Source organism: Cibotium barometz, chromosome 58 (genome assembly GCF_041138505.1).
Source record: "Cibotium barometz isolate CiBa-2024 chromosome 58, ASM4113850v1, whole genome shotgun sequence".
Classification (NCBI taxonomy): domain Eukaryota; kingdom Viridiplantae; phylum Streptophyta; class Polypodiopsida; order Cyatheales; family Cibotiaceae; genus Cibotium; species Cibotium barometz.
Genome location: NC_141103.1, coordinates 13896255 through 13968343, shown reverse-complemented (window position 1 = coordinate 13968343; position 72089 = coordinate 13896255). Strand labels below are relative to the sequence as shown.

Below are 72089 nucleotides of genomic sequence, written 5' to 3'. Positions count from 1 at the left end.
GCTACCCGACTAATCGAGTCCACCCGTCCGTAGGATGGTGCCATCGGGACATTCCATCCTCCCACTTTCCACCCTACTCACACGTCAATTTGTTTTCTAATTAATCTTACCACACTGTTTGACATAAATAAACATGTTTCTTAATTAAAGCCCTTTTCACAAGGTTTGTTAAGACAGCCTTTTTACACAATACAATCATGCCAAAGACAAGATTTATATATAAAAATTTTATACATGAATCAATTCCATACAGGCCAAACCGGCTCTCTTATTCTTTTCCTTTATTCTGCCGCGATGATCTAGAATTCGGCCTTCTAGCCTTGGGCAAAACCCTACGGGACCATACACCTCATCGTCGGCCGCTAGCAAGGACTCAAGCCGGCCTGTCGTCCTCTCAGGCTCCATCGCTTGATCCTCCCGCCCCTCAGAGGGATGTCTGCACACTAGGGTGGGCTTATTCACCGCACTAGCCTGGGCCCTCAGAACTAGGCAGCATCATAATCTCGCACCTCAATCGGCGAACCTTATTCTCCCAATGGTATGAAGGATACCTTGGGCCATTCTCGGGCTTTGCTAACGACGTTGCCTGGCTACATAAGCACGGAACGGAGTTAGTGTTGAAGCCAAGAAAAACTCACACTCTTTAAAGATAACAATTTCAATGCAATTTATTGAATACAGCATCACACAATTCGTAACTTCATACAATTTTATATCATTATTTCAAAAGGAAAAGATACACATTTATTAGCACTAATATAAAAAAAACTCTTCTTTAAAATATAACCAAGCTAACCTAGCCACCATTTCCTTGAGGAGCTTGAAGAGGGAGGGTTGGAGCCGCATCGGGAGCATCTTCCCTAATCTCATTGTTGCGTGCTCCTCTCGAGGTAATATTCTGACATTTTCAGGATGGGGCCATCTTGGACGTCGACTTGTAGGGCTCGCTGTTGCCACGGTCGAAACACTTCAGTCGGATCTCAATTCTGAGATCGTTTGCTCACCATATGAGGAAAAGACTATAGCGCATGAACCCTTTCTTAAGGCAAAAATCCCTTATTAAATTTAGTCTATGCAAATGGGGGGAGGGGGGGAAATTTTGAGATGTCCTTAAGACAAAAACGTTTTGCAAAAAGGGGAGAAGGGCTGAGGGCTGCTGTAAGTCTATTCACACGGGGGGGAGAAGAGTTAAGAACACTGCCTCCTAGCAAGAGGGGGATGGAGGAAAATTGGCTTATCTGAAAAGAGGCAAATGAGGGGGCGTGAGAGGGGCGGCTGCAAGGGACGGCTGTACTGCATCAAGTACACTACACAGGGACGGTATGGACAGCGGCACAACAGGGATTGACGACGGTATGGACAGCGGCACAACAGGGCATACGTTGCGTAGAAATGCGTGTTGCCCGTGGAGCACCCCGGGGGTTTATATAGCTGTGGGGTACGGGTACGGGCGCTGCGCAAGTTGAAATTAGAGCATTGTGATGAGCTATGGTGGATCAAACACTAGAAACAACATCATTAATAAAGTGATTAGTAAATAATTAAGACGTAATTAGTGGATAATTAGCAAATAGATTAATGTAGGCATGGATACTCAAAAACCAGCAAATTCTCATTAGGGCAATGCCTCAATTTATAGAGTTTACATCAAGCATCAAATCCCACTGATTTCTCCATGATTCACTCCACCTATTTTCCCTGATTCTCTTCACCTCTTCACTTTTCCCATAATATCTCCCAGAATATCTCCACACTTCCTAAATCTTCTCATGCTACCTTTTATTCTCTCCCAGTAGATTCTTCTCACCTTTTCACAGGTTCTTTCACATTTACTCATTCTCTTTTACAGCCTCTAAACCAAGGGCTTGTTCCCGCACACACCTTATTCACTTGTATTTTCAACACCTCCCCTCAAGTGAATACTCCTAGTACACCTAGACCCTATACCAAGTTTGCCTCCCCTTACTTGATAGTCCGCGTCTAGTGCCTACACCTCTCCTCAAGTTATCTTAGCACACCTGGACCCTGTATCAAGTTTCTTTCTTACTTGACAGTCCGCGACCAGTGCCTTAAGTCCCTAAACTCCATAGTCCTTGACACTCTCTCTCTCTCTATGTGTCCAAGGCTACTATAAGTGCCCGCGACCTTGACTAAAGTGCTCACACATACATCTACCACATGGCTTACATCATCGGTGGCTCAGAGGTGGTTTTACTTTATTGGGGCAGGTTACATTGGGTTGTGGGGTCTCTCTCTCTCTCTCTCTCTGAGATATTCACATAGCTCCTCACTCTTTGGAGCCTCACATCTTCTCTTGTCTTCAGTCTTCTTGTCGTGGTTGGCAGCTTCTCTCCACGTGTCTGTCTCTTCTTTCAGTCTTCTTGGGGCAGCTTCTCTTCTCGTGTCCATGTCTTCCTTTAGATCTTCTTGGTGTGGATCTTCCTCTTGGAAAGAGATATTCTTCTTCTTTCATGGCTGGGGCCATGAGCTCGTCCGTCTCAGGACTTTTTGCTCCATGTGAGCAACATGTTTCAATGTTTTGCTGACAGTTTCTTTGGGCTTTGATGTTCATCTTGTGTCATTATGCAATGCAAACCCAAATTTATGTGGGAGGTCTTACCTCTTGCCTTATTCTGGACAAGGGCAGTGTCTGATCCCATATTTACACTGATGCAATGTGCCTAATACATAATGCGTATAGCATTCATTCTTATGCACAGTCCCAAATGCAACTCTGGCTGTGAATAATCTTGATTTTGAGTGAGATTTACAGGCATTAACCAAGGGTTAAATACAAAATGATGATTATCACAAATTTATCGGCACAATTTTCCCAAAAATTACATTAAATCAAGGGTAACCAATTTGTACAGAATGGTTAGAGTATCAAACCAATTTGTACATTAAATCAAGGGTAACCAATTTGTACATAATGGTTAGAGTATCAAACCAACTCCGAATTGCAATCTGAAGTTATAGGGATCTGTATCAGATACCTAATGGTTAATTTGAACCCTCAATTGTACCAAAATATAGTGATTAGCACTGATTAATCACTGATTAGCAAATTAATCCACTATTTTGTGTGTTGAAAACAGAGTATGCGGGGAGTCCAGATCTGGTGCCTTAGACTTCCAATGAGCTCAAATGCTTTCAAAGGCATCAATAGCAATGAGTCTAGTAGAGGATTAAGCCAATAAACACAAGATTTGACCAAATATTGAAAGCTTAATCTCTGTTTTACCAAAGTCACCTACAGATTTGATGAAGAGCTTGGATCTCACTGCAGATTTGATGAAGAGCTTGGATCTCACTATAGACTTGATGAAATTGAATTCTGTCTTCACCAGCTTGTAGAGCATGCTTGAAAACACCTTGGGCTAAGAGGAATTAGAGGCATTTAAACTAAGCAAGAAGAAATTTCAAATCTCCTTCAAAAAAACGACGCCTGGTAAAACGACGATTTCGGCTGCATCCGTCTCGCGGCGGTTTGCTGCTGCGTGGAGTTGATGGGCTTGAAGAGCATTGAGGTGGCTACCATGTGCTAGAAGGGTTTGACCTAATTGTGAGTGTGCAAGGTGAATGGACTCCTCCACTAGCTGGGGGTACAGAGGTGAGTTGAAAACTAAGTAAAATTTTGATTATTTTCTAATTATCTACTAATCCTAATTAATTAGATAATGGGCTCATAAACCTGATGGATTCTAGGCATAGTTCTGATACCATGTTGAAATTAGAGCATTGTGATGAGCTATGGTGGATCAAACACTAGACTCAACATCATTAACAAGTGATTAACAAATAATTAAGACGTAATGGGTAATTAGCAAATAGATTAATGTAGGCATGGATACTCAAAAACCAGCAAATTCTCATTAGGGCAATGCCTCAATTTATAGAGTTTACATCAAGCATCAAATCCCACTGATTTCTCTATGATTCACTCCACCTCTTTTCCCTGATTCTCTCCACCTCTTCACTTTTCCCAGAATATCTCCCAGAATATCTCCACACTTCCCAGAATATCTCCACACTTCCTAAATCTTCTCATGCTACCCTTTATTCTCTCCTAGTAGATTCTTCTCACCTTTTCACAGGTTCTTTCACATTTACTCATTCTCTTTTACAGCCTCTAAACCAAGGGCTTGTTCCCGCACACACCCTATTCACTTGTATTTTCAACAAGGACAAAAGGACGGTGTACCAGCAAAGGCTATGGATTAGTGGCCTGCATGGGTCTAGGGGAAAGGTACGGTGTCAGTTGTTAAGGAAAGGAGTGGTACGCATGTGCCTTATCTGGTATGGGGCAGCATGGGTGTCCACGTAGGGGTACGTGTGGACCACACAGTGGGCGGCTATCCTTTGGTTCTTGTGTGGCCATCGTACGGGTGCCCTAGTAAGTGTGTATGGCCCAAATTTTGGGGTGAGGTTCCCAAATTTGGGACGCCCGCCTCGATTTACATGCCGGATCGCCTCGGGGGTGATTTTTTTTTGTCCGGGAGGTTCTCCTGGTCGTTGGGGTTCAGACCGTTCGTCAATCGGACGCCCGATCGTGCATTTATTAAGGTTTAAAGGTCGTCGCTTTTTAACTAAAATGACTAAAATTTGCGTATAAGCTCCGCGGCCTCTGCCACGCCCACCACCTGCACTCAAAACACAGAGGGCCTTCTCTGGAAGAAGCAGCATAGGAGCAGGGGACAAAAGAGTTGCCTTGTCGCCCTCTGTTATAGTAGGGGAAATTCTGTTAGGGTTTCTTGTAGGGTTGATCTTTAGGATTTGCCTCAGGGTAAGATCTCTTTTTGATGCTTAGGTTTGTCAGTCTTCATTTCTTTCACAAGGGGATTTGCTCGTATGAGAGCATCCTGTAATGTGCTTGGCCTCATTGCTTCAAGGCAAGAATCTAAGGGTTCATTTAACCCTTGGCAAAAACGAGCCACTTGCTCTAGGAAGTAGTCATAGCTGGGGCATACTTTCGAAGAGTGGTAAATTTGGAATAGTAGTCCTCTAGAGTTAAGCTGCACTACCTAAGAGACTAAAAAACTCATTCATCTTTATGGATTCATGGGATGGGGGAAGATATCTTTCCTTCACTGCCTGTTTGATGTCTTCCCACGTTTGAGAATGCTCGGTGACTTCCTTGTCACGACACCACTGTTTCCACCAGAGTTTAGCATCTCCGATGAGGCAAAACCGTGCAAGCATAGACTGATTTGCTACTCCAGTACCGGCGGTAGAGAAATAATCGTCCATCGCCTCAATCCAGACTTCAACATCCTTCTCAAACTTTGAATCTTCTCCTTTAAAGGAGGGAGGTTGCATTTGCTTGAGCAGGAGCTTCTTCTCCTGGGTATTAGTGTAAAGCTCATTGGGAAGTGGAGGGTGATCGTCCTGGCCATCATTGTAAAAACATTTTTAAGATTACAAGATTCATATTTGCACAACGCTTATTTTTGGAGAGTAAAATATTGAAATTATTTTATTTCCAAATATTTACAAGGACAAGTTTTATTACAAAGATCTGAGACTAATATAATTAGTCTTATTTGCCATCAAGGGAAATTCCTAAGCTTGACTATGACATAAGGGTAGAGCGGTCCACATAGGTGAAATATGGGGGTTTCGCTGTAGTTTCTAAGACTCTAAAAACTGATGGTAAGGGTGGTAGACTCTGGATTGGGGTAGATCCCAACACAGCTACTCTATCAGCAGGTAAGATCTGCATCAATTGGTCATACACCCAGCGATCCTGAGGTATGCGAATCCCATCTATAGTCACAGAGGTGTCGGCCTTGGGGGTACCGATGAACCAAAATAAACGGATCATCTTCAACTTTTCAATCCAACGAATCCGCTTTAGGTCGGTTGTAAGGTTCCCAATTCGATCTGCTCGGATGAAGAAATATCTCGGCCCACGACTCCAGAAATCTCTACCCCATCCTCTTTCAATATGAGAGAAATGAGGGAGGGACATCTTCTCTAGTATCTGCACCATGGTGTCACGGAACTCGAAATTTGAGGAGTGACTAACAGTCTCGAAGATGTATTGGAAAACTAGAAACTTCGAGTAGGCATCTCCCTCTTCCTACAATCATTCAAACATCAATTCAACTTGTTTGTTTTAGTAGGATGTTTTTATTAATTAGCATTATGTTAGGTAAAACATTCATTGCAAAACAATCCTTAAATGGCAATTCCTAGGAGCTAAGATCGGCTCTGATACCAATTGTAAGGTTCCCCCTTCTAAAATAGGAGAAACACTTAAGATAGTCCACTAAGTCTTAACTTTGGAGAAAATTTCTTATTTATCGACACCTTGACTATGTAGAGATTCAAGGATACGATTCATAGGTAAGACCTAGGCCTATCCCGCAGGGGAAGCGTGATCTTCTAAAAGTCAAATCACCCATAGGGTAATTTATCATAAATTGGGCAACTACTAGACTTGATTTCTAGAGGCAACGCTTTTTTCCTCATCTATGCAAGGCACAGCCGCCCGCTGACCTAGTCTTCTAGAATAGAGTTGCCCAAGAACCTAATTCTCTAGCGTAGGGCTTTCACTTAATCTGTTGGAAAGCTACCCGACTAATCGGGTCCACCCGTCCGTAGGATGGTGCCATCGGGACATTCCATCCTCCCACTTTCCACCCTACTCATGCATCAATTTGTTTTCTAATTAATCCTACCACACTGTTTGACATAAATAAACATGTTCCTTAATTAAAGCCCTTTTCACAAGGTTTGTTAAGACAGCCTTTTTACACAATACAATCATGCCAAAGACAAGATTTATATATAAAAAGTTTATACATGAATCAATTCCATGCAAGCCAAACCGGCTCTCTTATTCTTTTCCTTTATTCTGCCGATGATCTAGAATTCGGCCTTCCAACCTCTACATGCTGGGCAAAACCCTACGGGACCATACACCTCATCGTCGGTGGCCGCTAGCGAGAGGACTCAAGCTAGCCTGTCACCCTCTCAGGCTCCATCGCTCGATCCTCCCGCCCCTCAGAGGGTGTCTTCACACTAGGGTGGGCTTATTCACCACACTAGCCTGGGCCCTCAGAACTAGGCAGCATCATAATCTCGCGCCTCAATCGGCGAACCTTATTCTCCCAATGGTATGAGGAATACCTTGGGCCATTCTCGGGCTTTGCTAACGACGCTGCCCGGCTACACAAGCACGGAACGAAGTTAGCATTGAAGCCAAGAAAAACTCGCACTCTTTAAAGATAACAGTTTCAATGCAATTTATTGAATACAACATCACACAATTCGTAACTTCATACAATTTTATGTCATTATTTTAAAAGAAAAAGATACACATTTATTAGCACTAATATAAAAAAAACTCTTCTTTAAAATATAACCAAGCTAACCTAGCCACCATTTCCTTGAGGAGCTTGAAGAGGGAGGGTTGGAGCCGCGGGAGCATCTTCCCTAATCTCGTTGTTGCGTGCTCCTCTCGAGGCAATATTCTGACGTTTTTGAGATGGGGCCATCTTAGACGTCGACTTGTAGGGCTTGTTATCGCGGTCGAAACGCTTCAGTCAGATCTCAATTCTGAGATCGTTTGCTCACTGTATGAGGAAAAGACTATAGCGCATGAACCCTTTCTTAAGGCAAAAATCCCTTATTAAAGTCTACGCAAATGGGGGGGGGATTGTAAGATGTCCTTAAGACAAAAATGTTTTGCAAAAAGGGGAGAAGGGCTGAGGGCTGCTGTAAGTCTATTCACACAAGGGGGAGAAGAGTTAAGGACACTGCCTCCTAGCAAGAGGGGGATGAAGAAAAATTGGCTTATCTGAAAAGAGGCAAATGAGGGGGTGTGAGAGGGGCGGTTGTACTACAACAAGTACACTACACAGGGACAGACGGCGGTACAACAGGACATACGCTGCGTAGAAATGCGTGTTGCCTATGGAGCACCCCGGGGGTTTATATAGCTGTGGGGTACGGGTACGGGCGCTACGCAAAGCAAGGAAGAAAGGATGGTGTACCAGCAAAGGCTATGGATCAGTGGCCTGCATGGGTCTAGGGGAAAGGTACGGTGTCAGTTGTTAGGGAAAGGAGTGGTACGCATGTACCTTATCTGGTTTGGGACAGCATGGGTGTCCACATAGGGGTACGTGTGGACCACACAGTGGGCGGCCGTCCTTTGGTTCTTGTGCGGCCATCGTACGGGTGCCCTAGTAAGTGTGTACGGCCTAAATTTTGGGGCGGGGTCTCTAAATTTGGGGCGCCCGTCTTGATTTGCGTGTCGGGGAGCGATTTTTTTTTTGTCCGGGAGATTCTTCTGGTCGTTGGGGTTCAGACCGTTCGTCAATCGGACACCCGGTCATGCATTTATTAAGGTTTAAAGGTCGTCATTTGCGTATAAGCTTGATCCGATGTCCGTTTTGGATGCTGTAAAAATCCTATACTATGATAAAATCACGTGCAGGTTCCAAATTTGGGCTCAGAATTTAAAGATTCTAAGTAGAAATGACTCAAATAATGAAATCATTGATTTTTATACCATAAAAACTCACAAATTTATCTATTACATGAGCATTTCTTTATTAGTGAAGATGGGTATGTTACATTCCCTCTTGTTGTAGTTACCTTGATAATACTCTCTAATGTGATGTGTTCTTTTGTTAAACTCTCTACTTGGATTACAAGTAAAAAACCATACTAAATCAATGGCTAGTGCTTTAAGCGTTCCCTTTTGGAATTCCATGTTAAAAGGTGCTTGTGAGCTTCCCTCACTTTCCAGATTAACTTAGACAGATATAATCCTTTACTAGTTACCTCAATTTTGGCAAATAACATTAAAAGGGAGAGTAAACCTATCCAAGTTTTGCACTCCTTTGGGCTAATATTTATTATATCTATAAATTCATTAGACCATGGCTCCCTTTGGTGTGGAAGAGTGGGATAGTTGTTTTTGTTTATACATTTTATGTTTTTTCATGCATTATTGGAATTGATAGCCTAGAAGCATGTAAAATCAACCAAAAACAATCCAAAAACACTTAATAACTTGTATAAACATAGTAAAGTAGGATTAGGGACCTCAATCACCCCCACCAAGTCCGAAAATCTTAAAGAACTCCAAATACTAGACCAAACATCTCTCGGGTTAGGAGACATGAGCCCATAGTCCGACAAAAAATAGACGTGAGTCTAGCCAACAGTAGACATGAGCCATGAGTCTAGAGGCATGGATACATGATCCATGAGTCTACACACATAAGTTGTGAGTCTACAAACGTGAGCCTTAGTCTCTAAAAGGGAAGATGCCCAAAGCTTTATGGAAGGCCTCAAACTTTTTAGGCGATTGAAAAGATCTGCCACATTATCATGTGTATTGTAATAGATTAGGTTGATCTCTCTTGCATGGAGTCTCTCTCTGACATAGTGGTAATGCACTTCAATGTCCTAGCATAGTGGCAATGCACTTCAATAAGCTTAGTCCTGGCATGAAAGATAGGATTCTTTGCAACTACCAATACGTTTTGACCATCAATGAGAATAGGAGTAGGGGTGTCTAAAGGGACATACAAATCCTCCATCAGTCTTCTCAACCATACTCGTTCAATTGTCACAGTGAATGTTACTCTGTATCATCTTCACAGGATGCTGCCATAGTTGGTTATTCTTATGTTGGGGGTCATCCAACCGTCAGCCACCCAGCCTTGCCACCAGCTTCTTCGCCCAATATATCCATCTTCTTTCTTGTAACAACCTTGTAACTGGTAGAAGGGAAAAGGGAACTATCTAGAGGGAGATATACGGACAGTTGAGAGAGTAGAGAAAACAACTGAGAGTGTGATACGACATTGTAATTTGGGATAAGCCTCTGATCTAGTGATACAAATGATTTGTCTGTGCAGTTCTCCTTTTTCTATGCTGTGTAAGTCTATTTTATACCTTGTCTATGTCAGGCACTTTCTTGTTAATATATGTCTTCTCACCGAGATTTACACTCAGAGTCATTCCTATCTGGAAACAGGATCAGGAGTCACATCAGGGATCCTGACAGATACAGGAAGAACTGACCTCTGTGCTGGCATGATGAAATATCTTAGCCTAGGTAGATCGGTGGTGCAACGCATTAGCATTAGCTTATCTCATTGGTGGCATAGTTGCATTAGTCATGTCTCCTCTGAAGCCAACTAGGTGGTCCAAAACCATGTAAGTGCCGAGACATCGACACTTTTGGCGATCTTGTTGGGGAATGGTATACCAGGTAGGGGAGTAGAGAGATAGAGGCCAGTATAGGTTAAGTCCTGCATGGTCAGTAGAGTAAGATAGCCAAAAGAAGCTCAGAAAGAAAGCACACACTAACTAGTGTTAGGAATACTAACTAGAGAGTCATAAGAGCACAATGGAGCAAGCATGGAGAATGAAGGAAGCTCAAATAGGGCAATGCAGTGCCACCATAGACATGCTGAAGTTGTAGAACAAGAAGCACCATTGCACCATCCAATAAGATTAGCAGATGGGATTCCACAACACAGCTGGAAAGATTGATTCTGAAACAACTAAGGAATCAGGAAGAAGATCACCAAGAACCTGATGGGATTCCATAGCAGTTGGAAAGATTGATTCCAGAACCACTAAAGGAACAGGAGGAAGATCACCAAGAACTACCAAATAGGAGGCATGAAGCTTAGGAAGGGGAAGAAATGTTAGTTATGGGTGGACAGGATGTCCCACAAGTACCCAAAGTTCAAAGGCAAGAGTGAGGAGGATCTAGATGCCCACATCTTTGCCTTTGAAACCACGTTACAGGCAATAAGAGCTCCGTTGGGGCAAAAGATGAAGTATTTTGCTACAACATTGGGTGGCAAAGCCACCAGCTAGTACGCCTAGTACGGTCTGGAGCACTTTTAGACATCTGAAGAGCTAAAGAAGGCTTAGACTCAGGAAAGACAAGACCATAATGGAGGTGCTAGAAACCGCAAGCTGAATGCTTGCACTATATGACCCATTCCCATTGCCGTTCATTGATTCCTTGCTAGATGCAGTAGCGGGGCATGAAACATACTCTTTTTCTGGATGGATTTAGTGGGTACAATCAGGTGCAAATGGCCAAGGAAGATAAAAGAAAGACTACTTTTTTTGACAAAATGGGGGGCATTTTCCTCCAATGTGATGACATTCGGGCTGAAAAATGCTCCTGCTACATTCCAAAAAGGAAGGTTTAGGAAATATTCTATGAATATCTGACCACCTTCATGAGGGTGTTTGTGGATGACTTTAGCACGTTTGGGAAGAAAGAAGAACACATTACACACCTCACAATGTGCCTAGAAAAGTGTAGGAGGGCCAGACTGAGCCTAAATCCAGCCAAGTGTGCCTTCGCTATAACCAGTGGATCCCTCTTGGGGCATATAGTGTTTGTTGCAGAAGGGCTTACGTTGGATCCGGCCAAGGTCGCAGTCATTTTTGTGAAGCTGTAGCCACCCGAGAATGCCAAAGACCTTGCAAGATTCTTGGGGCTAATCAAGTATCATAGTAGATTCATGAGGTTCCTGGAAAACATGGCAGTTCCTTTATACAGTCTCATGGTGAAGGATGCAAAATATGTCTAGTCCATATCCTATTAAGAGGCATTCTGGAATCTCAAGAGGATACTGTCAGAGCAGCTCCCATCCTCCAGCAATCCAACTATGACTTGGCACTCCATGTGTTTGTATCAATGCCTCGTATGTAGCCATTGGTAGCGCTTTGATGTAGCAAGCATAAGAGGGATGGTATAGACCAGTCTACTATGCAAGCAAGAGGCTGTCTAGGCCGGCGAAAAAGAACTACTCAACCACATAGAAGGAGTCACTGGGAATGATCTCCTCCATTAAGAAGGGTATGTAAGATGTTTGAATTTCATGTAGATCATAAAGCTCTCATCATGTACCTAATAAACAAACCAGATCTAGTAGGAAAGTTGGCCAAATGCATGCTCTTGTTTTAAAGGAATTTGAGTTCAACACAAGGCACACCCTCGGGAACAAGCATGTAAGCAGACTTCTTGTCAAGACTGGAAACAAGAGAAGAACCAAAAGGGGTGGAAGACGATTTCCTAAATGCACAACTTTTCCTCACAGAAAGAGAGAGACCTAAGTGGTATGATGAAATGCTATAATTCTTGTCTAACTTGTCCTTTCCAGAGTACATAACCAGAGATCATAGAAAGAACCTGACCCTTCAGAGCAAGTCATTCATGGTGGTGGCTGGGCAGCTCTACAAGATGGGCATCGACCAGATGCTAAGAGAAGAGGCATTCCCGAGCACGAGCAATAGGCTATGCTAGAAGAAGTGCATGAAGGTATAAGCAAGGCATTTTTCTGGAGAGGTTACAGGATGGAAGGTGTTCTGGAGGCAATTCTATGATGGCCAACTACATTAAAAGATGCACACAAGTTTGCAAAATAGTGTGACATGTGCTGAAGGCTGGGGCAACCAAGTGATGCCGATAGAATGCCCCATAACCTATTCTTGCCACTCGAGCTATTCCAAAAGTGGGGTATAGACTTTGTCGACCCATTCAAACCAGCTGTCTGCTGAAAGGGTAGGAAACAAATACATCTTAGTGGCCACACTAATTATTACACAAAATGGGTAGAGGCCAAGGCCCTTAGAGGCTGCAAGGCATCATCCGTATAGCAAAGTTTCTTTATGAAACCATAATGATAAGATTCAGATGCCCTATAGAGATAGTCAATGACTAAGGGACTCACTTCATCAATGATGTAATCAAGAAACTGACAGAGCAGCACATGATAATACACAAGAAGTTGATAGTGTACTACCCACAAGCCAATGGGCAAGCAGTGTCCACCAATAAGATTCTGAAGGGAATCCTGATCAAGACAGTAAATGAGAACATGAACAACTAGGACACAAAGCTGCACTCAGCATTATGAGCATTCCAGATGGCTTATAAGAATGCAACATGACTTTACACCCTTCAGCATGGTGTATGGACTGAAAGCAGTAGTGCCCATGGAGTATCTAAGGATAGCAGAAAGGCTCTCTCCGGAAGAGTGAGAGGTACAAAGGATTGAAAAACTCCTGAAGCTGGATGAAAAGAGACTGCACAGTGCCTAGTGCCTAGACAACGGAGATTGTGCAAAGGAGAAGGAAGCTGCAAGTGGATAGGAACACAAAGTCTAAGATCTTTGAGGAAGGAGATGTTGTCCTACTATTCACATCAAGAATGGGACCCCACCTGAGAAAAGGCCCATATAGGATTGTTAGAAAGCTGAAGATAGGAACTTTTGAGCTAGCTAGTCTCGATGATGAACGACTCAGGAAGTTGGTAAATGCATATAGACTAAAGCCCTATTAGGAAAAGATGCCAGATGAAGGGAAAAGGTATCCAGATGAAGGGAAAAGGTATCCAGAAGGGAAATAGAATCATGTTCCATAGATGATTCAATAACCAGAATCCGGGTCCATCTAGGAGGGAAGTAGGACAGGATTCCAAAGAAATTAAAAATGGTAAAGAAAATAGTCCAAAATTAAATCCCATGTGTAAATTAAAATTAAAACAGAATCATGTTCCAAGGAAAAGGTAACCATAAGGGAAACAGAAGGGAAAAGGTAACCAGAAGGGAAACAGAATCATGTTTCCAGAGATGATTCAATAACCAGAATCCGGGTCCATCTAGGAGCAGGAAGTAGGACAAGATTCCAAAGAAATTAAAAATGGTAAAGAAAATAGTCCAAAATTAAATCCCATGTGTAAATATGATAATGATATGTATAGATACCGAGTAGCCAGTGGCAACAACAAGGCACAGGCAGGAAAGTTGAGGTTGCCGCTGCCACAAAAAGGGGTGCATGGACGTGAAAAGGAACTTATCATATCACCATTAACTATTCTCGGCCCACCAACCAATAGTAACCTTGTAAATAGTGCACACGGCATTGATGGTCGGATAATGAGCAAGATCAGGAGCAATCATGGAAAATGGTCGCCCTTGGGAAAAGTGTAGACAATGGCCGAATGCTTCTCCATCAAGAGCTTAATTTCCATATTGCCTTTTAAACATTCTTTGCGTGCTCTAGATTCCCTCTCTGCTAAACTCTGCTCCTTTCCTAGTTTTCTCACGCTCAACCCCTGCATACCCGAAAATAGGCAACATGGTGCTAGAATTTGAGCCTCTATCCCTCCACTGTCTACAAGGAGGTGGATAGGCATTCTGAATGGTTGGAGGAGAGGGTAGGATTAAAGGACTTTGTTGAGCTTACAACAAAACTACAAGGCCGTGGAGCAGCTAGAGTAGTTGCAGAAATCCAACATCATTACACTTCCATCGAGGGGAGAAAAGGGTGTTTAACCCCCTATACATGGCAGAGGTCTTTAGACTACTGACTTAAGGAGAAGGGGAGATCAAGCCAGCCAATGAAGAAGACCTGATCAAGGAGTTCGGCCCATTGGAAAGTGAGGCCAAAGAGTTTATAATTATAGGAACTCCAGATGAGGACAGGCAGAAGCGTATGCACTTTGTGGTGGAGATGATCAATCTCACCCACAAGCCATACTGCATGTCCAAGAAAGCCTTTGGATCGGTAAAGGCATTAGAGGCAAGGACAAAGGTGGCTTGGGCGAAGGTGCTTTACAATAACCTAAAAGACCAGATCGGGAAGGTCACGTGCCCAAACACCAAGACAAAGATCATCCCCTACCAAATAGCACTCTTTAAAGCACAACCAGAACCTGTAAAGGAGGAGGCAAGCATCAAAGAAGATGCAAGACGAACGGAGGAGATAGAGGCAAGATCCCAGCAAGAAAGGAGCTTCGGATAGACAATGTCCGAAAAGAAGAGGATTTTTGAGTTTGGGGGAAAGAAGAAGGGCAAGAAGGGGAAGTTAGTGGAAGAAAAGAGAAGAAAGAAGTTAAAAGAGGACTTCGCCGATATTGGCAAAAATGCTGTCTTCGCAACATCTTCTGCTTTAATTCTAACCTGATGATACCCTGATCTCACGTCTACTTTTGTAAAGTATCTCGATCCATAGAGTTGATCAAACAACTCATCCATGCATGGCATCGGATACTTGTTCTTAATCATGTATCTGATTAAGAGCCCTATAGTCTATGCACATCCGCATAGATCCGTCTTTCTTCTTTACCAAAAGAATAGGCGATGCCCACACGGACTTAAACTAGGCTGAATAAAGCCTTTGTTCAAATATTCCGTCAGTTGTTTTTCCACCTCCTGTGCCTCAGAGTGGCTTAATCTATAAGCATGTTTGCTTATAGGTTTTGATCTTGGCATAACTTCGATGCCATGGTCTACTTCTCTAGATGGTGGTAAGCCATCTGGCAAATCATCAGGAAAGACATCCTGAAATTCCTTAATAAATTCATTAAAGTATCTATGTACTTTTTCTTTAATCTCTCTTTCGCCTTGGATTTTTTCTTTTTTGAATGGTATGCCAAACAGGGTTTTCAAACAGTGGGTCTCATCCAAGGCTATTTTGTTTTCCCTGTTTGTCTACGCAAACATCATCTATAATTTCATCTACGGAAATAGAATTTAAAAGAGGGTAACAAGCATATACCTCTGCTATCTGGTCTCTATGCACAGCTCCATGGAGGAAATAAGTGGTGTGGCGGGGATAGTACGGTCGCCCTGCAGGGTAATGACTCTACCTCCATGCTCAAAACGTAGCTTATTATGTAGGTAACTCCGAGCTAAACTAGGGCCCAAGCCATATAGCCACTCCCTGTCTAGATATACGTCTGCTCTGGCTAAATGCATGACTTGAAAGTCAAGCGGAGCCTCGTAGTCCTGCATAGATAATGGGACCCCCAATACTACGGTATTCCATACCGTTTTGTCATACCCATTGGCTAGGCCAACAGTATACTCATGATCGCTCTGGGTCTCAGTCAACCCCAACTTCTTGACTAACGAGTAGTTCAAGAAGTTGTGGCTACCTCCATCATCAATAAAAACTGTGACTCTACGGCCACCTATGGTGCCATACATGCGCACCATGTCATGCGGACCTACAATAGGCTACCACATCGCTGGTGTCACCGAACAAGCGTGATGCTCATCACAATGACACACTGTCACCTCTATGAACTCTGCGGAACTGAGAGGGAGTCTCTACACTGTATGCAAGTGCCTAGAGGATTTACCATCTCTTTTAGGCTCGTTGCCGCTCGTGCTGGCTTTAAGTTTTGGGCAATTAGCCTTCATATGCCCATTAAAGCAGCGATTTTCCTTTCGCGCTTTAATATACTCCTCTCTTTTTTGGACTTCGCTATCTCTTTTCTTCCTGGATGGTCACGGTTTTTTAGACCAATGACCACCTTGTCCTCCCTGGTCCATCCTATCCCCCTGCTTATCACTGCGGAACCCTTTTCTTTTAAGGCCCGACCTCCTCTTCTCACTACCCTCGGCCCTGCTCGAACCACCATGTGCACTACGACGCTTGATGTCATCAAATATCTGCGCCGCATGATTAATTACCTCTGCTAAGTCTTCAGGCTGTAAGGGCTCTATGTACTCAAGGTAATCATCTTTGAGGCCTCTTTTAAAGCCTCGCAATGTTTGGAATGCATCGATCCCCTTTAGCTTGAGTACTATCTCCCTATAGTTTGAGATGTACTGAGTCAGGGATTTATTCTTCATCGAGCACTTGTCCCATAACTCCCAGCTTCTCTTCACCTCATTAACAGGCAAAAACTCTTTTCAAAACATCATTTCAAACTCCGTCCAAGTGGCAGGACGAGTTGTCAAACTCATCCACCACCACTTGTATGCTTTGCTAGGGTTAATGAGAGGCTAGACTCTACAGGAGGCTGCACCCGGCTAGGTTGCTGTCGCAGTACGTGCAAGTCTGACCACTTTGCTAGAAACATGTTGACCGAGTCCTTGTTTCTCTCCTCCTCGCCACCAAAACTAGGCGGCTTCAAGTCTTTCAGTAACGACAAAACTGTCTCTACAGACGGCCCCGCAGGCGCATCGGCCTGTACTCCTGCAACCATTGGCGAGGCTATGCTCACCCGTGCTGCAGGAGCTCGTCTATCATGAGGAGTCAGAGTACTAGTCGAGGCGGCTATAAGTGCATCTAACCGTGTGGAGATACTCTCGTCGACTTGCCGATTTGTGTCATGCTGTGAGCCTCTGCAAGCGTCGCTACTCCGGGATGCTCCGATTCGAGAGAAAGGTGCCTACAACTCATAAAAAAATTATTCCCCGTAGGAACCCGTGCCTGAACCACCCTGGATTATCCCTCCACTATCGGGATTATCTCTCCATTGCCGAGAGAGAGGTGTTCGTTGGATTTAAAAAAAATAAAAAAAAATAAAAATTTATTTTTGGCCTGACACGCGGTTCCCCCCACTGCAAGGAAAGGCAAACCCTGGCTGGCCGCCAGCGCCGACGTCGGCCTGCTGGCTGGCCGCCGTCGGTGCTGGCTTGGCTGGCCGGCCAGCGCTGGCCTGGCTAGCCGCCTGGGTTGCACTGGTCGTCTTACTCCAGGCTTGGAGATGACAAGGGAGACACCTCACCCCCTCCGCTGCCGTGACCTCCACTCCGGGCTTGGAGACGGGCGCGCCACAGTGTGTGCGAGCAACCGGTCCTGCACAGTGGCACCAAGCGTCCAAATTCCCAGCAGCAGCCCAAATCCCTCTGGCTGGTCGTCTTCCCCCCCACACACAGTGGGCTATTACACAGTCGACTAGATTCCCACACACAGTCGACAACACCAGACAGCCGCCCTTACAAGGTTCCCTCCACACAGTCGTCTCGACAGCACCAGACAGCCGCCCTTACACAGTCGACTTCTTCTCTTGCAGAGAATTAAACACAAATTGACAAACTCCAAAGCAAAAAAAAAAAAACACAGAAATTGCTTACCTGTAATGGAGAGCTTGAGTGTGTGCAAGGGAGAGAGAGAGAGAGAGAGAGAGAGAGAGAGAGAGAGAGAGAGAGAGAGAGAGAGAGAGAGAAAATACCTTCCTTCCAGCTATGGCCAACCTCTTCTTCTCCACGACTTCTTACTGTAGGACATTTGGGATAAGGTTATCTCCCCAAATTTGATTGAGAGCCAATCATTAAACGCCTGGGCCCGCTTCGCACGCCACTCGTCGCGATCCTGATGCCAAGCTCTGATACCAATGTTAGATCACCGTAGCACCACTACGGGTGCTACCACAGGAGGGGACGGCCTCTGGCTCACCACCCAGCCACACAGGAAGAATGAGGATTGCCCCTCATCCCCCAGGATATATATGTGTGCTATATATGTGTGGCCTGTCGTCCACGCTAGCCTGGCTGCCCATGACTTCGCATGGGCATCCTCTCCCACTGAACCCCGGATGGCCACATCCTCGGCGCTCCGGTCGAGGCGTTGATGCTAAAGCCCCGTCTAGCCATCCGGTCTACCGTCGGGGTCACAGGCGTTACAACCTATGTGACAGTTGATGAACAACCCCCAATATTTGTGATGCTTGGTTCAGAAGGCAAGGTATGTCATCCCAGATTCCCGAATCCGCGGTTATCTAGTTCGCTGCCGATATTACTAAAAACTATGATGCTTATGTTACTAACGTAAGATTCTAAACTAGTAATGTCAGTCAGTCCAAGCGGAAAACCCAATTTTTCATTTAGCATTGGCTCCATATCGAAGTTGGAAACTCCCTATGCCCTGCCATAAATGCTTAGAGTCCATATTATGGTGATGTAGACTCTGAAAGGCATTATACGAGATAAAATAGGTCCCTTAAGCTTGGTACAAGTGAATTGATACATATTTCATGAGTATTGATCTTGCTAAAATCCTATCAAATGTAAATCTTTGAGTAGGGCAAGTACAGGATCATAGTCCTTTATGTGGATGACCCTCATATGATACATATTTTGTGGAGTATTGGTCTTTCTAAAAGCCTGTCTCATAATGTAAATCTTTGAGTAGGGCAAGTATAGGATCATAGTCCTTTATGTGGATGATGGGAAACCATGAGGAGAAGATCTAGCATACTAAGGAGATACTAAGCTCAAAGTTTGAAATGACACACCTTGGAAATTCATACTATTGGAAAGCCCTTGAAAAGTAGATTCTAAATCAACCACCTCCAATAAATTTGGAGTCAATACGCTCAAGTTATGCCTTACCCACTAAAAGGTACAATCTATCTTTTAGTGGGTAAGGCATAACTTGAGCGTATCGACTCCAAATTTATCGGAGGTGGTTGATTTAGAATCTACTTTTCAAGGGCTTTCCAACAGTATGTCACAAGTTAGGGTTCCACATATGAGTGACATGCTGACAAATCAGGCACAAAAGGTTGATCTACCTTTTCATTCCCTTTGCATGATACATGTGTACCTACATCTATCCTCAACCTACTTGACCATGGGCTAACATTGGATCCACTGCTAGAGGACTCTCTATGTCTACTAAGCACCTGTGATTACACTTCTTACATCTGCATCTTATGTTGCCTTCACTGTTGGTGCATACCACCTACTCATCTCGTCAAAGACAACATCTCTTCTTACTCGCATCTCACGAGTGGTAGGGTTATAACATCTATAACCTTTCCATAGCATAACCAATAAAGATGCATTTCTTTGCGTTTGGATCCAACTTTGTTCTCACTCCATCAGGAACATGCACATATAAAATACACCCAAACACTTTCATGTAGTAGGACACATCTGGTCTTATGCCTGTAAACTTCTGTTTAGGCGTCATACTATGAACTGCAGTGGGTGTCCTGTTCATAATGTACACAATAGTTGCTACTACTTCTGCTAAAAAATAATGTGGCATATTCTTTTCAGCCCATAAAGGCACATGCCACTTCTGTAATGTGCTTGTTTTTTCATTTTGCAACACCATTCTGTTACGGAGTGTACCTGCATGTAAACTCTTGATTTCCTGCTTCCTCGAAAAATCATTGAACTCATTGGAAAAATATTCTCCCCCACCATCTGATCTCATGCATTTATTTGTATGCCTTTTTCCTTCTCGACCAAGGCTTTAAATCTCTGAAAGTGAGCAAACACCTCACTTTTCTCCTTCATGAAGTAAACCCACACTTTCCTAGTGTGGTCATCAATGAATGTAACATATACCTGCAACCTGAAATTGTTGCAAGCTTGGTCGGTCTCCATATATCTGAATGTATGACATCTAATGGCCTTGCACTAACATGCTTTTTATGTTGAAAAGCATGTTTGGTCTACTTACCAAGCTGGCATGCTTCACATACTTTGTGCATACCATCAACCTTAAACATTGGCAAACCTGCATCAATATTTTGGGCTTGCATAGACTTCAGTCTCACTGTACATTCACATCACCAATGCGCTTGTGCCATATGTCAATATCTGCAATGACATCTGTTTGCATGGCTGCCTTTACTTCAAGCAGGTTCACATCCAAAGTCAAATCCTAATATTTCTGTTACCCTTTGCAACCAAGTGACACTGATTTTTGAAGTCTTCCACAAAAACATCCTTGAGGATTAAACCATCTGTCTAACAAAAACCAGGTTCTTTGTAATATTTGGAACATGTACATTTGACAAATACTTCATTTTGCCATCCTATATAAATAATGGCACTTTACCCACATGCATAATGGGATGCGCAATATCATCACATGTTTCTACATAACTTAGTTTTTTCATTTTTTGCATGTCTCTAAACCACTCAACATGACTGGTCATATGGTTAGAGGCACCAAAATCCACATACCATGTATCTTGAGATCTTGACAAATCTCTTGTTATGGAACTGAGCATGTGCTGCATCACAAACAGCTGCTCACTTATGTCATCACCTCCTTGTTTTCTAGATGATGCATAGTTACCTTGCTATAACTTTCCACTTTTAGTGTCATCCTGCTTTTTATAGCTGTCCTTTGCCATGTGCCTTGGTTTGCCACAATAATAGCACTCTATGCTGCATTTTGATTTCTTTACCAACAACCTCTGCCTCTTTGGCTCCCCCTGCCTTTATACTGGCTTCTTCCACCTATGTATGATTGTTATTGTGAACCATTGGACTATTGTCCAAAATTTTGATTTCTTTGTGGGCCACCACCTTAGCCTCGACCACGATCTCTACCTCTGCCTCTACCTAAATTGGAGTAGAAGGCCTATTCTGATGTGTTCTTGCTTTGTGAAGAAGATCCTCACCTAAAGACCTTTCTTCTATGATCAATAGACACAAAGTCCTGAAAGTTAGGAATATTCTCCCTGAGACTACAATGGTGGAGGTCTTGAATGGCTTGTACTCTTTGCCAAGCCCATTCAAGCAGACACCTACCAAGTCATCACCTTCCATCGATACATTGATAGACCCAAGGGATTCAACAATGCCCTTGATCTTCAAAGCATACTCATTGATAGACATGCTTTCCTTTTCCACAGTATGCAGCTCTTGTTTTAGTTGCATGCTTTCCTTTTCCACAGTATGCAGCTCTTGTTTTAGCTGCAATTTTCTTGCCTAGGTTCTGCCATGCAACTGCTGGAGTGTTGGCATCCTGTATGTGTCCTATCATCATGTCTGTGGTGACACTAATTAAAATATAATACATGAATTTCCTTGCTCCCTGGTTCCAATCCTTGAATGCGTTTATGTTTGCTGGAGTGGCATTCTCTTTAAACAACTCAAGAGGCTCCTCATTGTCTCCTTCGACATAATCCTAAAATCCTTTACCCCCATAAGGAAATTGGTCATTCTAAACTTCTAGGCATGGAAGTTGTTCTTGTCCAGCTTCTCACTGACAATCTGATTGATTCCATCACCAGACGTTTTCCTGCAACAACAATAAAAAAACTACAACATACAATTTCTGTATGCAACGTGTAACACAGCAATATCTTCTCTGACTACTGCAACGGTACTTCAGCACAACCAGTAGGTCACCAGATCTGACCAAAGTACATGTACATACAGCCAATACCAACAATACATGTGCAAACACTGTATGCACTCCCAAAATGCACTGCTACACTGTAATAACCAGATTTCGACCAGAGAGTTCTTAACTAGAACTTCTCGAAACTGTCGAATACCTTGTAGGATAGAACAAAGACTAAGACGCACCCAAAATGCGATTCTGGCTGCAAATTTCAGTACTAAGTAATATGTACCACAAAGGCACCTCCAAGCCTACAAAGACAACTTCTCAATCGGAGACGTACGTAAACCAAGAAGGGAAATAGATGATGATGCTCTTACCCGTGTACCACTTCCTTGCTTGCTTGTTCTTGCCTCTTGCTTGCCTCCTTAGCTCTCACGAACATGAGCTCTTATACCATAAAGAGAATGTGGGGAGAGAGAGAGCTTGAAGTCCCTTGCAAAGCAAATAGACACACACACACACACAAGAGAGTGCAAGACACAAGAGAGAGATAGATGGCTGAATTTTCTTCTATTTTCTTCTCTTCTCTAGAACCATATAAATAAAAGACAAGAGTATATACATAAAGGGAAAGTACTCTCCTACAAAACAATATACAAAGTAGTCGGTCTATAGTGTGAACTTGACTATATGAGCTAGCGCTATAACTATGCCATAACTCTAGTACTCCAAAGTGGTTGTCACACAGTCTGTTATCCACTAGCGGCATATCAATCATAATCACACCAATCGTTGCCAGTGACATAAGTGCGAAAGCTATCACCCAAGCTAGTCATCAATGTCTGCCCCATAGCACTAGTTGAGCTCGATATATCAAGAAATTCTCCTTTGTACAAGTTGACAAGACATGATCTATTTCACACAAAAGATATTTTTTATTACAATAGGGTAAAATTTCACTACAAATTTAATACATGAAATGAATATATCGAAAGATAATCTCTCTTTATACAAACTTAATACATGAAATGAATATATCAAAAGGTAATATCTCTAGATACAAATAATCCAAATATACAAACTCGTATAAAATAAATATTAATTTAAATATCTTAGAACTAATATCAGTTGAATATATATTGATTTTGTTTAAGATTCAAACCAAGATAAACATGTAATATCATTTAACTTGTGGCATGGAGTTTTAAATTATGACAAGAGTTTGGGACATAAGTCCAAACCTCCCGCAATGATATATTTCCATGAAGGGGGAGATTTGGGTCCAACTCTCCTCCCTCATCAATGGTATATTTCCATAAAGGGGGGAGATTTGGACTTAAGTCTAAATCTAGTTATCGATGATGAGAGGTTTGGACTCAAGTCCAAATCTCTCTCAGTGATGTATTTTCATAAACATAATATGTTAAAATAGATATGGATTATTTGACACTTAACATCACTTGAGTTATATAACAAGATAACAATGCAATGTTTCACCTAAGAAAAGACAATACTATAGAAACAAATATATTGTCATCTATATTTCAATATATTTAAATTTGTAAAGCATCGTAACCTTCATTTAAAAATAATATCTTACCAAAAAAATATCAAACTAAATTTCTTTTACTTTTTCTCTAGGGACGACTTGAGTCCAGCCAAATCTCTAGGTATGAAGGTTCGAACATGAGTCTAATTCTTTGTGGATGATATATTTTACTACACGTACTTTATTGAAATAAATATGGGCTATTTGACACTTTTATATACTAAATTTATATAATAACAGAGATACAATATTGAGAATAGACAACACTTTAAACACATATATTATCAGCTATATTATGACTTAAAGCATTACACAAAAAATTTGTTTAAAAACGAACATCTACACAAAACATGTTTTCTCTAGGGATGGTTCAAACAACCAATTCAATGTCCTCCTTTCCTAAAACCTTGTCAAATATTGGTCTCTAGGTGGGCCTCTAATTTATGCTTAGATGTCTCTGTGTGTGTAAGTGATAGATGCACCTTATTTCTCACCACTCAATTAGATTTGCATCACTTACCTTATCAAGTGTCTCTTTTTGAGTGATCTTTGCCCAAGCACTAATGTCTGGTATATTTTTTGCATAGTGCCAATGTCACGTAGGCTATAAGGGGCAATCCTCATTCTTCCTCTATGGCTGGGTGGTGAGCCAGAGGCCGTCCCCTCCTGTGGTAATGCCCGTAGCGGCGTTACGGGTATCAGAGCGTGGTTCGAGGGAATCGCGAGAGTCCGCGCGTGAACAGGGGACCGCCGGAGCCCACTCGATGGTTTTCGACCATTCGTCTCCTTATCCTTATCTCGAATGGAGGGTGTGGAGGGAGGCAGCCATGGAAGAATGGAGGGGAAGAACTCTCTCTCTCTCTCTCTCTCTCTCTCCCCGTCACACACAGCAAGCAATGGAGGTAAGCAATTTTTGTAAGCGATTGAATTTTTCTGAATTGAATATCTGCGTTGAAATTCGTTTCCTAAACTGTGTGCGGGGGAGGTGGAAGGGGCGAAAAGCAGCCCCACTGTCTGTGCAAGAAGTTGTTGACGCCTTGAAGGGGCTGACTGGGGAACCCGCCTTGAAGGGGCGAAGAGCAGCCCCCAGCGAACATCGAAGAGCAGCCCCAGCGCAGACCAGCCCACAATGCTGCTGAAAGCAAAAACCAGCACCGACTTCATGAGCGTCATTTTTCGTGGAAGTTGGGAGCGAGGACGAGTGGAAGGCGGCGAAGCTGTTCATGGCCAAGGGACCCTCGGCTACTCTGCAGTATCTTAAAGAGGATCCCAAGGCCATTCTGTACGCGCTCAATGCCCAGGCCATGGATGGCCCCTTCTCACACCAGGCAACGCCCGCCGCCTCCAGCACGCTCATGGACCCGGCCCTCGCCAGGAAGCAGGAAAGAGGAAGCCTGAGGCTCCACACGTGTCTCAGCCATGGCTCCCTCACCCGTGAAAAAAGGAAGCTCCGAAGTGTAGTCGTCGTCTGTGGTGGTCGTCGTCTGAGTACAGCGAAGACTTGCTGGCGTTGATAGGCGGGTAGATGGCGGGCGGGCGGAATGGAACGCCCTGCTGAGGCCCAGCCCGGCGGCCAGCCAAGCCAGCCAGGCGCGGCGGCGACCAGCCAGGCGGCGGCCAGCCAGGCCAGCTACCCAGCCAGCGCGGCGGCCAGCCCAGCGGCCACCAACGAGCCGACCAGCGCACGAGCAAAATATATATATATATATATATATATATATAATAATTATTTATTTTTTTAAATTAAAAATGAAACGGGCGGCCAGCCTAGCAGGCGGCAAACCAGTGGTGGCGGCGGCCAGACTCGGCCCTAAGGACACTCCCCACGGGCGGGCGGCCACGTCCGAATCGGCGAAGGCCGGCCCGGTCCGTTATTATTTTATTTTATTTCATTTTTTTGAAAAAAAAAATAAAACAAAACAAAACAAAACAACGGCACACCCCATGAAACAAATCCACACGACCGTCGTGTCGTATGGTCGTAGTGCCTGTTTTCCACGAAAGAGACCCACCGCACACGGCCGTAGTGCCGCGTGCTAAGAGAGAGACAAATCCCACGGCCGTAGTGCCGAGTGAGCCGTTCTATGGCCGTTGTGCCTAGTGAACACGTCTATGGCCGTAGTGCCGCGAGAATAACACGTGGTAATCACACATTTGGTTCAGAGAAACTAAATTTAAGCTAAGCATACACTTAGTATTGACCATAAAAGTCACGTAGTTTGGCTATAGTGTAAATGTGAAACTGCGGTGTGTTTTACTTGGGCTAAGAAGACCGGCAATGGCGTCAGTTGTGCCCAAATTAGATGGAGTGCTTATTCACGGAAATCAAGGTAAGCCTAATTGAGCCGTAGTGCTCATAACCCTTCACAATCTTTTAACAGATGCTCGAAGATTGTGATAAACTTTGGCAAATGAGAACCATGTACAAGCGTAGTCTTGATGTGGTTATGCCTTGTGTCCAAACAAGTTGCTTACTGTTTGTAGCAACAAGAGAGCCTTGGCACGTCAAGCTGGCCCTTGTTGGTAGTAACAAAATAGTGTCACTACTTGGGCCTAGAGAGTGGTGACTAGTTTGATTTAATCACGTAGATTGCCTTGTCAAAGTAACCCCTAAGGTGTGTATTACTTGGGATAACGGGGCTAGCAGTGCTGCTAGCAGTACTCAAGTTGGTTTATCTAAGAGTACTAATCTGAAGGATTAGCGTACGCCTAGATAATAATAGCAGATTTAGGATTGATTTGTAGAAATCAAAGGTAAATCTGAAAGGGTATAGTCTTGAGATGTAATGCTCAATGCCCTTATACAAGTTGATCGAAGAGAACTGTTCTTAAACTTACTAGCATGGTTTTCTCTTCTTTTTATTGCCATGCGTCGACATCCCACTGCTCGAGAGTTTGTGGTGATCTTTCGAGGTGGGAAAGAGCCTTTTGATATATCACATCAATTGGTTTGGTGGTAATTTGATGGTATGGGACATCAAATTCTCACGGAATCGATTGTAGCCTTGGTGGAATGGGACGCCAAGGCTTGTGCATGTAACTTGACTCTTTGGCAGGTCTGTATGTACACTTGTCTGTAGTGATAAAGTGTGCAAGATAAAATTTGAACTTTGACAATTACAAATATAGCCATGAGTTGGGATAAAACCCAGTTACAGAGTTCGGAGAAGCTCTAGGTAGCAAGACCATGATGGTGTACTAGTGCTAACAGAGTGATTTAGTTCCGGAGTGATCTAAATCTAGAGGTTAGCAATAAGACTAGTTTGATTGGACAGTTTCATGCATGGGGGACGCCCTATAGCATTTTGCAAGTGTAGTCTTGCCTATGTTCAACATAAGTGTGCGATTGTGAGCACATTTTAGTTGCTACCATATGAATTTAGGAAATATATTACTTTCCTACATAAGCAATTGTAATATTGCATGACAGGCTATTTTGCTTACAAGTTCATGTGCGTGTAAACCCTATAAGTCGTATGACCCCTGGGAAATGAGTGGAGCATTTCTAGGATTTAATAAGGTTTTACATGGCAATAGTGAGTAGTATCTCACTCCAGATGAGCTTGGTTGTTGTTAGTATCGGATCCGACATATGTAGTGTACATAAACTCGGGCTGAGTTAGGATAGAAGGCTAAGCCGGAGAGCTTAGTGGTAAATCCTACTGTATCTGGTGAGTTTTGACTTAACCGGAGTGTTAAGAAGTAAACTCAAAGTCTGGGGCTGAACCGGAGTGTTCAGAGGGAGACATATCTTTTGTTAAATCGGAGAATTTAGCAAAAGATGAGCTTGGGGTGAACCATGGTACCCAGGAAAAAAGCTCTTCACACTAAAATGGTGCACAATAATTTTAGGGTGAAAAAAATCCATCGCAGGAATGTTTTACAACTTTCCATAGATGATAGATGAAGACCATGTACTTTACGGAGTTAAAGTACATAGGTGGTGACTTCGGCGCCACATTTTTTGTAGGAAGTCACCAGTGGTGTTGTTAGGTCAGCCGAGACTCCACAAGACCTATGCACTAGTTTTTAAGTTGACCTCTATGATAAGGACGTCCAAAAATTTGTGTTGTAATACCAGATATTGTACTGCAATGTGCAATGGAGGGGTCAATTTGTGTAGTCACTTCTTAGCAGCAAGTGACTTAATCATCTTGTTAGATGGTTGTATATGGTACTCCCACTCGGGGGAGGTACGCCATGGGTACGGAGTTACTCACAGACTAGTATGGAGCTACTAGTGTGACGATAGTGGGTACGTAGTTACTCACTACTAATACATAGCTGCTTATTAAATTAAGATCCTCGAGTGAAAGATACTCTAGATCCACATTTTAAATTACCGAACCACAATCCATGAGTATGGAGGTACTCATAAATATGTTGACGTTGCTCAAATCGAGGGACCGATTTGTTCGATGGTATGGAATAAGCAAGGAGAGTGGAGTAACTTAAAAGTTACACATCACTAGTCCTAGTGAGTTGTCAAGGTCATCCGTAGTTTGATGATCCCCTCTACCTATCAGATAACATTCAATTTTGCAAGCCCTGGCATTTAATCCGTAGTGATTATGAGTTTGGTGTGACATATGGTTATGAAGTTCTTGCAAGAGTACTCGTTTATTTGCTTGTCATTGGTTATAGCTTGGTAGAGATTGCCACCTATGTGATGGGTAGGTAGCTTTGCCGCTATAATGAGGAGGCAGCAAATAATGTTCTCATAGTTATACTTCATACCAACACCAAACAGGGATAGGATGAAATTCCTAAATTCATCATCACGAAGTACTATGATGTTTGCATTTATATTGAATGTATGATGTAATGAGACATTGGGCTTGTGTAATTACCATCAATTATCGAGCAACCTATGGCTTCGCAGCAAGCTCAGTCATTATCTGTGGATTGATAATGTGGTTATTAGTAGTTTGGAATTTTTTTTGATAGATGGTACAACCCACCCATATAATTCATAAGTGTGTAACCACTTATGAAGGGTAATAATATGCAACAATGAAACACTTTGTTACAAGTGTGAAACCACTGATCTGTGTTGCAAAGCAGTTTATCAATAGTACCACCATATGTGCGTAGACACCAGATGTTTAAAAGTTTCTTGGAAGGACTCAAGAATATAACATATGATACTAAACACGGTCTAGATTTGTTCTTGGGCCTATGACACTAGTGTGTAGTCCGCTTGAGAGTAGAGTTTTTGAGGACAAAAACCTTTCTTGAGGGAAAGGAGAAATATCTTCAAATATCACATAAACTGGAATAGTTGTGTGAGTCCAGACAATACTTGAAAAGATGTGTCTGGTAATAGCAACAAAGAGTTGTAAGTGATTGGATGTAACTCCAGACACCCGTAGTGGTGCAACAATCTTTATCAAACATCTCCACATACTATATGATCTGCCCGCAGATATAGTATGGCGTAAGAGAGAGGAAGTTTGATTGTTATATTAAAAAATTTTCAAAACTTACATTTGCTCTGAGTTAGAGTGGAGTTTAACCATCCGTAGATTGATGGTAGTTAGAAACTCAACAAGATTCTAGAGCATATGCTTGTGCAAAGATGTTACTCTAAGTGAGAAGTATCTCTCAACTTTGAAACTAATCCTTGTGATGCATGATTAGATTGGCTCTAGTTTATTTCTCCTATGGCCGTAGAGCTTTCCAAGGAGAAGTTTTAACAAGCTGGTAATGCAACATGGTAGCGTAGTCTACAAATATCTAGTAGCATAGTCTGAGAACTTGCGCTACTAGAGTGCTCTCCAGTACATTAGTTTCTGTGCTAATGAAATGATGCAAAATCAAGGCATGAAATTTGCCTTAAGGTTTTAGTTGAAATACCAAAATCATGGCTTGTGTGAGCATGATCATGGCTTCTGTAAGCATGATCCTGTCTTTACAGAGGTCTGGCGCGCTGTACGTGTATGCACTTTGCCACAGCCTCGCCCACCTTCTTCGCCGGCACGTAATGCTAGTTCGGAGAGACTGGCCGTAGGTGCGGCGGGTAGCGAGGCGAGAGTTAGTCCAGAGAGGCTAGCCGAGCCTTCGGGGTACAGTTTTGATAGTCCAAGTGCGGGTCATCCTGGGATTCAGAAGACCTATGCACTAGTTAAAAGACAGTTTTATTGGCCTAGTTTGTTTAAGAACGTCCAGACTTATGTGTTGAAATGCAATAAGTGCCAGGTCAATAAACATGAACGTCTTAAGGTGGAAGGACTACTCCATCCGCTAAAGATTCCTCAAGGGAAATGGGAAAGCATTTCCATAAATTTCATTACCGGTTTACCCAAGACGAGTCGAGGGAATGACTCGGTGTGGGTAGTAGTGGAAAACTAAACTGGCAAAGTTTATCGCCACAAAGAAAACTGTAAAAACGCCAGAGTTGGCAAAACTCTTTATTGAACATCTCTACAAGCTATATGGCCTGCCCGTAGATATAGTGTGTCGGATAGAGATAGAAAGTTCAACAGTCATTTTTGGAGGGAAGTCTTCAAAAAGTTGGATACTACTCTGAGTATGAGTATGGTAGATCATCCGGAGTCTGATGGTCAAACTGAAAAGTTAACCAAATACTCGAGGATATGTTGCGTTCTTATGTTAGTAAGAAGCAATCTAATTGGGAAGAGTACTTGCCCTTATTGGAGTTTGCCTATAACAGCTCCAAACACTCAACAACGACTGGATTTACACCATTCATGTTAATGTATGGATTCCAGCCGAGATCTCCGATGGCTGTAGGCCTAGAAAAGGAGAAGATTCAATCTGTCAAGGATTTCCTTGAAGATATGAATGATATGCTCAGAGCTGCACGCGAGAGCATTCGTAGCGAAGAGAATCGCGCTAAAACATTTGCCGATAAAGGACGCAGACAAGTGACCTTTGCAGAAGGTGACTTTGTATTTTTAAAGGTTCCTGCGCAGTCAGCAACCATGAAAACGGGAAAGTGTGATAAACTTTCTCCTAGATATTGCGGTCCTTTTAAAATCCTTAAGAAGATTGGGGACGTAGCATATAAACTTGAGTACCGGAGAGTTCTCAAGTCCATCCTGTCTTCCATGTCAGTAAACTGAAGAAATCAGTTCACCCCCACGGGTTAGAGAACGAAGTTTCTCCGGAGATTTGGTGGACTTGATAGAGCCACCAAAGATACCACATGAATCTGAAAAGATTCTATAGTATCGTGAGACAGACAAATCCGACATAAAGTGTACCAGGAGGTACTTGTTAAATGGACAGATAGGGATGAGGAGGTGTCAACCTGGGAACGCCGTAGTGCAATTTCCATAAGGTTTCCCCAGTTTGTTTTCGAGGACGAAAACTCTTCTTAAGGGGGGGTAATGTCACGTAGGCTGTAACGCCGCCTGTGACCGACGGCAGACCGGATGGCTATATCCGGGGTTCAGTGGGAGAGGACGCCCATGCGGAGTCATGGGCGGCCAGGCTAGTGTGGACGGCAGGCCACACACTATATAGCCTGGGGGATGAGGGGCAATCCTCATTCTTCCTCTATGGCTGGGTGGTGAGCCAAAGGCCGTCCCCTCCTGTGGTAATGCCCGTAGCGGCGTTACGGGAATGTAACAGCCAATGCAAGGATTCCACTACCTTCTTCTCTTGCACACTTAAAACCATTTGTGGTTGCTCTATAGGCCAATTTTGCTACAATTCTAGATGCAAACACGTTAAAGACGTATTTGTCTTCTCTACAGAACTCTATAGCCAATTTTTATACCATTCCATACGCAATCGCATTCAATATGTATTTGGCGTGTATATAGAGCTCTTGTATGGTTTATTTGATAAGTTTTTCTTTCTTTTTAAATACCAACCTTGTAGTAGCAACTTCTTCACCCATATCCTTGTCATTGTTATCAACATCATTCTCCTTATCATCTTAAAACATAACATGAGTGTTGTCTAGTATTACTCGCTTTGCTACTCTTTCATAGTAGTGTCTCATGTTATTAAACTCTTTTGTCTTTAGTGACTAACGCTTCCACCAAGTGACTAGAGATGGAACCACATAAAATTGTCCATTTCATCCTTGAAGTCAACATTGCCTATCTCCATATAAAAGTGTCCATTTCATCCTTGAAGTCAACACTACCCACCAAGTGACAAGATGGATTCCAATTATAAAGGTGTACATTTCATCCTTGAAGGTCAGCACTGCCTATCTCTGTCATATACTTGCCAGCCACATTGTCTAAAGAATTCTCCAAAGAGTACATATGTTTTCTTAAAACAAAGGCCATGAGTATAAACTACACAGGATCAGAGATAATGGACATTAGACTCTTTAAAAGTTGTTCAAACTTCTGAGAATCCCAAGTAATGTTTTGAGTGCCATGTACTGCATCCACTACCATAATGCCAACCGCCATGGAATCATGATATAGACATTACGAATAAATTCAATGCCTTTCATGGGATCATGATAAACATTACGAATAAATTCAATGTCTTTCATGCTAGGTCCCACTAGATAGATGCACCATGGAAAATTTCTAGAACATTGGCTTTTACCTTCCTTTTGTCCCATTATCCAACATATGGTCATGCCTCTTTTTCTTGTGCAAGTTCTTTCTTTATCCAAACCTTACAACATCCAACAATATTTTTATATAATTTTGGTGTGATGTTCTAATACTGCTCACACTATTTACAGGATCTTTGAATTCCATCATTTGAATTTGATTTGATAAATGGCATGAGCTCATCTTGCAATTATGTGTCTTCCTTCATTTGCTTAGTTCTATCTGCCATGTTGAGGTTATCAATGTCTGCTTTGTTCTTCACTAGTAAAGTCTTTCTGCCCTCTAGATCACATTAATTTACTAGTAAAGTTCTTTTGCCCTCTTTTTGCCCTCTAGATCACATTAATTTACTCCTCGTCCCACCCTTGTAAGCATCAAAACATTATAACAATTTCCTCCTCCCACCCTTCATTTAAGTACCACTTGAACAGTTTTGTGTTGGCAGGGGGTTTTGGTGATGTAGGCCTTTTTTAGGTGATCTAGTTTTTGAACACATCATCAGAAGAAGTGATCATTTTGTAGCAAAAGGCTCACCAAAATCCACCTTTCTCGTCTCCAAAAATCTTTGTTATAAAAAACCATGCATCTATCATAAATATTAGTTGTTTATTACAAATGCTTTTTATGAATGATGCATCTATATAAATATGAATTGTTTACTAATGACGTATGTTATTTCCTTGTCCAATTCTCTAAGCATTGATGGAATGAGTCTAAATATTCCTCCTTACATTGAGATGCGAACTTAAAATCTCCCTTGATCCTTGAGTTCAACTCCTTCAATAGCTATAGATTTAGACTCAAGACCAAATCTCTAGGCATTGATGGAGACTTGACTTAAAGATCAAATCTCCCTCCCTGCATAGAGATTTGGACCCCAAATCTCACTCAATGCCTAGAGATTCTACGTTCAAGTCTAAACTCACTTCCAAATCTCCAAGCATCAACAATACAGTTGAAGGCTGAATTTCCCCCTCCATGGTATCAAGGAAGAGTATCATGTACAAGAGATTTGGAATCAAGACTAAATCCATAGGCATTGATGGGATATTTGAACTTGAGAAACCTCCCTCATTGTGTATAAAGTTGTACTTTAGTTGATAGAAATCTATACTTGATTCTAAATCCCTCAAGAGTTAATACTATAGTCATAGTCTCCAGGCATTACGAGAGATTTCCACTCAAGTACAAATCTTTAAGCATTGAGAAAGGGTTGGACTTGACTCCAAATATGACTCAATCCTTCCAAGAGTTGGAGTCAAGGCATAATCTCTAGGCATTATGAGAGATTAAGGCTAAAGTCCAAAACTCTATGCATCGACGGAGAAGGGACTTAAGTCCAAATCTCCCTCAATGCCTAGATATTTGGACTTAAGACCCAATGCCTAGAGATTGAGTCTAAATCTCTATCCTATTAAAGGATATTCAAACCACAACTCCCAATCTCTATATTGATTATTGCAATAGATAAGATAAAGTAATGGATATGCATCCCATTCTACTCATTGTTGACTTTTCTTTATAAAAGGCCTTGTTGTGCTCTTGGTGGTCGATCAATAGCTATCCATCAATCCCTAACCTATTTTATAACATCTATGTATGGTGATTGTCTCATAATATTTTGTGATTCTAAGTTTGCCATCTTTAATATTTTCACACATTCCTTGGGGTGACAATTTCCCTGAATCCTAGCAGTTCTAGTCATGTAGTAACTTCTTCTTTACTCCAGTGATGGATCTAGGTTACTGGTGAACACCTCGAAACATAGATAAAGTGTTGCCGAAAACTATCTAATGTTGATATGTGTCTAGCTTATCCTTAACTTGAGGCCATGTTTTTATAATTGACTTTATGAAATGGCATTAGATCTACATAAGAAGATGGTGATCGAAAGTTGATGCAAAAATCTAAAGCTAGCTTCTTAACGCGTTTTATGTTTAACTTTCTACACATATTTTGTGGGAGATCTTAAAAGTTACGCTCATGAAAAAAAAAAACATACTCCACCAAGCTTGATCGACATTGCTCTTAGAAGATTATTTATTCTTTGTATGTTTAAAGTAAATATATACTTGAATTGTGCTCCAAATCCGAAAAATCATTTTTTTTCATAGTCCATCAAGCCTGATCTCCTTTGGCAATGCTTTTAAAAGGTAGTTTATTCTTTGTGTGTTTAAAGTTAATAGAGACATCACGATATTAAAAACTATAATTGGCACCGATGTGTTTGTCCTAGATCCTCCTTCAGCACCACCTCCTTTAGCACCAAAAGGTGTCCCTTGACCTCTTGTCCATGGTTACATGCTAGATCTAGGCATTGATGGAGATTTGGAATCTCTCAATATTGAGGGGATATAAATCTCTAAGCCTTGAGGGAGATTCGTACTTGAGTCCATATCTCTAGGCTTGAGGGGATATTTTAACTTGAGTCCAAATCTCTAGGCATTGAGGGGAGATTTGGAGTTGAGTTTAAATCTCTAAGCATCGTGCAGAGATTTGGACTTAAGTCCAAATCTCTGGCATTGGGTGGAGTTTTGGACTCGAGTCCAAATCTATAGGCATTGAGTGTAATCCCTCAAATTTGGCCTCCAAATCTTCCCTCAATGCCTAAAGATTACCCTCAAATGTGGTGTTTTTAAATTTGACATTTAGTGAAATTTTCAATGCTAGATCTTGGCATTGATGGAGATTTAGAATCTCTCAATATTGCAGGGAGATTTAAACTCAAGTCTAAATCTCTAAGCCTCGAGGAGGGGAGATTTGGACTTGAGTCCAAATCTATAGGCATGGAGTCCAAATCCATCAAATTTGGACTCCAAATCTTCCCTCAATACCTAAAGATTTCCCCAAAGTTCGAATTTTAACTTTCTTACCCAAATTTTAAAATTTTGTCTTTCTCCAAAATTTTAAAATTTTGAATCTTTCCTCCTAAAATTTGAAGTCCCACCATTGGTCGCATATGCCCTCGTGTTGCATTCTACCGATGTTAATACCTCTCTCTCTCTCTCTCTCTCTCTCTCTCTCTCTCTCTCTCTCTCTCTCTCTCTCTCTCTCTCTCTCTCTCTCTCTCTCTCTCTCTCTCTCTCTCTCTCGCACTCTCTCTCACTCTCTCTCACTCTCACTCTCTCTCTCTCTCTAAACCCCATTCTCTGTTGGGAACTATTTTGCAATAAAGGGCAACACAACAAAGGAGAATAACGAGTTCAACAAGTAAGTAAAATATTTAAGCATATTTGTATCAAGAATAATGCAACAAAGTGTTAATTACTTAGTATGTTTAATGATTAATGGAGATTTAAATTTATCATAACCTTAATATGATATATGTAAATATAAATTAGTATTAATAATAATATAATTAGTCTTAATAATACTTATTATTATTGTTAATATATTAGTATTAATAAAAAATAGTATTACTTTAATAATTACTTAATTATAATTAGTGTGAGAGAGACAAAGAGGGAGTGAGGGAGAGAGGAAGCTGACAAAGAGGTAGAGAGAGATGGGGAGGACGTAGGGACACCGAGAGAGGGGGAGGTGTAGCAATGATAGAGCATAGGTAGAGAGAGATGGGGAGGACGTAGGGACACCGAGAGAGGGGGAGGTGTAGCAATGATAGAGCATAGGTGGAGGAGGTGGAGAGAGAGAGAGATGCCTTACCTCACCCATTATCGATGTTGCCACCAACAATGAGGAGGAAATGAGAGGGAGGGAGACTGCTTTGAAAGCACTACAGTCGAGAGGGAGGCAAATTGCCACCACTACACACACACACACACACCCACACACATACACACACACACACACACACACACAGACCTCTTTGCCACCACTGCAGTCGAGAGGGAGGCAAATTGCCACCACTACAAAAGAAAGAGAGAGAGAGAGAGAGAGAGAGAGAGAGAGAGAGAGAGAGAGAGAGAGAGAGAGAGAGAGAGAGAGAGAGAGAGAGAGAGAGAGAGAGAGAGAGAGAGAGAGTGTGAGATCCCACTGCCCCCTCTGCGCACTGGATTTTCGGTTGATAGCAGTGGAAGTAGCTTCTTCTTGCGCGAGGCAGGGTTTCCCACTCGGGGCCTCGCCCTCGAATGTCCGGACACGAGACTAATCTGGTGATCATTCCAAAACCGAAACCGAGAAAATTTTCCTTGCCCAAAAAATGGGGACGATTCTACCTTATTTCCTTAACGAATTTTCTAACAGGGTCAAGAGACTAAACTAACCTTCACCTGATTAAACCAGATAGAAGGAAAACTATTATAGACTTAACTTGAAGAAATCAATGCTTTTTTCCTAACTGAATCAGGCAACTGAATCAAGCACAGCCGTTGATCTACTCATTTGAGAAGTCTTCAGGTGTTTATTTAACTATTCGAGCTCTAAGCGTATTCTTATTATTAAATTTCATTATTAAAACTCTACTGATTCCAGCCTAACCCCTCCGGCCCATGGGTTAGCCAAACCGCCCAACCATTGGAATTGGTAGAACTAGACAATTACTCACCCACCCATAATTGAATGCCTTTCTTAACTTTTGCTTTCGAATACAGATACGCACACACTCCTCTTTAAACTTTAACGTATAAAACAATCCATTAACAAACAGTTATTGATTACAGATGTCATAACTCAAAATTTTCATCCAATCCTTGTTTCTAAAAAAAAAATAGTCTCACTCTGGACTCTCAGTTGAGACCAGCTAGTCAGCAAACGAGATCCAGTTTAACAGATTACAATAATCATTGGTCCATCATACAATATCTTCCACAACATACGCATGGGTGTCCTAGGCACCGCGAGCCCGTACATTGCCTGGTTAAAACCCTCCAGGATCCTCCTTAGGTGTTCTGGCACTTCACTTAGGGACCGCTTTGTCGGCCCTCGTCCATCGTACCGAAAGCACACCATTTTAACCGTACCAAGGTTGGTCAAGACCTTCGTCGGCCCTCATCCATCGTACCAGAAGCACACCATTTTAACCGTACCAAGGCTAGTCAAGACAGGTTTTGCCGCGCGTGAGCTATCCTTTGAACACTCCCTACTAGCTGTTGCAACCGAACTTCCCTTAGAAAAAACACATACCAAATTCTCCCTCTAGCATTCTGGCGTAAGACAATCCTTTAAGAAAACAGGGTTTCGATGCAAGTTTTCAGTTTGATTTTCTTTTGAATACAATGAGTACATCTTAAATCAGTGTCCCCAAAACTTCAAATCATATTTCTGAATTCCATAACAGAATTCATCGAATTCTGTAACTTGATCCACATATCAATTCAAAGAGTCTCAAACTTAGTTTTAGGTTTGGCGGGAGATTGGAGTGTATTTTCCTGAACTGGTCACATCTTCTTTCCTCAAAACTGACGAAGAGTTTGGTCTTGGTCATAGTCTGATTCAGGGTTCGAGTCTGATAAGGTTTTTCCTGAACTATCTTTCTCGAAAAAGGGGTGATATTTCAATTACTATTTTACTGAATTTCATTCATTGAATATTCACTTAACTAATTTCTAAATTAATCACGAATTTTGATGAGGAATAAATTAATCATTTATCTGAAATTTCGACTTCGATAGATTTTTTAAATTTTCTCTTTACAATCTGAGTGAATATGAAACGATAGAAATTTCCCTCTCATAGTATTTACTTATTCATTTATCAAAATCCTCTATTTCCCTATCTTTCCACCTAAATTTAACCTCAGGGATTAGTCAACTCTACAAAGTTTCCTTTCCCTAAATTCAAGTACCTTATCAGGTTCATGGGGAACATAGGATAAATCCTTGACTTCAATGAGTTCTTGAGGAGTAACTATGTTATCCTCACCTCCCAGTTTCCCTTTCAATCTATTGATATGAAAGACTGGATGAACTCTAACATGTGGAGGTAGTTTTAAGTTCAAACGCAACCGTGCCAATCCGATGTATAACTCGAAAATGGACCACAATATCTAGGAGATAAATTTGAGCATTTTTCTATTGACAAAGTCTGAGAATCTTTAGGAACATTAAAATAAACCAACGCTCCTGGTTCAAAAGACCGAGACGAGCGTCCCCTATCAGTATAAAATCGTACTCTATCCTGAGCACTCCTGATAGAATCCCGAGCTTCGGTCAGCATTTCCTGCATATGCTAAGTGATGTAAGCAAAGCAACAATCTTGAGCCCAAATTATCCCATAAGATGATATATGTGAGGGATCACTAGTGTCCCATACCACCATGATACCACCCATACATACCTTAACAATTTGAAACTTCCTAGTATGCCGTCTAGGAAAATATGAATAAAATCCTGTATAAAAGGAATAAGATGGCCTTATCCCAAACTTTCACATACTAAAATCTGTCTCTATATTCCTGAGACCACATCAAGGAATAACTCTTTTCGAGTATATCATTAGAAAAGAAATTAAATTATTGGCGCCTTTTTAATGATAACTACCCAATAAACACAATAAAGCTGGGGTAGAAAAATAACTCACCTAGATACATAAATAACTAGTATCCTAGTTAGAATATGTACAAGAGTACAAGCAATATACTCCAAAATTACGTGCAAAAAATAAAGGCAAATGCTGCCTTCAAAGCACATAAAATTATCCAAAAGATCAAAAGATCCTTATAAAACCATGGATAAAAGCATAGATCAAAATATCCTTATGAACTTCTCGAATCCATGAAAACCATAGTTGATCTCATAATAATCAATGCATACCATCTAATGGTCATTAATCATGCCAAAAGAAGCATTAAAATTGGTGGGCCAACTCATCAACCCAGAGTATATGAACGTGGTGCCGTTCAAGCAAAACTCCAAATTAAGCAAGTGAAACACGTGTGTAGCACTCAATAAAAAACCTCTAAACACAAGTGATCTAGGCAGAACCTGATGAGTCCATATAAAACTTGAAAAACATCCAATAAAATCCACCAAAACAAACCGATCAACTAACCCATGATAGAATTTATCTTAGGCTTAAGAAATTAAGCACAAACCACACTTAAACAAGTGCAAAATAAATTATCATGGAAAAGTGTCAAAGGTGAAATACACTTTGATCTAAAATTATAGCCATCAAAAGTATGGAACATGTCCAAAAAGAATGGCTAAACAATGGAAAAAAATCATGCAAACATCGTTTAAAATTAATCCAAACAGAAATATATACTAATACGAGGTGATGAATGAGTGGTGTATTATGTGTTAATCATGGTTGGAACATGTGTTAGACCACTATGAGATATTTTGGAAGGCATGTAAACACCTTGCATGGTTTCATATTTAGGTATCAATATTTCTGCTCTATTTTTGTAAGGCTAAGGCCTCACACCTTTGTACATACCAAATAGTATTTTATACTTTTGGTAGGCCCAAGACTTTATATTAATGCTTAGTATATTTTTGTAGAGCTTACATGCTCATAAACTAAAAAGCACTTGTCTTGTATTTTTAAAAGTTATCTTTTTAGAAAGCAAGTTTTTTTTAATACATATAAGTATGGGTGAGTGGTACAAGGGCCATACTCATCTAGAGGAGATTCAACCTAATCTTGTGTTAGCGGTGACTTCTTCTCTATTCTCCATCTCACTTTGTTTATTTTAATTGTTTATTAAGGTTTATGCTTTTAATTTGTGCAAGTATATGTTATGCTCTAACTTTTGTGTTGAGAAATTAGAATTGCTTCTCCAAAGGTCGTAAAGGTTCTGACAGTGGCATCAGAGCTTTGGGGACCACTCAAGGAGAAAGATTTTCAAAGAAAAATTCAAAAATCAAGGTTTACGTAATTTACTTGGTGCAAAGAAGGCCAAAGGTTAGATTTTTGGGAATCACTAAAGTTTTAACAAATCAAAGGAGAGATATCACGAAAAAAAGAAAGGCATGTAAAAGCCTAGAGCAAGGGTACAAATGTTTGGACAAAGACCGAAGTTCACTAAAAATCCAAAGAGTAAAGAGAAGAAAGGCTTAAAAACCTTTGGGCAAAGGTTGGTTGGCTTAAAAACCTTTGGAGGTTGGATGGTTTATGGAATTTTATGGGCTATTGGATGAAAAATAAGATCAAGGGCTAGAGTTTAATATCACCTTTTTCAAAAACCACCTTTGTTTAAACCAAAACCACCCTTTCTCTTCCAAAACCCACTTTCCTCAATCTTTTACCTCTCAAAGATCAAGCCATATGGATGCAATCAGTAGAATAAGAGCTTCAACTCCCTAACTTTAGAATTGCTAAACATACTATATTAAGGAATTTCATATTCAAGGGCTACCAATTTCATATTCAAGGAATTTCATATTCAAGGGCTACCAATCTCTTAAGGAAAAAAAAACAATGTCTTCTCATTCCTCTTCTGCAACACTGCCACCACTGGTGAACACATCTTTGTTTTACTCTCTCTCTTTGCTATCTACTAGCATAATCACCAGCCATTTCTTTACTTCATCTCTTCTCCCTTTTGGCGTAAATCGATCATCATGTCGTTTTTCTTTTCTTGTGCACCGTTAAGCTTTACGTTAAGGCTTTTTCTTGTTAAAGCCACAGCTTTAAAAGCTTTTGTATAAGCTTTAAGCTTTAAAGCTTTTTGCTAAAGGCTTAAGCAATAAATATTTATCTTAAAGCTTTGTCTAAAAAGCTTATAATTCAAGCCTTTTAAAAGCTACAAGTTTCTACCTCCTCTCACACACTTTGCTACAAAAGTTTGTATCTCCAAAAAGTTTATATTAAAAGAAAAAAAGAAAAAAAGAAAGAAAAGTTTAAAGGCTTCTGAAGCTTCAAAACCTTAAAAAATTCAAAAGCGTTGGACTACTACAAAAGGGGGTTTTTTAAAAGCTGATTTTTGGAAACAAACGCAAAGATTCCAAGGGCGGATTAGGCTACTTCAACCAATTAATCTCTCGAGGGCTTCAAATACCATTTATGGGCTTTGTGACACTTGAAGTTGGGAATTCTTGCTTCACAAAATTGGGACAACATATGACTTCAACAAATTCGAAGCAAGGACCGTAAGTGCTACTCCTCACATATTGTTTATTTGCCTAATCACTATCAAAGTTTTTATAATTTTATTTTTCTCTCTCTATTTCTTATAATGTTAAACCCACAACCTTCTTCTATTTCCAAGCAACTCCTATCTCCTTCAAGCTCACTTAAATGAAGAACGAGCTAAGACGATATAATTGGAATAATTACTCTCGCTAGCAGGAAACGATCAAGAAGTGTTGAATCTGACTTTGACATTAGGCATACCATCAAATGAACTTTTCGTGAACAAGAGAAACAAAAAGGGAAAAAAATCAATAAAGCTTTCACATTTCAAAATTTAGATGGTAAAAAGGATGCAAAAATGGTGTTGTCATGGATTAGTCAACTTAATGATTATTTTTTTGGGAATTTATTTTTTGAGAAAGATAAAGTCAAGTGTGCTACAAATCACTTGGTTGAAACTGCATGTTAGTAATAACCTTATGAGGATGACCATTATTTTATTTTGAGACATTTTATTTGGATGCGTCTTTTATTTGGATGCGTCTTTTATTTATATCATTTACCATGATTAATGTGTTTAATCAGGTGTGTGCACTGACAAATATTATTTTGGATATAGACAATGAATAAGTGGAAGATTATGTGTTAATCACAGGTGAAACATGCGTTGGACCACTATGAGATATTTTGGAATACATGTGAGCACCTTTCATTATTTCGTATTCAAGCATCAATATTTTCGTGAGACTAAGGTCTCATACCTTTGTACATACCGAATAGTATTTTGTAGGTCCAAGACTTTATATTAATGCTTGTTATATTTTTGTTGACCTTGCACGCTTATAAACTCAAAAAGCACTTATGCTTTGTACATACCGAATAGTATTTTGTAGGTCCAAGACTTTATATTAATGCTTGTTATATTTTTGTTGACCTTGCACGCTTATAAACTCAAAGCACTTATGCTTTGTTTTTGGAAGTTATCTTTTGGAAAGCAAGTTTTTTCTAATACATATAAATATGGGTAAGTGGTACAAGAACCACAATCATCCAGGGGAGATTCAACCCAATCTTGTGTTGATGGTGCCTTCTACTCTATTCTCCATCTCACTTTGTTTATTTTAATTGTTTATTAAGGTTTGTGCTTTTAATTTGTGCAAGTATATGTTATGGTCTAATTTTTGTGTTGAGAAATTAGAATTCCTTCTCCAAGGGTCTTAAAGGCCTTGATAGTTTCTCATGCATATCTCTAAAGGGATACTGTTATGGTGGTGGAGGAGAGATGACATTCGATATTTAGAGAAGTCATTTGAGAGACAGAGGCACATATACGATGAGAAGACAGAGGCCCACACACAATGAGAACCATTTGAGGCACACACATGAGGAGAAGAAGGTTGCGATAAGGCACTTGTGGGTAGGAGGAGGCCTCTCACACTTGCAGTCATGAGTTTTGCAAGGAGAGGAAGGGATGACAATTTTGAACAACCATGAGTAGTTCTAAGATGTTGGTATGAGACTAATTCTAACTTTAGCTTATGCGTGTGAGACTGCTGAGTAGAGATTTGTGTGTAGGGCTTTAGGATGTTTAGATGAGGGTAGAAATAGTGTGATATGTATGTGTTGTGGATTGCTAGGCTACAGTCATCGTTTTCCTTACTTCTCTAGACTAGTTAATAATAGGGAGGGTATTCGATATTACAATTGATGTAGGTCTAATATTTTAATGCCTCATACGTTAGGCTTCATAGATCTTTAACCCTTCTAATCAAGTGGTTGAAGCATTGATAGTATAGCTCCAAAAAGTAGCGTTGTTCTAGCATAGATTAGTTTACAAACAAGATAGGTTTTTATTCATATAATGGAATGTAAAAAGGGATGTTCTTTATGAATACCCCCCTTATTCATATAATGGAATGTAAACAAGATAGGTTTTTATTCATATAATGGAATGTAAAAAGGGATATTCTTTATGAATCATTATTTATATTTCTTGCCCCATTAGAATTTAAGTATATCTCTAAGTAAAGGATCCTTGTGTAAGTAGAAAGAAAGAAAGCGGAAAAAAAGATAAACCTTCCACACATAGAGTTGTGTAATGGGATATTTCATTCTTTATGATTCCCAAGTCTTTCATTGCCCAAATCCTTTTTTTAAGACTTCAAATGATTGTGCTTTTCTAATTTACAAACTATTTTTTTAAAATTAGGATTCATGTGGAACCATTTTCATGGAAATAGTGACAAAGTATATATTTTTAACGAAATTAGCAAATTAAATGAATGAAATCATGTGAAATGATTTATAATTTTACATTGAAATGCATAAAAGACAAAAGCAGGACACCTTTTTGCATGGATGGAGGTGCCATTCAAAATTTTTTTTCCCCGAGCATGGTGGCATTACTTTTAAACTTGTAGAAATATTAAATGCAAAAAGAAAGTCCCCTAGGTAGGTCTAGATGGGATTTCTCTCTAAGAGCTGTGTCCCGCCCAAGATTTAACAAGTTGCGTTTGAAACAAATGTCATGCTAGTTGAAAATGGCCATGCTTACCTAGTGCTGTATGGGGCCAATGAATGAAAAATGAGCATTTAAATGTTGTGCCTCCATTGACCAGTTCAATGCAGGACTTCACAAGTATGGCTTCTTACCTAGTGCTATACAGGCTAACGAATGAGCATTTATTACCTTTTCACTTTTTCCCACGACTTACTTAGGGCCTTTACATATATTGCCTGCCAAAGTTGCTATTCGACGGGCGCGTCATGCCAGTTTTTGAGCATTTCAGCCACAAAATACGTGCAAAATTTTAAAATGCCCGTCAAAAAATACACCAATACACACAAAAACTTGTTATATTTCATCAAGGCAGTCAATTTTGAAAGGCAAGGGTGCGCTTCAAAAATCAAGCATGTCAATGGGTGCCCCAAGTGCAAGGCAAAAGTACACATTTGTATTGATTTTTGGGGAAGATCTTGGATGGGGGAGTGAGGGAGGAGGCCAATGGCTAGTAGGTGTGAAGAGGATCTTGGGCGGGCGAGGTGTGTGAAATGAGCCTTTTGGGTGATGTACGACAATAGTTAATGGTACGTTCAACGTAACCGTCCAGTTAGTTGACAGCTGAGCGGCGCAGGAGAACCAATGAAAGCGTGTTTTTAGTCGGAAGGTGGAAGCAAGTACCCGCGTTACACCCTTACCAGTTACCATGGTGCCCCGGGGGGGAGTGAGTGTGTGTGTGTGTGTGTGTGTGTGTGTGTGTGGAGTGGGTGGGGAGCGCGGAGCGCGACCTTTGCATTAAATGCTCGAAGGTGACAAGTATTGAAGGCCCTCTCACCCACCAGTTGGTTCATCACATGACGACGAATGGTGGATGGCTCATCACTGCACTCAGTGAGTCCGTATGCTCCGTCCACCCCCTCTCACACACACACACACACACACACACACACACACATGCATCATGCATGCAGTTCGCCCTCCTGCCTTTCTGCTTGTTTAACCCTTCGCCATACAAGAACTGCTGCCTGCAATTGGCCGGTCATCTTCACAGGACTCTGCCTCAAGGCCGGATTACACATACAGCCCTGCCCTCTCTTCAGCTTGGCGCGGGCCTCTCCTCCCTGTGATGCCCTAGTGCGCGCCCTTTTCAGCTCACGAGAACCCTAAGCTTCGTTTTTGCAGGTTAAGCTCCCGTGCTCCTACAACCTGTAGTGGGTAGAACGGAAAGAACCCTTCCCTTCTCACGTCTCAGTATGTCTCGACCTCAGCATGCCATGCGGACTGCCCCCTCTTTTAATGAGTATTGCCTGGGTTCCCACAACAATGACCACCGCCTTCACCACAACGTGGCTGTGGAAATGGAGCAATATGAAGGAGCCACCCTCCACAGACAGGGTAGTGTTAGCACTGGCAGATCCGACTATGTCCAGGTGTTGCCCCAGCATCTCGGCAGCTTGAGCCCTCTCAGCCAAACTCTCTGGAAAAATGTCAAGAAACATGAACCCACTCCCATTGCTCAGGGAGCTGACCCGGTCGCCTGGCTCTCTTGGAAAGACCTCACAGTCTGCGTCTCCTATGGCGGAGGGGAAACGCATGCGGTGCTTGACAACCTCAGTGGCTACGCCGAGCCCGGCTTCATGATGGCCATCATGGGTCCCTCTGGCTCTGGCAAATCCACTCTCCTTGATGCTCTCGCAGGTAGACATTGTGATGATTTCTTATGCCTTCATCCATGAATATGTGCGCTGTTGATGGTTCTTGATGCATCGATAACCCTGATGTGGGGTCAGGATGTTTTTATTTGTGTGAATTCATTCGTTCATGTAGCTGCATTGCACTTGTACTTGTAGGACGCCTTGCCAAGAATGCTGTGGTGACAGGGGAGGTGCTTTTGAATGGGCGACGCAGGAAACTCTCATATGGCTCGGTGGTAAGTGAGAGTTGGTAGCGCACTTGTGATGAGCTCTCAGGGTAGCTCTTACTCATTAGAATAAGATGTTTTAACTATTATTAAGTTCCTACCACCATTTGTGGACTAATTTAGTTTCTTGTTAATGAATGACAGGCCTATGTGACACAGGAGGATACTCTTATTGGGACCCTTACAGTGCGTGAGACCATCCACTACTCTGCACATTTGCGCTTGCCTGATGGGATGCCCAGAGGTGAAAAGGAAACCATTGTGGAGAGCACCATCTTGGAGATGGGGCTGCAGGACTGTGCCGACACTCCTGTTGGCAACTGGCACTTGCGTGGCCTCAGCGGTGGTGAAAAGAGGCGTGTGAGCATTGCCTTGGAGATCCTCATGAGGCCCAGGCTTCTCTTTCTTGATGAGCCCACTAGTGGCCTGGACAGGTATGGAATTGGTGATTGCAGTATTACTAGGAAACTCTCTACAATTTCCCAATTTTAACTGAAACCTTACACCTTCTGCATATTTAATCTGAAGAAATTTGGATTTGTTACAATGCCCAACAGCTGGGACATTAGAGGAGGGAAGTAGCTGGGCGGAGGTCCCAGATTTGAACCTCCTGTGATGCACTCGAGTGGTGTCGTCAAGATGATATAGGGGGCAAGGGTAAGGACAGTTAGTGTGGGGTACATGAAATCCACTAAATATAAGTAATTGGGATTGGGATTCTATTTCATATTCTCTTGATGCATGTGGAATTAAAAGATACAGCGGTTTCACGGGCTTTACAGACAGCTCCACTACCTGTGAAAAGGGAAGATACTACCTGCCATTCCTTTGTGGTCGTGAGATCTCCCCAGTTTGATCTACTTCTGTTCTTTGGATGGGGGATCTGTGTGTGAAGACCCTTAGGGTCTTTACAAACTGGTAGTTTCCTCAAGAATTGTGGGATATCCTCACTACCCATGGGGGTCTTCCCCTTCCATGTCCCTGCCCATCCACAATTCTTGGAAAAGTGTGCAACCCCCTGCGTGGGAGGTGTGCAAACTTCATGGCTGGCACATGCTATGCATCCTCACCTCCCATGGTGATGGATGCGGGACCAAATACATGCCCATCTGCTATTCTTGGAAAAGTGTAACCCCCTGTGTAGGAGGTGTGCAAACTTCATGGCTGGCACATGCTATGTATGTGAATATTTGCATTTGCATATTGTTGCAGTGCTTCGGCCTTCTTCGTAACACAGACATTGAGGAGCTTGTCCCGGGATGGCCGAACTGTGCTCTTCTCCATTCATCAGCCGAGCAGCGAGGTCTTTGCCCTCTTTGACAACCTCTTCCTGCTTTCTGGTGGCCGAACCATCTACTTTGGAGAGGCTGCCCGTGCCCATGAGGTGAAATCACCATCCTCTGCACTTGTTATTTTCATATAGTCACCATGCGTTATTACCACATAATCGTCATGTTTACAAAGGCTATGACAATTCAATCAATACCTCTTTTCTAAGTTTCACACCTGCTTCAGGCCATGTGACAGACCTCTATTTTTTCTCTCCACAGTTTTTTGCTCAAGTGGGCTTCCCTTGCCCTGCAAGACGCAACCCTTCGGATCACTTCCTCCGGTGTGTCAATTCAGATTTCGACAGGGTGAAGCAAACTCTCAAAGGCTCTTTCCGACACAGGGTGAAGTCTTGTACTCTAGTTTCCTCTTCATATTGGTGGCATCTACTGTATTCCCTTATGTTCTCATATAGACAAGACTTGAAGTTATACATGTGCCTCCTATACAGAAGAGCCATTGTCAAGTGACAATGTGAATGAGTCTAATGTGCACCTTTTGTCCTCAACATGACTCAATTGTGATTCTCTTGTTCACAACATGTGGATGACTTAGCATTATTGCATAGCTTAATAGATCCCAGCAACCACCTCTCAAGACCTATCACTGTCCTTTGATACTTGTTGCATGCGTCCACTTTCAACATGCTTCCTCCCCCCCTTACCGAATGTGCCGTTGAATTGGCTACCACCGTCCTTTGATAATTGCAATTACTGTGAAGTCTCATGCATGCGTCCACTATCAAGAGCCTACTTCCTCTGTGCCTGATCGTGTGTGCCATGAATTGACTGACCTACAGGCAAATGCAGTTTTAGACCCGCTGGAAAGGTTCTCTACCTCCGAGGTTATTGAGATGCTCACAAGTGCCTACAACACCTCAGAGCATGCAATGTCAACAGCTGCCAGGGTTTATGAGATCTCTCAAGCTGTAAGCATTTCCGTGGTCCATGACCAACAACTACTATATGTCTCCGGATGATATAGTTGTTTCATTTTTGGTCTCTAGATGGTGACATGTGCTGACGGGATGAACCGTTTTGTTTTGGATCTCTAGATGGTGACATGAACTAATGGTAGGAACTGTTTGTTGCATGCAGAAAGGCATGATTTTGGATTCTAGTGGTAGTCAAGCAAGCTTTTGGATGCAGTCAAAGACATTGACAAAGAGGTCCTTTGTTAACATGTCGAGAGACATTGGCTACTATTGGCTTCGACTTGTCATATACATATTTGTGGCAATATGTGTTGGAACACTTTACTATAAAGTTGGAACCAGTTACCATGCCATATTGGTAAGCACGTCTAGCTCTTCTTTATTACTCAATACTGACAAAGTAACCTCTCCTATCGTAAGCAATTCATGTGCAAGGGTGTCTTTTCACCTATACGTTATTCCTATTCATTATGAATTTGGGTTCCTTTTGCAGGCCAGGGGTGCTTGCACCTCGTTTGTGTCTGGGTTTGTGACTTTCATGTCCATTGGGGGCTTCCCATCCTTTATAGAAGACATGAAGGTTAGTGCATTTTTGGGTTTGGTTGGTCACATGTTCACACACAAATCTCAAAGCGCATGTGCTCACATGCATGCTCACCAATGTTCATAAAGCTTTCTATGTCGGCTTTCATTTTGAAGAGGAAGTACTGAGAGGAAGGTATTTATACTCTGCAGGTTTTCCAGCGAGAGAGATTGAATGGGCACTATGGTGTACTGTCCTTTGTGGTCTCCAACACTCTGTCGTCTCTTCCCTTTTTGTTTGCAATAGCTCTAGTCACTGGAACCATATGCTATTTCATGGCTGGCTTGCACCCGGGCTTCAGCCATTACGCCTTCTTCGTGATTGGCCTATTTGGGTGTGTTGGAGTGGTGGAAAGTTTGATGATGGCAGTTGCCAGTGTAGTCCCCAACTTTCTCATGGGGATTGTCACAGGGTCCGGGATTTTGGTAAGTGGCACCAGTTCGATGGTTTATCTATGAGGCTTTGTCTGCTCTGGTTTCATATCTTTACATGAACCTGCCCCTACTCTTGGGGGCTGATGATGTAAGTGGGGATGTTATAACGCGTAGTCTATGCTATTCATGATGGAGTTGATTTTAAGCTTTGTGAGTAGACTCTGATGGAGCCGAGATTGCATGTTTTTACTAAGTTTAGGAATCAAATTTTCCATTGGTATATCTGGCAACAGTTAATTCTTTTTCCTTACAAAGTCGATCTTCAAGAGCAAGTTGACATATTAATATTGTGCCTTCTCTTGTCATCCAGGGTGTATTCATGTTGGTTGCCGGGTTCTTTCGCCTTCCCAATGACTTACCTAAGATTGTCTGGAGATATCCGATGTCTTATATCAGCTTCAACTACTGGGCTTTGCAGGTGCGACTCCTGATCGTCCTCTATTTGTGTTATACATAACTGGCCCTTCTCCCTTTAGCCACCTTGTCTAGTTGTCAATGATGATAGAGAGTCTCACAACCTGAGAGGGATTTTTTTGGTTTTGAGGTATCTGGAAATGCCAAATCATGTCTCGCGTTGCTCATCAAAATGATGATTGTATGACTGTTAGTGTGTGATGTGATCGATTATGTGGCATACACGTTCCACCCGTTCTTGTTGGCACAGGGGTTTACACTCCAAGCTGTGCCAACTCTTAACTCATGTCCCATGTTATCATGGAGTCATCCCTACCATCTTAATGCATCTCTTAGGATTGCATGGTTCTAGTGTTATGCAATCAAACAATCCCTGTGGTGTACATCCCTCAAGGGACCATACTCACATCTTCCCTGTGCATCACCTAGCTGGCTGGATTTGGATTGGGAGATCCTCCGTTTGTGAGGGATGAGCAGGCGGGTGATTATCCTCTTTTGTTGGGTGGGCAGTAATGTGTAGGGAAAAAGCCTCTTTCATTATTCTCCTAAGCTTAGGAGGTTACAGTATACTTCTTATTGAGTTAACTTACTTGGTCTGTCTGCCTTTCTTTTACAGGGACAATACAAAAATGACTTATTGGGACTTCAATTTGACAACATAAGCCCTCTACTAGAACCTCTCAGTGGAGAACAGATTCTGCGGGAAAATTTCCAGATAGACTTGAGTTGGAACAAGTGGTGGGACACCGCCATGGTATTTGCAAACATATTTGCTTACCGCATGATCTTCTTCATCAACATCAAGCTGAATGAGAAAGTGACACCCTATCTTCGTGCATTCTACGCCAAACATGCTGCTCGGTGGAAAACCCAAAAGCTCTCTTCAAAGACGGTTATACCAATTAGGACATCTCCAGACTCAAGCAGAGGATGATAAGCATTAGGAGCATGCTGAGTTCTATGTGCATTCAGCATGACTCAGAGAGCCAGGGCATGTTAACAATGCTCATCTGTGACACTACCCGGATGTGTGCTCATTTGCACTGAATCATTGAGAGTGGGTGTGAGTTCAAATGAAGCTAAAGCCTAGTGGGGGGGATACCCCGGCTCTATCTGCTCATGTCCACTCGACTAGTTACCTCAGGTACATTATGTACTACTGTGTAAGATGGGTCTCAATTTTTTTCTTGTTTCGAGAGTCGCCGGACATGCAGGCCAGGTGATGAGGGGTTTGAATCTCTGGGTGAGTGCCCTAGTTCGAATTTCACCGGTGCAGCAATGTTGCCTCTCCTAAAGGGTCTTAATATTCTCATGTCGAGCTCAATGTATCTTATGCTGAGCTCGATGTATTACAGGTGTTTTCCATTCATATTTGTAACAGAACTATTTCGTGAAGCCTTCATTCAACTTATGATGGTGTATCATGCCAGTTTTCTGGCTGATTGCCTCCTTCATTTATCAAAACATTCTTGATTAATGTGTGGAGCTGATAAGCCAGCCACACCCATTTCTCTTTGTAGGTTGAGTAAATAATAAAGCCGGAAAGGGTTGGTTGCTGGACAAGCTATGGCAGTGCTCTTCTTTTTCTTCACAGTGATCTGTTTTTTTGATTGCCCAAGCCAGTTAGTTAAGTTATACACAGCCTTGCAAACGCCAAGTCGAGAGCTACTTCTTAATTTTCAATCTGGCCGTGCGTGCCTTGTTTTGATTGCATATCTACCTTTGAGAAAGTAGTAAAGGAAGGATTCATGTGTGAAAAAAGGGTACTTCATTGAGAATGGTTTATTCTGAGTATTCTATTTAGAAGTTATAATTGTTATATTCAAATGAAGTGATTATGTAAAGGTGTCATTATATTCAAATAATCCCAAATATTTGGCTACCTTTTGCTACCTAAATTTCTAGCTAGCTTAGGAGCTGTCGAAGTGAGGTGAATACTTCTTTGAAGCAACTAAATGAAAAAAACATGTCTATGTTTACTCAATAGGATTTGGAATACAAAGTTAAGCATGTGCATCTTGTGAAGACTGAGTGTTTTCAAAGTGTGCTATATGTAGTGGAATTGAAGGTGCCATAAAGTGCCTAGAGGAAAGGAAAAAGAAAATATGCATCGCTTAAAGCTCTACACATGTAACAACTCAGTTGTAGAAATTTATATTATGCATGGCGTTTGAGCTCTCAAATGAATCCTCCAATATACTTGTGCATTACATATGATACAAGGTGGACCTAAAGAAAATAGTAATTCCTAGATTGAAGGTTCATTCAAAGGAAACATATAAATCTATTCAACAATTGATGTCATTAATAAGCATGATAAATCATGGACATTGACAAGGGCCCTATGGGCACTTTTCTATTGGCTTATGGCCATCATATCCCAATTTTACCATTAATTTCCATAATTTTTTTAAAAAAACCTTGGAGAAATGTGATAGACATGACTATGTGAGGTGATGCAACATACCATACCTATTATATGGCTCATCTCTAGTGAAACAATGTCCTTACTCAATATGAGTGCCAAGTATTGATCAGCAATAAGCAAGGGAAAAATTAACAAGTTTGTATATGCAAGATTCATATATAAAATTGACTTTTATCAATCAAGTATCTCCTATTGTTGTTGTGCTAAAAAGGAATGGCAACACGGAGAGAATTGAATATGTTTTGGAAGGAGTCATTGGAAAAGAAGCTTACAACTTCTTAGGTGGCATCTCAAGATATAATCAGGTATCAATAGTGTTGAAATATACAAGTGAATAGGGTGTGTGCGGGAACAAGCCCTTGGTTAGAGGTTGTAAAAGAGAATGTGTAAATGTGAAAGAACCTGTGAAAAGGTAAGAAGAATCTACTGGGAGAGAATAAAGGGTAGCATGAGAAGATTTAGGAAGTGTGGAGATATTCTGGGAAAAGTGAAGAGGTGGAGAGAATCAAGCAAAAGAGGTGGAGATATTCTGGGAGAGGTGGAGTGAATCAAGGAGAAATCAGTGGGATTAGATGCTTGGATGTAAACTCTATAAATTGAGGCATTGGCCTAATGAGAATTTGCTGGTTTTTTATTATCCATGCCTACATTAAGCTATTTACTAATTACTCACTAATTACGTCTTAATTATTTGCTAATCACTTTGTTAATGATGTTGATTCTAGTATTTGGTCCACCATAGCTCATCACATTTCTCTAATTTCAACAAATAGCTCCAATGGGCCAACACAAAATAGCTTTCCCCACATAATATGGTACTCATGCTTACAAGGTTTTGGCTTTTTGCCTAACCATGTATAATACACAAGGAATCTTTGTAGATGGCTTGAAATTGTCATTAATGACCTTTATGTCCGGGACATTCACAATGAAAGAGATGCTTTGTGTCCAAGCGTCTCTACCAAGAAGCTGATCTTAGACTCTAGCATTGCCCCATAAATCTTGCAGTGGGTGGTATCTTCCCACATAAAAACTAGCATGGACAAGCTCAAGATGAGACTTATCTTTGTTGTTGCTCTCTTGTGCAAAGGATTGTCATTATACAAGCATCTGACATCTCTTGTGGAAATGATTGTCATTATACAATCTTCACATTTATATGACATCTCTGAATATGATGGTAGGTGCTCCATAAACCTAGACTTTTATACCAATTTCAACTCCACATAGCTTAGGTGCCCAAATTGCTTGTACCATTGCCTACTACTGTCCATACACTTTTGCCATAGCCTACTATTGCCCATACACTACTACCCACACACTACATAGCTCAGGTGCCCAAATCTCTTGTACCATAGCCTACTACTTCCACACACACGAGTAATAAAGGCTCACAACTCTTAAAGGTTATTCCACTTGGTTTTCCTTCTAACAACATTTTGTTGGCATCTAAGATTACTGCACTACCTTGATCAAAGTAAACTTTCAAGTCATGGCCAATGATAGTTGTAGTGCAGAACAAATTCCTCTTGATATCTCTTGTACATAAAAAACATTCAAGTCATGGTCAATGATAGCTACAGTGTAGAGCAGATTCCTCTTGATATGATCTTGTACATAGAGAACATTCAAAAGCCTCTTAATATCACCATTTCTTGAAACAAACGAGATAGTACATGTGCCTTTTGTTGAGTCATTTGGGCATATCCTGGAGTGTGTCATGGAGGTGGGTATGGGATAGTCCCAAGGGCAGAAGGCCGATCGAAGCGAATGTGGTAGAGGTTGGGATGAAGTTGGACTTGGTGAGATAGATTTGGGAAGGGTGGTGGGAGCTAACTCATGGGTCACTTGGTGAGTCTCTTGATGGGGATCTTCATCTTGGGCTCCATGCATCTCTCCTGGATGTGATTCAATGTGTGAAGAAAAAATCATCAGGCTCAAACATATCACCTGGGTGCAACGAACATCACATCTAGAGGCTCATAGTTGGGTAAAATCAAGCCAATCGATGACCAAATTTGATGAAATTGGAGATTCCATTTAGTATACCTAGAAAAGTTCAATCAAATTTGTGAGACCATGGGACAAACTGATGATCCCACCAAAATATGCTCGTTTGGGCTTTGCCTTGGAGGTAAAGCAGGCCACTGGTTTAAGTTACTAAACCAACTTGAAAAGGCCAGCTATGAGGTCTATGACGTCTTGAGACACACATTTATTAGGTAATATTCATTATGGGATTCTCACCCAGAGGAGCCAAATGAATCCCTATCGCGCAGATCTATAACTTCATGCAGGACGAGGGCGAAACAATGTAGGATTATATTGCTAGAACCAAGTATCTCTACATGAGATGCAACACCTATTGGATGACTTATCACTCATTGATTGATTTATGATCGGTCTTAAGAGCAAGAGGCTTCACGAACCATCTCTACAAGTCTAGGCATTACATCTTTTATGATCGATCTTAAGAGCAAGAGGCTTCACAACCATCTCTATAGGTCTAGGTAGCACCACATCTTTGATGAGTGATGCATGTGAGGCAATACACCTAGTGGATAACCTACAAGACAAGGATGTAGAAGTCATCCACCCAAACTATGAGATAGGGGACACATCATCCAAAGCCTCATCGTTAGCTAAGGGTACATATACCTAGATAAATCTAGGAACATGTCTAAATTCACCTTATAAGAAAGTGAAATTTATAACCTCATGGTAGTCATCCACAAGACAATAAACCATCAACTCCATTATGCATAGTAAGGGTGCCCAACCAACACCAACTAGGGTCCTAGAGTTAAGGACATGAGCATGGATGGGTTGGTAGTTGGTAGAAAATATATTGAATCGTTTAGCCTAGCAATGGCTAAGGGCAACCAGTCCTAGCCATCACCTCAAGTAGGACACTCGCATCTATCCCTACGAAGAGACATGGTTTGGTGTGCAATTTATTACAGGAATTAGACAAGCACCACGAAGTGTCCAATGCTAAGGCCTAGACAACAATAATATTGTGCTCATTTGCCAGCACCATGGGAACAATGATACAACTCGTTGTATTCAAAATCTGAAAAGTGTTCTTGGGCTGGATATTTCCCAATCGAAAATCTAGCGACTCTATCACTCCACTAGTGAAGCTCTTTCGCCCACTAGTCATCTCAACAAGTTTTATGGTTTTCTCATTTGGTTCCAATTTTAGATTCCCAACCATTCTAGCAAATGACACAATGACTAGTGCTAGAATCAATAAAAAAATCAAGTTTTCCTTTTAATTGATTATTGATGCTTGTGTATATGCATTACTTGAGACATGTAAGATGGTTCAATGGACTTAGCTTCTTTCTTATTCATAGTTTTCTAAGGTTGACAAGTCACCTAAGGTTGAAAAATTTTCCTTCATCTATGGCTTGTTTACTATTGGTCTTCCAAAAATCTACCTTATTAGTACATTGAAAAGTCGTATGTCCTTGCAGTCCACACCAGTAACACAAGCCAATTATTCGAAACTAGAGTCTTTGAGCTTCTAGTGATGAATGCCCTCTCCCCATCCCTTGAGGTGATTGGTGGCGTGCAACTACCATCCCGTGTACCTTATGGCTTCCATGGCTGATTTGTAAGCGAAGAGCAGCTTGCCAAACACGCCTAGCCTAGAAGGAATGTACCATATACTTCTACATGTATGCATATGTATGCATAGTTGCAAAAATGCCTTGTATCATATTAACAAACTTTTAATAATAATTTTAATTACATAATACTCCATGGGATGCAAATTTGCACAAAAAACTATATTATGATCTACATTATGATCATAATGTACACTTGGATCTTACTAGTTGTGACAAATCGGCTTCTGTCTATGGACAAGTTTACTGTGGCAACTCAACTTCTTACTATTGTGATAAATTAACAAGAAACCCATGATCCCAAACATGTAAGTGCAACCAACCTCGAGAAAGCAATACTTGGGAAGTGCAACCAACCTCAAGAAATCCATACTTGAAGAAGGAAGCACATTAGAGAGTCTATTGTCATGCCCTGAGGCACATCGAATTCAATTCAACTAGCAATTTGGGGCTTTATCACATTTTTAGAAAACGTCAACAAATTGAAGCACTTGCATAAAAATATCGGCGTATTTTCAAATTTTGGACAAAATCATCAAATTAAAGCCCTCTACATTGAATTGACGACCCCATAGTGCCATGGGTGGAGTAGTAGCATGGAAACGCCGAAAAAAAAGGTAGATCTTCATTGGCAAACAATGTGGAAGTCTTTGAACTTCCAAAATTAAACTTTTACCAGTTTTTATGTGAGAATCAAGGGGTCTTGCCTAAGATATCCTTGAAGTCTGAATTAAATAATCTCTTTGTGTGTTTTCCTCTTTGTAATGCCTTATGTCATAAAGGCTTCATTATTCTAGTTTATCCATGTTTAGATCCAGGGGGGTTGATCTTTGAGTAGCTTGATGTAAGTGAAAGTCATGAGTGGTCAATATCTATTAGCACTTGTTTCCTAGATGGGAACATGTCTTAGATGGAGCACTAGAGTGCTATGTTGATGAGCCCAAATCACAATGGCATAAACCCACACTTTCCTAGTGTGATCTCATCAATGAATGTAAGATAATACCTATAACCTATAAAATTGTTGTAGTATTTCGTTATAGTCTTGGGCTAGTCCCCATACATCTGAATGTATAGTATCTAATGGCCTTCCAGTGATGTGCTTTCATGTGGGAAACCTTGAACTTTGGCAAACCTGCAACAATGTTTTGGGCCTACATAGACTTGACTCGTTGTATATTCACATGACCATCCATGTTCATAGGCGGCTGTGAGATCCCCCTGTTCCCAACGAGCAACAGATTCGGGGTACTAGCAGCGGAAGTAGCACTTCTCGCGCGGGACAGGGGTCCCACATTCGGGGCCTCGCCCACGGATATCCAGACAAGAGACTAATTCGACGGTTGTTTCAAAACTGAACCCGGAAAAACTTCCTTTACCCGAAAAACACGGGCGATTCCACCAAGAAAAAAAAACTTTTTACTCTAACGTAGTCAAGATCATTTCTGATCAAGCTGATCCAATTGCATCTTCAAGATACTTGATCAGATCAAGGAAGAACTTGCACTTGGATCATCAGGATCAACGCTTTTTTTCCCATTCAAGAGGCACAGCCGTTGATTCCTATCCATAGAACAATTACTGTCCGGGATTTACTTTATCTATCGTAATAACAAAAGTTGAGTCTCGATTTACGGATCCATCAGTCCAGCCTAACTCCATCCAATCCCATGGGTTAGCCAACCGCCCAACCACTGTAGTGATGAGATCCAATTTAGAATTTGATTTTTATCCCGGGTACCAGGGAAAAGAGTTCCCAGGCCCCCTAGCCAGTGTTCATGCAAAAATAAAACTAGTCACACCACTCACACACCCAATATGAAATTGCCTTTTTCATAGATTCAACCAGTTTTAAAACAATCCTTTAATAAAACCATAGTATCACTGATCACCATCTTCCAAGTTATCCTGTTGATTCTTAATTTCCCATCATTCCTTCATCAGAGTATCTATGGCATCATTGGCAACTAGAACGCTCACCACCTGTCCACTCAGGGGTCGTTTCAATAGTTCCTAGCCCATAATACTCGGCAATATAATCACTTATCAAGATGGACTCTCGTTGAAGATCAGCAAGATCAACCAATAGATCCATATAAAGAGCCATGGACTCATCCATTGAAGACCAGCAAGGTCAATCAACCAGATCCATGCCCGATTTCAGAAAACAACTCTTACTCCTTGTTCCAATATCTTCCTTGACGCACGCATGGGTATCCTAGGCGACCCAGAGCCCGAGCACCGTATGGTCAGCACCCTCTAGGATCCTTCGCAGGTGACCTAGCGCTTCACTCATAGGCCGCTTCCTTGGCCCCTCATCCACCGTACCGGAAGCTCACCATTTTAATCGCACCGAGGCTGGTCAAGACCTCGACCGACCTTGCTACGCGAGACGTCCTCCATTGACTCTCCGTCAGCAGTTGCAACTTTATCAGTTAGGTCTCCACGAGGTCAAAATGCTTTCCCAGCATTCTTGACATAAAACAGTCATTTACAAACAGCATTTACAAACAGTTTACAATACAGTTTCTATATTAACTCTCATTTTTCCACATTATCCTCATCAATCCACATTACTTATTCCATATTCCATTTATATGTATACTCATCCCATCACATCATTTTCCATCTCATCACTTCAGATTCCTTCACATCACATATCATATATTCACATCCATACATATATCCACATCCACATCCACATTCACATCCATACATCCACATCTACATCCATACATCCACATCTACATCCATACATCTATTTTCACATCCACATCTACATGCACATTCATGCATCCTCATCCATACATCCACATCTACATGCACATTCACATCCATACATCCACATCTATATGCGTACATTCACATCTACTTGCATACATCCACATCCCATCCATGCATCTACATCCACATCCTCATTTACATCCATACATCCACATTCACATTCACATTCACATCTACATGCATACATCCATACATACACATCCACATTTATATCCATGCATCTACATCCACATCCTCATTCACATCCATACATCCACATTCATGCATCCACGTCTACATGCATACATCCATACATACCCGTCCACATTCACATCCATATTCTCACCCTATCACAACCCATATACATCTTATCCCATCACATACACTTCTTACCTCATCCCATACACATCCTATCACTTCTTAACTCATCTTATCACATCCTAACTCATCTCATATGCATCTTATCACATCTTATCACTTCCCATATCTTTTATGCATACCTCTATGCATGAAATTCAATTATACTAAAAGTAACACTTTTATAATAAAATAATTATCTTTTATGCATAGCTCTATGCATGAAATTCAATTATGCTAAAAGTAACTCTTTTATAATAAAATATTCATCTCTTATGCATACCTCTATGCATGAAATTCAATTATGCTAAAAGTAACACTTTTATAATAAAATATTCATCTCTTATGCATACCTCTATGCATGAAATTCAATTATGCTAAAAGTAACTCTTTTATAATAAAATATTCATCTCTTATGCTGCATACCTCTATGCATGAAATTCAATTATGCTAAAAGTAACTCTTTTATAATAAAATAATCATCTTCTATGCATACCTCTATGCATGAAAATCAATTATGTTAAAAGTAACACTTTTATAATAAAATATGTATCTTTTATGCATACTTCTATGCATGAAATTCAATTATGTTAAAAGTAGCACTTTTATAATAAAATATTTATCCATTATGCATTCTTCTATACATAAAATAAAAATGATAAAAGTAACACTTTTGATATAAAAATTTATCTATTATGCATATTTCTATGCATAAAATAAAAATGATAAAAGTAATACTTTTGATATAAATTTTTATCTTTTATGCATAATATAAAAATTTAATTTCTCCATAATTACAATGAATTTCTTTTAATCAATCTAGGATGATAATTCTTAGAATATGGTAGGAAATCCTCTTTTCATGCTTTGAATGAAATTATTTTATGTGTAAATTTTTATAAAATTTTACCATAGCTCCGCTACTATAACTGATAAATTTTAATTATTTTAAAAGGTAAGTTATCTTTAAGGAAATGATTAGAATGATCCCTAATTGGATCATTAACCCTTAATGGATTAAATAAAAAATAATCATAAACTAAAAGCATAGCTAAAAAAAAAACTATTAATTTGTTCTCAAGCATAGATTAATCTTGGATTAAGGAAAAGCTTTATGAAAAGCTTCATTTGGATTGAGAAAGGGTCATGAGTATGACCATTTCTTAAGTGAGAGAGAGAAAAAAAACCATTAGAATTAAACATAAATGGAAATTTATGTAATTCTTTACTATCATTAATTAATTAACTTCAATAGCATTTCAAAAACCATACCAATTAAGCTTCTCAAGCTTGAGAGGGGTTGAGAAGAGAGAAACATTGAGAAATTATAGAAAGATCAAAATTCTCCATACTTACCTTATAAATTGCTTGATTCTTTGTTCACGGTAGAGGCCCCCAACCAATCAATTGGTTTAGTATGTTGATGGAGCCACCAATGGGGATTGAAGAAAGAAGGAAGTGTCAAAAACTAGTGAATTATTAATGAATTCACAGTTCTTGGCTTAGGTGAAGTAGAGTAACAATGCATTAAACATTGTTAAGTTTCAACAAAGGGAAAGGCCTCTATTTATAGAAAAAAGTGAGCTCCTAACCAAACAAACTGATTCTAGAATTTTTCAACTCAGTTTGGTCAATTTTTGACCATTTTTAGGTCAGTTAAGCTAACTTTTTGCAACTAGACTTGAATTAGGAGAGAGGAGAGATGAAATATCTCAATTTTTGTGAGTTTAAAACTCATTCAAGCATGTGAAATATGCACCTCCTTTAAAGAACTCCCCTTCCTTACATATGTGTCAAAATGGAATCATTATACCCAAAATATCTCATATTTTTAATATTGCTCATAGTTTTTTACTAATAAACCTTGTACATTTTCAACTCTTCATCTTGTGTGAGCATTTACTCATTTTTGGATACCCAAAATATCTCATATTTTTAATATTGCTCATAGTTTTTTTACTAATAAACCTTGTATATTTTCAACTCTTCATCTTATGTGAAATATGCACCTCCTTTAAAGAACTCCCCTTCCTTACATATGTGTCAAAATGGAATCATTATACCCAAAATATCTCATATTTTTAATATTGCTCATAGTTTTTTACTAATAAACCTTGTACATTTTCAACTCTTCATCTTATGTGAGCATTTACTCATTTTTGGGTATCTTCTTTTACAAATTGGATTTATCTCCTCCCTACACATGGATTGATGCTATTGGTCCATAGGAACCTTAATTGGACCATAATCCAATTTTTTTTGAAAATCTAGATCCTTAGACTAAGGTCCTTTATACCCATTTCCAATAAATTCTAATTGCACATTGGAAAGTTCTTTTTGAATTTCTGTTTCAGGGGAATTCATTTTAATAATATGAGAAATTTTTCTATCTAAAAATATTCAAAATCTGAGTATTCTCTCTCTAGAATATTTTCTCTCTCTATGTCAAAATAGGCAGAGACAAGATCTTTTATATTTCTGAAGAGGGGATTGATTATAGGGGAAGATGCTGGACATCTTGAGAGGTTGGGGGGAATCTTACATTCTCTCCCACTTGAAAAACGCGAGATGTCCTCATCTCGCAAACTGGGGGTATTTTCGCAAGATGCACGAATATGAGACTAAGAGAAAATTTAATTAAGATTAACCACCAAGAAAAGTCTCAAGAGAGCAAGATTCAAGACAAGAACAAGATTTTAACTTTATTCATTCTCGGAACATATACAGTAAAGATAGAAGAACTCTTTACACTTCCATAAGCCCGTCCATCATATGATCACAAAAGCAGCACTCACAAGCTGTGCACGTATAAGGTAACTCATCTATGGGAATAATTCTGTTGGTTATTGCCGCACCTATCTCAGTGGTATGAGGTGATCTAACAAAAGGACCTCTGAGAGGCAAGCCAAAAACGGGATAAAGGCATATCTTTTGATGAGGAAGAAAACACGCCAGTAAGAAGACCCACTCAGAAAACCCAAGATGCCTTGATCTCATGACGCAGTAGTATCAGGGATCCAAACCCAAGGCTTCGATAACCATGGCCAAGCGGACATTGTTACAAAAGTGCTGCTAACCCCAGGGTGTTACCCTAGTTATGTCTTGATAGGTCCGCCATTTGGTCTGAGCTACAGAAGTTCCCAAGTGAGGGAAAAGTGAGCGCTCATACTGTTCTATAAAATCCTTCTTCACAGACTCGCTTGCGTCTTGAAGGTGAGAAATCATCATGGATAAAACTAATTCCTGTTGCCAAGCCATGAAGGAGATTAAGAAAGAAAGGAGATCGATGGGAGTAAGATTACTGTGAGCGACAAGTAAAAGTTACGACTTATATAAAGGAAGGAGCTAGCGTAACTTAGAAGCCAACAGTAACTTGCCTCTGAAGTTTCACCGTCTTTCCATGATTTGGGTTTGGCACATTTTTCTATAGAAGGCATTAAGAACTTTGAGATGAGGAGATAAAAGAAGTTCGTAGGCTAAGTCACCTATTTTCTTTGGTCCACAATATCTGGGGGATAACTTCTTATACTTCCCAAGAGATAAAGAACTTCTTTTGGGCCGTACTCGAATGAAGACCAAAACCTTGATATCCAAAACATCGATTCTCACTTCTGAACTCATTGTTCTGAATCCTTAAAATAGGTGGGACTCCTGAGAAGTATTCTGGGGAAAGGTTCTTCCTTTTTTAAACAGAATCTTTCTTTTATTTTAGAGAGAGAATAATTATAAGATCAAAAAGGGAGGTTCTTCCTCCTGTATACCTCGAAGGTTGGGGGAAGAATCTTACATTCTATCCCACTTGAAAAGTGCGAGATGTCCTCATCTCGCCAAGTAGAGGACAACTCTTTTTCTTAAGATCCAATTTATTCTGGGGTTCCTTATATTCTGGTCAACCCAACAGAATACGGGGATAATTATCCCTTAAATAGAACTCATCAATAAATAACAATTCATTCAAATCATATCATTCATATCTTTAACACGACAATGGTTCATTAGACCAAAAAAATTTCTTTTTGATTCCTCCACCACGGGGATTTCAGTCAAGCAAGTTCTCAATTTATCATCCCTTAACTTGATCCACCAAGTCAAGTATTAATAGTAGCAATCTGACAGCACAATCCACTAATCTCATAGTGATTTGCTGAAATCATTATCATCATTCCACTTATGAATATCATCACAGGGACTCGTCCCATTCGTCCTCATTGATGTTTCGCTCAGCTTATTACATTTCAACCAAATTTCAGGGATCATCATTTTTCAATCAGAATCCAAATCAATTCATCAATTCTCAAACAAAATTAAAAATCATATCAACCACATTCGAAATCATCCTCTGGATAGCATTAACGCTTATAATTTCAAGTCTTAGATTTACTCGTATATACTGTCAGTAAAGAGCTGCAATATACTCTCGGTATATACGGGTAGTCACGGCCCTTGGAATTATAAGGTAAATACCATCATGTCTAGGCCTCAAGCAAGTCAAGGATTTTGTATAATTGCGGTACTTCCATCTGAAGACCCAATAATTACCAAATTACGAATTTCAGTTTGAATATCAAATTGTATGAATTATATCACACAATTACAATCTTTTTGTGCTTCTTGATAAATTTTTGACATATTTGGCTTCTCAGTTGATCTTTATTAACCAATTGCTCTAATACCAACTGTGAGATCCCCCTGTTCCCACCGAGCAACAGATTCGGGGTACTAGCAGCGGAAGTAGCACTTCTCGCGCGGGACAGGGGTCCCACATTCGGGGCCTCGCCCACGGATATCCGGACAAGAGACTAATCCGGCGGTTGTTTCAAAACCGAACCTGGAAAAACTTCCTTTACCCAAAAAACACGGGCGATTCCACCAAGAAAAAAAAACTTTTTACTCTAACGTAGTCAAGATCATTTCTGATCAAGCTGATCCAATTGCATCTTCAAGATACTTGATCAGATCAAGAAAGAACTTGCACTTGGATCATTAGGATCAACGCTTTTTTTCCCATTCAAGAGGCACAGTCGTTGATTCCTATCCATAGAACAATTACTGTCCGAGATTTACTTTATCTATCGTAATAACAAAAGTTGAGTCTCGATTTACGGATCCATCAGTCCAGCCTAACCCCATCCAATCCCATGGGTTAGCCAACCGCCCAACCACTGTAGTGATGAGATCCAATTTAGAATTTGATTTTTGTCCCGGGTACCAGGGAAAAGAGTTCCCAGGCCCCCTAGCCGGATGTTCATGCAAAAATAAAACTAGTCACACCACTCACACACCCAATATGAAATTGCCTTTTTCATAGATTCAACCAGTTTTAAAACAATCCTTTAATAAAACCATAGTATCACTGATCACCATCTTCCAAGTTATCCGGTTGATTCTTAATTTCCCATCATTCCTTCATCAGAGTATCTATGGCATCATTGGCAACTAGAACGCTCACCACCTGGGGCCGTTTCAATAGTTCTTAGCCCATAATACTCGGCAATATAATCACTTATCAGGATGGACTCTCATTGAAGATCAGCAAGATCAACCAACAGATCCATATAAAGAGCCATGGACTCATCCATTGAAGACCAGCAAGGTCAATCAACCAGATCCATGCCCGGTTTCAGAAAACAACTCTTACTCCTTGTTCCAATATCTTCCTCGACGCACGCGTGGGTATCCTAGGCGACCCAGAGCCCGAGCACCGTATGGTCAGCACCCTCTAGGATCCTTCGCAGGTGACCTAGCGCTTCACTCATAGGCCGCTTCCTTGGCCCCTCATCCACCGTACCGGAAGCTCACCATTTTAATCGCACCGAGGCTGGTCAAGACCTCGACCGACCTTGCTACGCGAGACGTCCTCCATTGACTCTCCGTCAGCAGTTGCAACTTTATCAGTTAGGTCTCCACGAGGTCAAAATGCTTTCCCAGCATTCTTGACATAAAACAGTCATTTACAAACAGCATTTACAAACAGTTTACAATACAATTTCTATATTAACTCTCATTTTTCCACATTATCCCTCATCAATCCACATTACTTATTCCATATTCCATTTATATGTATACTCATCCCATCACATCATTTTCCATCTCATCACTTCAGATTCCTTCACATCACATATCATATATTCACATCCATACATATATCCACATCCACATCCACATCCACATTCACATCCATACATCCACATCTACATCCATACATCTATTTTCACATCCATATCTACATGCACATTCATGCATCCTCATCCATACATCCACATCTACATGCACATTCACATCCATACATCCACATCTATATGCGTACATTCACATCTACTTGCATACATCCACATCCCATCCATGCATCTACATCCACATCCTCATTTACATCCATACATCCACATTCACATTCACATTCACATCTACATGCATACATCCATACATACACATCCACATTTACATCCATGCATCCACATCCACATCCTCATTCACATCCATACATCCACATTCATGTATCCACGTCTACATGCATACATCCATACATACCCGTCCACATTCACATCCATATTCTCACCCTATCACAATCCATATACATCTTATCCCATCACATACACTTCTTACCTCATCCCATACACATCCTATCACTTCTTAACTCATCTTATCACATCCTAACTCATTTCATATGCATCTTATCACATCTTATCACTTCCCATATCTTTTATGCATACCTCTATGCATGAATTCAATTATGCTAAAAGTAACACTTTTATAATAAAATAATTATCTTTTATGCATAGCTCTATGCATGAAATTCAATTATGCTAAAAGTAACTCTTTTATAATAAAATATTCATCTCTTATGCATACCTCTATGCATGAAATTCAATTATGCTAAAAGTAACTCTTTTATAATAAAATATTCATCTCTTATGCATACCTCTATGCATGAAATTCAATTATGCTAAAAGTAACACTTTTATAATAAAATATTCATCTCTTATGCATACCTCTATGCATGAAATTCAATTATGCTAAAAGTAACTCTTTTATAATAAAATATTCATCTCTTATGCTGCATACCTCTATGCATGAAATTCAATTATGCTAAAAGTAACTCTTTTATAATAAAATAATCATCTTCTATGCATACCTCTATGCATGAAAATCAATTATGTTAAAAGTAACACTTTTATAATAAAATATGTATCTTTTATGCATACTTCTATGCATGAAATTCAATTATGTTAAAAGTAGCACTTTTATAATAAAATATTTATCCATTATGCATTCTTCTATACATAAAATAAAAATGATAAAAGTAACACTTTTGATATAAAAATTTATCTATTATGCATATTTCTATGCATAAAATAAAAATGATAAAAGTAATACTTTTGATATAAATTTTTATCTTTTATGCATAATATAAAAATTCAATTTCTCCATAATTACAATGAATTTCTTTTAATCAATCTAGGATGATAATTCTTAGAATATGGTAGGAAATCCTCTTTTCATGCTTTAAATGAAATTATTTTATGTGTAAATTTTTATAAAATTTTACCATAGCTCCGCTACTATAACTGATAAATCTCAATTATTTTAAAAGATAAGTTATCTTTAAGGGAATGATTAGAATGATCCCTAATTGGATCATTAACCCTTCATGGATTAAATAAAAAATAATCATAAACTAAAAGCATAGCTAAAAAAAAAACTATTAATTTGTTCTCAAGCATAGATTAATCTTGGATTAAGGAAAAGCTTTATGAAAAGCTTTATTTGGATTGAGAAAGGGTCATGAGTATGACCATTTCTTAAGTGAGAGAGAGAAAAAAAACCATTAGAATTAAACATAAATGGAAATTTATGTAATTCTTTACTATCATTAATTAATTAACTTCAATAGCATTTCAAAAACCATACCAATTAAGCTTCTCAAGCTTGAGAGGGGTTGAGAAGAGAGAAACATTGAGAAATTATAGAAAGATCAAAATTCACCATACTTACCTTACAAATTGCTTGATTCTTTGTTCACGGTAGAGGCCCCCAACCAATCAATTGGTTTAGTATGTTGATGGAGCCACCAATGGGGATTGAAGAAAGAAGGAAGTGTCAAAAACTAGTGAATTATTAATGAATTCACAGTTCTTGGCTTAGGTGAAGTAGAGTAACAATGCATTAAACATTGTTAAGTTTCAACAAAGGGGAAGGCCTCTATTTATAGGAAAAAGTGAGCTCCTAACCAAACAAACTGATTCTAGAATTTTTCAACTCAGTTTGGTCAATTTTTGACCATTTTTAGGTCAGTTAAGCTAACTTTTTGCAACTAGACTTGAATTAGGAGAGAGGAGAGATGAAATATCTCAATTTTTGTGAGTTTAAAACTCATTCAAGCATGTGAAATATGCACCTCCTTTAAAGAACTCCCCTTCCTTACATATGTGTCAAAATGGAATCATTATACCCAAAATATCTCATATTTTTAATATTGCTCATAGTTTTTTACTAATAAACCTTGTACATTTTCAACTCTTCATCTTGTGTGAGCATTTACTCATTTTTGGATACCCAAAATATCTCATATTTTTAATATTGCTCATAGTTTTTTTACTAATAAACCTTGTACATTTTCAACTCTTCATCTTATGTGAAATATGCACCTCCTTTAAAGAACTCCCCTTCCTTACATATGTGTCAAAATGGAATCATTATACCCAAAATATCTTATATTTTTAATATTGCTCATAGTTTTTTACTAATAAACCTTGTACATTTTCAACTCTTCATCTAATGTGAGCATTTACTCATTTTTGGGTATCTTCTTTTACAAATTGGATTTATCTCCTCCCTACACATGGATTGATGCTATTGGCCCATAGGAACCTTAATTGGACCATAATCTAATTTTTTTTGAAAATCTAGACCCTTAGACTAAGGTCCTTTATACCCATTTTCCAATAAATTCTAATTGCACATTGGAAAGTTCTTTTTGAATTTCTGTTTCAGGGGAATTCATTTTAATAATATGAGAAATTTTTCTATCTAAAAATATTCAAAATCTGAGTATTCTCTCTCTAGAATATTTTCTCTCTCTATGTCAAAATAGGCAGAGACAAGATCTTTTATATTTCTGAAGAGGGGATTGATTACATGGGAAGATGCTGGACATCTTGAGAGGTTGGGGGGAATCTTACAACGGCTGTAATGCTTCATTTTGACAATTTAATATTTTGATATATAGAAATTTCTATTTTGCCAAAATTTCAAATTGTAAATAAGGCATCACTCTCTAGTCTTTGAGGATAGAGCGTTTTGAGGTCTCTCTCTCTCTCTCTCTCTCTCTCTCTCTCTCTCTCTCTCTCTCTCTCTCTCTTGTAGTGGTGGCAATTTGCCTCCCTCTCGACTGCAGTGGTGGTGGCAAAGAGGTCTCTCTCTCTCTCTCTCTCTCTCTCTCTCTCTCTCTCTCTCTCTCTCTCGTAGTGGTGGCAATCTACCTCCCTCTCAACTGCAGTGGTGGCAAAGAGGTCTCTCTCTCTCTCTCTCTCTCTCTCTCTCTCTCTCTCTCTCTCTCTCTCTTTGTAGTGGTGGCAATCTGCCTCCCTCTCGACTATAGTGGTTTCAAAGCAGTCTCCCTCCCTCTCATTTCCTCCTCCTCATTAGTGGCAACACCGATAATGGGTGAGGTAAGGCACCTCTCTCTCCACCTCCTCCTCTTGTGCTCTATCATTGCTACACCTCCCCCTCTCTCGAGATGTCCTACATCCTCCCCATCTCTCTCTCTCTCTCTCTCTCTCTCTCTCTCTCTCTCTCTCTCTCTCTCTCTCTCTCTCTCTCGTAGTGGTGGCAATTTGCCTCCCTCTTGACTGCAGTGGTGGCAAAGACGTCTCTCTCTCTCTCTCTCTCTCTCTCTCTCTCTCTCTCTCTCTCTCTCTCTCTCTCTCTCTCTCTCGTAGTGGTGGCAATCTGCCTCCCTCTTGACTGCAGTGGTGGCAAAGAGGTCTCTCTCTCTCTCTCTCTCTCTCTCTCTCTCTCTCTCTCTCTCTCTCTCTCTCTCTCTCTCGACTGCAGTGGTGGCAAAGAGGTCTCTCTCTCTCTCTCTCTCTCTCTCTCTCTCTCTCTCTCTCTCTCTCTCTCTCTCTCTCTCTCTCTCTCTCTCTCTTTCTGTAAGATTCCTCCCTAGCCCCTCAAGATGTCCAGTTTCTTCCCTTGTAATCGATCCCCTTTTCAGAATAATAAAAGATCTTGTTTCTACCTGTTTTGGCCTAGAGAGAGAAAATGTTCTAGAGAGAGATAACTCACTTTTTAGATATCTTTGGATGGAAAAATATCCTTTCTTATTAAAATAAATTCCCCCGAAACAAAAGTTTGATAATGGGATTGTATCCTTTTCATATTTCATAAGTCACTAAATACATGAGCTCTCTTTTTACAATGGCTGGTCGCCCATTTAACAATTGGGGGCCCAAAATTGGTTCTCTAGCTCTATGTACACCTAGGCTTCTTGCTCATGGCTGGCGTTACACATGTCGTAAGCTCGATCATCCCTTATCTTCTTACATGAAGCACTTAGCGTCGTGGTTTTGTATAAAAATGAATTACTTGGAGTGTAATCACACTTAGAATAATGTTAACCATTGTGGTTAACATACCAATCACAAAGTGTTTGATGTGCTCATCATCCCCTCACATAGATTAGACCCTCAAAAAGTAGCCTGAATATGGCTCGTCGTTGTTTTCGCGCTATTTTTTTTAACGGTTTTTCGTGGTTTTTGGATTGGGTTTTGCCTTGATTTCCGGGTCGAGTTTTGAGGCTGCTGGTCGAAGGCCAAAATGGTCGATTTTGACTTCGGACAATCAAGTCCAAAGTCGAAGAGCTTGATGTCAGCTTTTCGATGAGCCAAAGAGCACCTTCATTGGATATACGGTTTAGGAGATACGAGCCTCCAAACAAGGGTGGTTTTTCTAGAGTCGACGGACCCCTTTTCACGCCAGATTTTTTTTTTTGCTGAGACTCCTTTTCACGTCGGAATTGCCTTTCACGACCAAAATTGCCTTTTCACGTCGGAATTGCCTTTCATGGGCGAAATTTTTTTACCAGATTTATCTTTCACGACCGGAATTTTTTGCCGAAAGTGCCTCATGACCGAAAGTTTTCCGCTGGAATTGTCTTCACGACCAAAATTTTTCGCCAGAATTGCCTTTCACGACCGGGAATTTTTATTAGAATTGCCTTTTTCACGGTAGAAAGTTTTCGTCGAAATTTCCTTTCACGGCTGGAATTGTCTTTCCCACGACCGGAATTATTGTCTTTCATAATTGAAATTTTTCGATGGATTTTTCATACACCCGGAATTTTTCGTCGAAATTGTCTCACGCCCGAAATTTTTTGCCAGAATTGTCTTTCACGACCGGAAATTTTTGGCCGGAATTGTCTTTCACGACTGGAATTTTTCGTTGGAATTTTCTCACGGTCGAAATTTTTTGCAAGATTTTCTTTTCATGGTTGGAATTTTTATTTTTTATTTTTTTGGAGTCTAGTGGGAAATTCAAAATTTTCTTTTTGGGGGGGAATATTTTTTGAATTTAAAATGAAAGGGATATGGGTATTTTGCCAAAAAGGTAAGTGGGAATCAAAAAAGTCAACCTTTTAATGAGATCCCTTACACCCTTTATAAATGACCCCCAAAATGGACAAATTGTCAACTCATGAGCATCTACTCATTGAATGCTCATTAGGCTTAATGAGTTATGTAAAAAAGTGATTAAGAACTAATCTAAGATTAATTCTTTTACTAATCTTTTCCTCTTTTATACTAATCAAGGACTCTAATTAAGGATTCTAATTAACTACTAATCCCTAATTAATTCACACAATTGAGCACATCATTGGATAGAGTAAGGGAATGCTAATCTTTGTGCATCGACAATGGTGTAAATTAATCTAAAATAGGGGATTAATTAGACTCTTAATTATAGTCTCCTCTTTTAAGGTAAAATTAATTAAAGAGAGTCAAATTTCTCAAATCAATGAAAAAATTGAAGTTACTAGGTGTTTTGATGCATCTAGATGCTCTGAAAACACTCCAAAATCCCAATTTTGACTACTCATATAATCAATTTAGACCCCAATTAACACATTTTCTAAAATTTTGGCCTCTTGAACAAGATTAATCACCCTTAATGATAAAAACCAGTCCATTAAGAGAAATTAGTCAAATTCAAGGGTTTTTTTGATGGTTTTAAGAATTTTTTTTGAAAGATTAAGCTACTCCTAATGCTTGCTAACACTCTAATCCAAAAAATTTCAACAACAAACATACAATTAAACTAGAATTAATGATCTTAGTTCTATGTTTAACACTAAAGAGAGCTAACATTCACTAAAAATTGCATTCTATTGCATTGTTTGATGCAATGGATGCAACCTAAGCCTAATACAAACCATTAGGACATTTTGGAGGTCATTCGTAGGGCCTTTTAGTAGAGAGAGAAAAAGGAGCGCATCCAATCAGGAAGAAGGCAATGTTACGTTGAAAAATAGGTTATTTCTTTTTTCTAAATCCAAAAACTCTTCTTTCTCACATCAAAATGTACTCTACTTACACTTGATAGTCACTTTTCACAACTGAATGCATTAAACACACCTACACTTTTGTAGGGAGGGAAACTTCTATTCGAATCCATGTATAAAATACACCTTTTTGCAAAGGAGGGAAAATTCCCCCCCTCTCAAACTTCCTCTTGGCCTTAAACAATATCTCACACTCTTTTCATTTCCTCTACCTTCTGTTGCACTCCATTTTTGAAAGCTTCAGGATTTTGTACTCCATTCCTTTTTGAAAAGATGGGTATCAAATCTCGTTTTATATCATCCCGATTTTGCCCCACTAATGCCATCATAGATGATTCAATTCCTAGGGTGAGGAGACCAAGATCATTAGCTACTGAAGAGGCTTAGGTGGAGGTATGAGAAGCTTCTACACCCTGCAGAGATTATCGACCCAAAAATAAAAAACATCCTCATGATTCCACCAGCAAGAGCTCCTTAGGATAAAATAAAAATTGTAGATATTACACATGATATTAACACAAGAGCCAGGACAGAACAGGATGCTAGACGGGAGGAAGAGCAGAAGGCAAGAAAAGACAAGGATCAACAAGTAAAATCAAACCCAAAGAATCTCCACAGTACATCAAAGAAACAGAAGAGTTGGAGTCAATCAACCTGGAGATACTAAGGAGCTTGCAGAGGGGCATTTTTGTCTTCGTGAATATGAAAGATGGTGAGCGACAGCTCTCTCTTGACATCGTGGATGTCACAACTTTGATGGAGAGGACATCACAGATCACATATACTATCCTATACGTCTGTTTAAAGTAGGTATCCAAATTGCATTTTCTGATGATATGGTAGTTTTGTCTTTAGTTCTTCCCTTTTTCCTCAATGAGTTACCCTTGTTTTTGCAGTTTAATAAAGTGCCAACTTCCACGTGAGAGCCACTCTCAGTTGGCACCACTGCTACTACAAAGAAAGAATACTTCCCAGCAAGAGATTCAAAAGTGGTTCACCTATTTGAACATGCTGGAGGTTACCGTAAATTTTTCCATACGAATCAAGGTATGTTACTCCTCTATCTTGCTAGTTATATACATCTAATAGATAGGGGATTCCTTAGTTTTAGATATTTCTGCTTTTGCAGGGACTATTGGAGCCTTACCGTTATAGAATTGGATAAGAGAATCGTGTGGACTCTTAATTCAATACCAATATCACATCCTGAGTTAGGCCTGTAAGTAAACATTCAAAGCACCTTTCTCTAGTATCTATGGCTCCTTGAAGTTGGCAATGTATCTTATTGTGAAAGCTTATTTTTTATATGCAGGTGTATAAAAAGGCTTCTTCATGT

General features: G+C 40.3%; 1 protein-coding gene across 1 annotated transcript; it reads left to right on the top strand.

The window, feature by feature from the left end:
* Positions 1-43786: 43786 nt before the first annotated feature.
* Positions 43787-50580, top strand: LOC147605927 (ABC transporter G family member 11-like). The gene is made up of 11 exons (XM_086792745.1): positions 43787-45100; positions 45253-45332; positions 45468-45757; positions 46536-46707; positions 46874-46996; positions 47452-47580; positions 47750-47944; positions 48080-48166; positions 48322-48594; positions 48914-49021; positions 49634-50580. Exons 1-11 carry the CDS (start codon positions 44656-44658, stop codon positions 49949-49951), a joined length of 2220 nt encoding a protein of 739 aa, XP_086648871.1. The 5' UTR covers positions 43787-44655; the 3' UTR covers positions 49952-50580.
* Positions 50581-72089: the final 21509 nt, after the last annotated feature.

What these genes read in the sequence shown, in the direction of transcription:
- LOC147605927 (XM_086792745.1), top strand. Translation starts at nt 44,656, where the DNA reads ATGTCTCGACCTCAGCATGCCATGCGGACTGCCCCCTCTTTTAATGAG. An exon ending in CCAGTTACCATGCCATATTG is followed by an intron (nt 47,945 to 48,079) that starts GTAAGCACGTCT and finishes TTCCTTTTGCAG; the next exon opens with GCCAGGGGTGCTTGCACCTC. An exon ending in TCACAGGGTCCGGGATTTTG is followed by an intron (nt 48,595 to 48,913) that starts GTAAGTGGCACC and finishes CTTGTCATCCAG; the next exon opens with GGTGTATTCATGTTGGTTGC.